The sequence below is a fragment of the Oncorhynchus kisutch genome, linkage group LG23, assembly GCF_002021735.2.
Source record: "Oncorhynchus kisutch isolate 150728-3 linkage group LG23, Okis_V2, whole genome shotgun sequence".
In the NCBI taxonomy this organism is placed as follows: Eukaryota; Metazoa; Chordata; class Actinopteri; order Salmoniformes; family Salmonidae; genus Oncorhynchus; species Oncorhynchus kisutch.
This window is the reverse complement of record NC_034196.2, coordinates 39,899,538-39,971,626: the sequence shown is the minus strand read 5'-3', so window position 1 is coordinate 39,971,626 and position 72,089 is coordinate 39,899,538. Positions and strand designations below refer to the sequence as shown.

Below are 72,089 nucleotides of genomic sequence, written 5' to 3'. Positions count from 1 at the left end.
AAATAATGTTTTTAATGAAAATATGTAAATCATTATTTGAATATGTTGGTAACCCGTTGTATATAGGTGATAATGCCCTTGAAGCCGATGTTTGGAGGATATATTGGCACGGTTTGCCTAACAACACTCGTGCCAATATGTCCCCACAACACCGGCTTCTCTGGCATCATCACTTAAATACAAGACACCTCCATCAGAGAGGGATAGATCGGAGAGGGATAGATCGGAGAGGGATACGACGACCATATAAGATGTTTTAAACACAAAATAGTTGATAATAGAGGAGCCAATACTGCCATGTGATTTGATGCATTGTTGAAATAAACGTTTCATTCTGCTTCAGTGTCCCCCTCCCCACTCAGACCACTCCCAGACAGTCCTAGCAAAATTCTAAATTCTTGCTTGAGAAATTGCTTTTGCTAAGAAGCTATTAGTTTATTTTTGAACATTTTTATTGAAAACAATCACAGTAAGGTACTTAATTGTTACCCAGAAATTATTTGATAATGAGGTCAAAACTGCTGCATTGGACCTTTAATGCATACACTATGAGAAAGAGTTATGCAATTTAACATGTGTGTCATTCTGTGAAAAACATTATTCTCCAGACTAGATAGCTGTAACCTTACAGCAAGATGCTGTGAAATGTTGGCAAAAGCTATCGGCTCAAACTCCTGTTACATGAGAGAGCTGGACCTGAGTGACAATGACCTACAGGATTCAGGAGTGAAGCTGCTCTCTGCTGGGCTGAGGAGTCCAATCTGCAAACTGGAGACACTAAGGTGAATATTTCTAGACTTGAATTGGGCTCTGTTTATTTGTTCAATTGTGCTTTCTTTGTTCTTTTGTTTATTTTTTAGACTGAATAGATGTAACCTCACAAAGAACTGCTGTGTAGCATTGGCCTCAGCTCTGACTCCGAGGTCAAACACCTCACACCTAAGGAAGCTGGACCTGAGTGACAACAATCTACAAGACTCAGGGGTCCAGAAGCTTTCTGATAGACTGAATGATCCACAATGTAAACTGGAGACACTGGGGTCAGTTGCTTTGGTTTATATGGGGCAATTTTCTCAGACCTTCTAGCTAATGTCTGTAGCTATTATAATGTATGAGTGTTCTCAATGTAGGCTTGAATAAAACATTATCAAGCCTTTGGTTTATAACTGTGAACTGAAGAAGAGTTTTTGGAAGATTTGATGATAGCAACTGTTTCCACAGGTTGTCGCTCTGCGGAGTCACCGAGAAAGGCTGTGCTTATCTGGCTACAGCTCTGAGGTCAAACCCCTCCCACCTGAAAGAGTTGGACCTGAGCTACAATCACCCAAGAGATTCAGGAGTAAAGCTGCTCTCTGCTGGACAACATACAGTCAGGTGGGTCACAACAATGCATACTGTGAAATGGGTGATAAACACTAATATTACAAAATCTTAATTCGGTGCATTCTCTGCTCTTCTCTTACTAGTTTTCACCCTGGGGGAGAATACTGGTTCAGCGTTAGATGTAAGTGTGTTGGTGACTTTGCTCTCAGTCTGCATGTTAGCGCTGGATTAAAACGATACTAAGAAAGAGCTCTGTGATTGATTACATCGAAAAAGCTACATAAACATTAGGAACACCTTCCTAATATGGAGTTGCACCGTCCCCATTTGCCCTCATAACAGTCTCAATTTGTCAGTGCATGGACTCTACAAGGTGTCAACACACTGGCCCATGTTGACTCCAATGCTTCCCCCAGTTGGCTGGATGTCCTTTGGGTGGTGGACCATTCTTGATACACACGGAAAACTATTGAGCGTGAAAAACCCAGCAGCGTTGCAGTTCTTGACACAAACCAGTGCGCCTGGAACCTACTACCATACCCCGTTCAAAGACACTTAAATATTTTGTCTTGACCATTCACCCTCTGAATGGCACACATACACAATCCATGTCTCAGGTGTCTTAAGGCTTAAAAATCCTTCTTTAACCTGTCTCCTCCCCTTCATCTACACAGATTGAAGTGGATTTAACAAGTGACATCAATAGCATTCACCTGGTCAGTCTGTCATGGAAAGGGCAGGTGTCCTTAATGTTTTGTATACTCAGTGAACAGAAATATAAACACAACATGTAAAGTGTTGGTCCCATGTTTCATGAGCTGAAATAAAAGATCCCAGACATGTCCCATACGCACAAAAAGCTTATTTCTCTCAAATGTTGTGCACAAAGTTGTTAACATCTCTGTTAAAGCATTTCTCCTTTGCCAAGATAATCCATCCAGTTGACAGGTGTGGCATATCAAGAAGCTGATTAAACAGCATGATCATTACACAGGTGCACCTTGTGCTGGAGACAATAAAAGGCCACTCTAAAATCTGCAGTTTTGTTACACCACATAATGCCACAGATGTCTCCAGTTTTGAGGGAGCGTGCAATTGGCATGCTGACTGCAGGAATGTCCACCAGAGCTGGTGCCAGATAATTGAATGTTCATTTCCCTACAATAATTTGGCAATACGTCCAACCGGCCTCACATGATAATGCGATTCCAATTCCTGGAAGCTGAACCTGTCCTAGTTCTTCCATGACCTGCATACTCACCAGATATGTCACCCATTGAGCATGTTTGGGTGGCTCTGGATTGACATGTATGACAGCATGTTACAGTTCCCGCCAATATCCAGCAACTTTGCACAGCCTTTGAAGAGGAGTGAGACAACATTCCATAGGCCACAATCAACAGCCAGATCAACTCTATACAAAGGAGATGTGCCACGCGGCATTAGGCAAATGATGCTCACACCAGATACTGACTGGTTTTCTGATCCAAGACCCTACTTTTTTTAAAGGTATCTGTGACCAACAGATGCATATCTGTATTCCCAGTCATGTGAAATCCATAGATTAGGGCCTCATGAATTCATTTCAATGGACTGATTTCCTTCTATGAACTGTAACTCAGAAAAATTGTTGTGTGTTGCGTTTGTTTTTGTTCAGTATAAATTAATTTTTCATCTTAAATGTCCATTTAGTTAGGCAATTTATGTTAATAATTCATAGGACTACAATCTCGTTTGATAAAATAGATATGCCTAATATTTAAGTTCTCAATTGGCTTGATTTAGTTGCAACACAATGAAGTGGACAGTTCTTTACTTTAAAGGTTACATTTCCCTAGCGCCATCCCTTGACTGAAACAGGTGGTGGGGCTACTGTTTTGTTGTTTTTCCAATCCCAGACTGTTGTTTTAAATGTGCAGTCCGTAATTCAAAAAACAACCAAACGGCTGTCCGGCATCTTTTTTGGGGGGGGTGAAACAGCTAAGGGATGGGGCTGGAGAAACCAAACGGCTGTCCGGCATCTTTTTGGGTGAAACAGCTAAGGGATGGGGCTGGAGAAACCAAACGGCTGTCCAGGATCTTTTTGGGGGGGTGAAACAGCTAAGGGATGGGGCTGGAGACACCAAACGGCTGTCCGGCATCTTTTTGGGGGGGTGAAACAGCTAAGGGATGGGGCTGGAGAAACCAAACGGCTGTCCGGCATCTTTTTGGGTGAAACAGCTATGGGATGGGGCTGGAGAAACTAAACGGCTGTCCGGCATCTTTTTGGGGGGGTGAAACAGCTAAGGGATGGGGCTGGAGAAACCAAACGGCTGTCCGGCATCTTTTTGGGGGGGTGAAACAGCTAAGGGATGGGGCTGGAGAAACCAAACGGCTGTCCGGCATCTTTTTGGGGGGGTGAAACAGCTAAGGGATGGGGCTGGAGAAACCAAACGGCTGTCCGGCATCTTTTTGGGGGGGGTGAAACAGCTACGGGATGGGGCTGGAGAAACCAAACGGCTGTCCGGCATCTTTTTGGGTGAAACAGCTAAGGGATGGGGCTGGAGAAACCAAACGGCTGTCCAGGATATTTTTTGGGGGGTGAAACAGCTAAGGGATGGGGCTGGAGACACCAAACAGCTGTCCGGCATCTTTTTGGGTGAAACAGCTAAGGGATGGGGCTGGAGAAACCAAACGGCTGTCCGGCATCTTTTTGGGGGGGTGAAACAGCTAAGGGATGGGGCTGGAGACACCAAACGGCTGTCCGGCATCTTTTTGGGGGGGTGAAACAGCTACGGGATGGGGCTGGAGACACCAAACGGCTGTCCGGCATCTTTTTGGGGGGGTGAAACAGCTAAGGGATGGGGCTGGAGACACCAAACGGCTGTCCGGCATCTTTTTGGGGGGGTGAAACAGCTAAGGGATGGGGCTGGAGACACCAAACGGCTGTCCGGCATCTTTTTTGGGGGGTGAAACAGCTAAGGGATGGGGCTGGAGAAACCAAACGGCTGTCCAGGATCTTTTTGGGTGAAACAGCTAAGGGATGGGGCTGGAGAAACCAAACGGCTGTCCGGCATCTTTTTGGGGGGGGGGGTGAAACAGCTAAGGGATGGGGCTGGAGAAACCAAACGGCTGTCCGGCATCTTTTTGGGTGAAACAGCTAAGGGATGGGGCTGGAGAAACCAAACGGCTGTCCGGCATCTTTTTTGGGGGGGGGGTGAAACAGCTAAGGGATGGGGCTGGAGAAACCAAACGGCTGTCCGGCATCTTTTTGGGTGAAACAGCTAAGGGATGGGGCTGGAGAAACCAAACGGCTGTCCGGCATCTTTTTGGGTGAAACAGCTAAGGGATGGGGCTGGAGAAACCAAACGGCTGTCCGGCATCTTTTTGGGTGAAACAGCTAAGGGATGGGGCTGGAGAAACCAAACGGCTGTCCGGCATCTTTTTGGGGGGTGAAACAGCTAAGGGATGGGGCTGGAGAAACCAAACGGCTGTCCGGGAATCTTTTTTGGGGGGTGAAACAGCTAAGGGATGGGGCTGGAGAAACCGGAGATATGGATTAAAGGATTGACCGTCCATGAGATCAAAATGATCATTTTAATTAACCATGTTTTGAAGCTATCGTGTTTTTATGTGATTTATTTTGTACAATTACTAATTATGGACTTAATACTTTTGTACAATTATTAAGTCCAAAAATGGATGTACCAATTCCAGATTGCCCCTTGAAGACTAATGATTAATGTCCACTGTATCAGTATGCATTTTAATAGAGCACAGTTTAAATGACTTGCTTACACTTTACATCGTTACGTGAATATTGCTAACTTTTTTTCCTTCATTCCCTGACCAGATGCCTGTAACCTCACACTGGACCCAAACACAACATTCAGAAATCTATCTTTGTCTGAGGAGAACAGGAAGGTGACATGGGTGACCACGAAGCAGCCATACCCTGATCACCCTGAGAGATTTCACGACTATGCACAGGTGCTGTGTAGAGAGGGTCTGACTGGCCGCTGCTACTGGGAGGTCGAGTGGAGTGGGAATAGGGTTGAAATAGGTATGACATATAAAGGAATCAGCAGAAGAGGACAGATAGATGACTGTGTTTTGGGACACAATGACAAATCCTGGTGTCTAGATTGTGATGGTAACCAATACACTGCCTGGCACAATGATGAGGACACTGCCATATCTGTCTCCTCTCACTCCAACAGAGTAGGAGTGTCTCTGATTTGGTCGGACGGCAGTTTGTCCTTCTATAGCATCTCTTCTTCTAACACGTTGACACACCTGTACACATTCCATACCAAATTCACCGAGCCCCTCTACCCAGGGTTTAATATTACAAACAACTCTTCAGTGACTTTGTGTCATAGATACCGAATGAGAAGTTCCCAGGCTCAATTTCCACCGCATATAGGCAAGAGCCCGATACACTATGCAACAGAGTGAGACTTGAAAGGAGCGCACCTTAAAATTGTGGTGGGAGAGAGAACCTGCTACAGTCGTTTAGATGGGATCTTGAAAATGAAGATTCTGAGTTTATAAAGTGAAAACGATTTCTAAGATGCATACTTTCACATATAATTAAGTCCTGTATTCGGACACGAGTCCTGCATTCGGACACTAGTCCTGCATTCAGACACGAGTGCCAGAAATGTTCCAAAAAGCGGAATCTGCATTGATTACCATGGAGAGTGGATGTTCCTATTCTGCTTTGTCCGGTGGAGCGGGCCAGAGGCTCCTTTCAAGTCCTGTTTTGAGGCCTTGTGAAACCAGAGGGTTCCAGAGAGCCGGCTGGGTGGAGGAGCACTATCTGCTGCTGTTTTGATTCTATTGGATTTAGTCTATTCCAGTGAATCTTTTGGCTCTTATAGACTGTATTATACAGTCTCTTATGAACATCATGAAGTTGTACTTGTTTCATCAGTCACTAGTACTCTGGTCGTTGTCTTTGCTGGTGACATCACATTTCTCCTCTGGGGATTAATTCATCTCCCGTTAACAGACGTTCCATTTCTACAATTACGCAAGATTTTAGTTCTGGGTTAGGGATGAATTAATGTAACAGGACTGTGTCCATGTCCATCTCAGATGCTATCTGGTGAGTGCAATTTGATTACCTGTTTGTTGTGAATAAAAATGGCTGACCAAATGGAAGGGTTGAACTATCCAGGGAAACTTTAATAGATTTAGCAATAGGACATTTTTTTGGGTATTACATGACACTTGATGTGATGTCACAGAGGACAAAACAATCTATTTGAAAAATGTCTTTCTTTTGTTCTGTTTATCTGAAATAAATCATATTTAACAATGTAATCAAGTCTCAAGTAGTGATTTTCTACTGAAAGAAAATAAAGGCCTATAGATGCGGTAAAGAGGTCAATGGAACACAGACCGTGGGGGATAGAAGGACGGCAGATAGGCGCACAGTAAACAAATCTGATTTAACAAGGTGGATAGTCATCAAATCGGTCATGATTGGTGTATTTTAACAGGCCCACAATGTAGTTACTGAAGTCAGATTTGGATATATCTGGCTGTTTTAGCTGCATAACATTTAGAAGTTGTCCCTATTCAGGTTTAGAATAAGTGACTGGTAAATGCTAACTCCCGTTCGTATAATTTAAGCTGGTAGCATAGCTAGCATACAGAAATCTGTGGTGGTAGTCAGTTGTTTTTAACTGTAATGCAGCTGATTGGTCACTATGACATGAACATATATTGGGTTTAACATCCATACAAGCATTATTTTGAGGTAAAATCAGAGTATATGTGTATTTCACACTATATTACCCTAAATGTAGGATCATTTTGCTGAGGGGCAATCAGGAGATTTGGGATCTTTCCCCAACACGTTTCCATGGCATTTCCATTGTTTTGGTTGAGTTCCATTGACCCCTTTACTGCGTCTATCAAATTGAATAATTACTATATCAAACTATGATGTAATAAAGAATTACATTTGTCATAACAAATGAGGTTCCAGGAATTCCACGACATGACATTAGCTCAGCAGCACAGAATGAAATAATCTTTTCAAGTTTCAAGTTGTATTTATTACACTCATGTGGCAGTCACTACAAAGTGAAATCCATGAGCATACAACATATTCATGGATAAAAACAACTAATTTAAAAAAATGTAAAACAATAATGTTCTGCATTCTTTAAAGTGACTCATTAATCAATGAGCAGAGATATGGGTTGGTGACCTCATGTACCATTCCAGACTTCGGTATAGTCAGTGGGTTTTGGCTGCGGGAGTTCCTGCCTGACACTTTGATTCAAGTCTCTGAATTGAGATTTTAGGAGGCTGACAGCAAAGTCAGTACAGAGTTGTGTCCGTCTTCCATGAAGCTGGAGTAGGGTCAGGGTTGGAAGGTCCTCAGTACAACTGGGGTGTCCTAGGGACAGGATCTGAAGGTCCTCAGTACAACTGGGGTGTCCTAGGGACAGGATCTGAAGGTCCTCAGTACAACTGGGGTGTCCTAGGGACAGGATCTGAAGGTCCTCCGTATAACTGGGGTGTCCTAAGGACAGGATCTGAAGGTCCTCTACAACTGGGGTGTCCTATGGACATGATCTGAAGGTCCTCTGTATAACTGGGGTGTCCTAGGGACAGGATCTGAAGGTCCTCAGTACAACTGTGGTGTCCTAGGGACAGGATCTGAAGGTCCTCAGTACAACTGGGGTGTCCTAGGGACAGGATCTGAAGGTCATCTACAACTGGGATGTCCTAGGGACAGGATCTGAAGGTCCTCCGTATAACTGGGGTGTCCTAGGGACAGGATCTGAAGGTCCTCAGTACAACTGGGGTGTCCTAGTGACAGGATCTGAAGGTCCTCCGTATAACTGGAGTGTCCTAGGGACAGGATCTGAAGGGCTTCAGTATAACCGGAGTATCCTCCTAGGATGGTGAGGCATGCTCTCTTCTGAATACGCTCCAGGCCATCAGACTGGCCCTGGGTTAGTGAGCTGTGCCAAGCAGGATACTCCATCGTGTGGGGGGTTATGTAGCTGGTGTAAGTGCTCACCAGGTCTTCCTGTGCAACATGGAACCTTTTAAGGCAGCGAAGGAGAAAAATGTTTTCTGTTGCACTTCGTCCGTCTGTACCATTACCCCTAAAATCTTTACACCATCACACACTTTGAGATCCTGGAAGTCCAGAAGTCAGTGGTGATTTGAGCTACAGCTTTACAAGGAACGGGACACGGATATGGACACATACAAGAAATCCCACTACGACCTCCGACGAGACATCAAACATGCAAAAGGACAATATGAAAGGAAGGTGGAAACCGGCTCCTACGCTCGTCATATGTGGCAATGCTTGCAGATAATAACGGATTACAAAGGGAAACCCAGTCGTGGGTTGCCCAGCAATGCAGAACTCTGGAACGAGCTAAATAAATGGCTTTTATGATCGCTTTGATGAATATACCACTGTGCCTTCCGTGAATGCCCTCGTTTTCCTCATGACTGTGTGATCTCGCTTTCCGTGGCCGATGTGAGCGAAACATTAGAAACAGGTTAACGATCACAAGGCTGCCGGGCCAGGCGTAATACCGGGCTGTGTTCTCAAAGCAGGCACAGATCAGCTGGCAAGTGTCTTCACTGACATGTTCCTTGTCCCAGTCTGTTTCAAGTTGACCACTATTGTCCCTGTTAACAGGAGCTTCAAGGTAACCTTCCTAAATGACTATCGCTCTGTAGCACTCACATCTGTAATTATGAAGTGCTTTGAAAGGCTGGTCATGACACTCCAACATCATCATCAAGTTTGCTGAAGACACTACGGGGATAGGCCTGATCACTGACGGCAATGAGACAGCCTATGGCGAGGAGGTCAGAGATATAGCAGTGTGGTGCCAAGACAACAACCTCTCCATCAACGTCAGTAAGACCAAGTAGCTGATCGTGGACCATAGGAGAAAGAGGGGAGAGCACGCACCCATCCACATCAACGGGGCTGTAGTGGAGTGGGTCGAGACCTTCAAGTTATTTGGTGTAATGGATGTGAAATGGCTAGCTAGTTAGCATTTCAATCGGTGAAGTCACTTGCTCTGAGACCTTGAAGTAGTGGTTCCCCTTGCTCTGCAAAGGCCGCGGCTTTTGTGGAGCGATGGGTAACGATGCTTCATGGGTGACTGTTGTAGATGTGTGCAGAGGGTCCCTGGTTCGCGCCCAGGTATGGACGAGGGGACGGTCTAAAGTTATACTGTTACATTGGCACCCACATCACGAAGGACTTAAGATGGTCCACACACACCCACAGTCGTGAAAAGGGCACGGCAGCACCTCTTCCCCCTCGGGAGGCTGAAAAGATTTGGTATGGGCCATCAGATCCTCAAAAAGTTCTACAGCTGCACCATCGAGAGCATCTTGACTGGCTGCATCACTGCTTGGTTTGGCAAATGCAGCACCCTCGAACACAAAGCGCTACAGAGCTCTCGGACCAACAGGCTCAGAGACAGCTTCTACCCCCAAGCCACATGACTGCTATATAGTCAATTAATGGGACCCTACGCACACTCATTAGACTATATATATATATACACACTCACACACTACATTGACACTCCCACACATATTCACATAAACTACATACTCACATACCAACAACACAAATGCACGAACACACTTTTACATTCATAAATAGCTGCTTATTATTATCTATTCTGGTGCCGAGTCACTTTACCCCACCTTCATGTACATATCTAACTCAAATACCCCTTACCTCTGCACATTGATCTGGTACTCCCTGTATATAGCTACACATCGATCTGGTACTCCCTGTATATAGCATCACATTGATCTGGTACTCCCTGTATATAGCCTCACATTGATCTGGTACTCCCTGTATATAGCCTCACATTGATCTGGTACTGGTACTCCCTGTATATAGCTGCACATTGATCTGGTACTGGTACTCCCTGTATATAGCCTCACATTGATCTGGTACTGGTACTCCCTGTATATAGCTGCATATTGATCTGGTACTGGTACTCCCTGTATATAGCTGCATATTGATCTGGTGCTGGTACTCCTGTATATAGCTCCACATTGATCTGGTACTGGTACTCCCTGTATATAGCTGCACATTGATCTGGTACTGGTACTCCCTGTATATAGCTGCATATTGATCTGGTACTGGTACTCCCTGTATATAGCTCCACATTGATCTGGTACAGGTACCCCCTGTATATAGCTGCACATTGATCTGGTACTGGTACTCCCTGTATATAGCCTCACATTGATCTGGTGCTGGTACTCCTGTATATAGCTGCACATTGATCTGGTACTGGTACTCCCTGTATATAGCTGCACATTGATCTGGTGCTGGTACTCCCTGTATATAGCTGCATATTGATCTGGTACTGGTACACCCTGTATATAGCTGCATATTGATCTGGTACTCCCTGTATATAGCTCCACATTGATCTGGTACTCCCTGTATATAGCTGCACATTGATCTGGTACTGGTACTCCCTGTATATAGAGTGCATTCGGAAAGTATTCAGACCCCTGGACTTTTCCACGTTTTGTTACGTTACAGCCTTATTCTAAAATAGATTCAATAGTTATTTTTCCCTCATCAATCTACACACAATACACATAATGACAAAGCAAAAAACAGGTTTTTAGAATTTTGGGCAAATGTATTAAACATTAAAAATTGAAATATCACATTTACATAAGTGTTCAGACCCTTTACTCAGACCCTAGTACTTTATTGAAGCACCTTTGCCAGCGATTGCAGCCTTGAGTCTTTTTGTGTTTGACGCTACAAGCTTGACACAAATGCATTTGGGGAGTTTCTCTGCAGATCCTCTCAATCTCTGTCAGGGTGGATGGGGAGTGTTGCTGCACAGCTATTTTCAGGTCTCTCTAGAGATGTTAGATCGGGTTCAAGTCCGGGCTCTGGCTGGGCCACTCAAGGACATTCAGAGACTTGTCCCGAAGCCACACCTGCGTTGTTTTGGCTGCTTAGGGTCGTTGTCCTGTTGGAAGGTGAACCTTCACCCCAGTCTGAAATTCTGCGCACTCTGGAGCAGGTTTTCATCAAGGATCTCGCTGTACTTTGCTCCGTTTATCTCCCTCGATCAAGACTAGTCTCCCTCCAGACGTGACGCTTGGCATTCAGGCCAAATAGTTTAATCTTCGTTTCACCAGACCAAGGAATCTTGTTTCTCATGGTCCGAGAGTCCTTTAGGTGCCTTTTGGCAAACTCAAAGCGGGCTGTCATGTGCCTTTTACTGAGGAGTGGCTTCCTTCTGGCCACTCTACAATAAATGCCTGATTTGTGGAGTGCTGCAGAGATGGTTGTCCTTCTGGAAGGTTCTGCCATCTACACAGAGGAACTCTGGAGCTCTGTCAGTGACCATCGGGTTCTTGGTCACATCCCTGACCAAGGCCCTTCTCCCCCGATTGCTCAGTTTGGCTGGGCAGACAGCTGTAGGAAGAGGTAGTTTGGTAGTTCCAAACCTCTTCCATTTAAGACTGATGGAGTGATGGAGGCCAATGTGTTCTTGGGGACCTTCAATGATGCAGACATTTTTTGGTACCCTTCCCCAGATCTGTGCCTTGAAACAATCCTGTCTCGGTGCTCTACAGACAATTTCTTCAACCTCGTGGCTTTTTTTTGCATTGACATTCACTGTCAACTGTGGGACCTTATATAGACAGGTGTCTGCCTTTCCAAATCATGTCCAATCAATTGAATTTACCACAGGTGGACTCCAATCAAGTTGTGAAAAACATCTAAAGGATCATCAATGGAAACAGGATGCACCTGAGATTCATTTTGAGTCTCATAGCAAAGGGTCTGAATACTTACGTAAATACATTTGCAAAAACTTTTTTTTTTTTTTTTACTTTCCGCTTTGTCACATTTCAGCCTCAGCAATCTACACACAATACCCTATAATGACAAAGCAAAAACAGTTAAGACATTTCTGCAAATGTATTAAAAATACAAAACAGAAATACCTTATTTACATAAGTACTCAGACCCTTTGCTATGAGATTCGCAATTGAACTCCGGTGCATCATGTGTGGAGATGGGAGAACCTTCCAGAAGGACAACCAGGGTCTGGGAGACTAGTCAGGATAGAGGGAAAGATGAACAGAACAAAGTACAGAGAGATCCTTAATGAGGTTCACCGACCCTAAGCACACAGCCAAGACAACACAGGAGTGACTTCGGGACAACTCCTTGAGTTTCCCAGCCAGAGCCCGGACTTGAATCCGATCGAACATCTCTGGAGAGACCTGAAAATAGCTGTGCAGCGACGCTCCCCATCCAACCTTACAGCGCTTGAGAGGATCTGCAGAGAGGAACGGGAGAAACTCCCCAAATACAGGTGTGCCAAGCTTATAGCGTCATACCCAAGAAGACTTGAGGCTATAATCGTACTGAGAAAAGGGTCTGAATACGAATACTCACGTAAATATGATTTCAGTTTAAAAAATTATGAACTACCAAACATTTCTAAAACCTATTTCTACTTTGTCATTATGGGGTGTTGTGTAGATTGAAATTAAACAAAAATAGCTTCTTAGTAAAGAGCAATTTCTCAAGCAAGAATTTAGCTAGGACAGTCGGAGTGGTCAAACTGAAAACTAGCTGTTATTGGCAGAGGGGTTAGGAACGGTCTTTTCTTATTTATTCTATTAACTCATTTACTGCCTGGTGATGTTATCAGGCAGGCATAAACTCAATCCCAACAAAACAGGTTGACATTTCAGGTCTTTTCAAACAGCTCTTACACTTTTATATATACATTTTTTGGTGGCACTTTGAGTTTTTCAAAAGCATGTTACAATTAAAAATATATATTATTTTTGAAGTCAGACAAAGCATGTCTTGGTTGAATAGACTTTTAGGCCAGTATTCCACTGAGTGACTTGTACTGAACCAACTGACAGGTCCATCTCCAACACAACCACCAGTAGGGCTGTGTCAGTCTGGAATTCTGGATGATCTTAACTGGCATGTTCTCCTCGTGAATGTGTGCTGCCATAGAAACAGAATGAAGACAACGAGTGTCCCCATGCCACAAACACACTGTTGCTCCTTGCTGAAAAAAGTTTGATCACGTTAAGAGTCCATGTTATAGCAAAAACCGACTCAACCGCACAAACGTCTTCAGTTCAACGTTTGGTTATTTTCTTTTCATGACGGTCTTCATCCGTAACCGGCGGTTCCGCGGTAATTGTGCTAGCTCTATCCTCCAGAACAAGTCCTACCACGTGATGCTTCGGACGCTGTACTCAAGGAAAGTGTTCATGGTTTTGATAGGCCTTCACCTAAGAGTTATGCACATCTTTGTCCTGTACTGACTAGTTATTTAACCAGGCAAGTCAGTTAAGAACAAATCATTTTCAATGACGGCCTAGGAACAGTGGGTTAACTGCCTTGTTCAGGGGCAGAACAACAGATTTTTTTCACCTTGTCGATTCGATCCTGCAACCTTTCAGTTACTAGTCCAACGCTCTAACCACTAGGCTACCTGTTAAGGATCCATCTCAGATGACCAGGGTTTAGTTAACCTATATTTTAAAAGGGAAGACATAAGTTGGACTGAACAGCACCGGCATTCTGAAGTAGAGGTTGTTCTAACTCGTAGTAAAGTCAATGATACTCGTCTGTATGCCCATTGATAAATTGAACACAGTAGTTGTGGTTCTGAGGCTTTGACAAAGAATTGACAGGAGGAACAAGAAACCTTTTTCCCAATTTTTTGTTTATTTACCATAAAGACAGACACCAAAATAAGTTCCAATTTATGCAATAAAATGCTTAGAATGGGGTAAAAATTGTAATAATTAAAATATCTTGATACATTTTAACTTACAGGATACAGCTTAAGCCATTTTTTTTTATTAATCCAGAGATTTCATGAGTTTATTTGCACAGTAAAGGTGCTAATATAAGTTAGCCCTTAAGCCCTGAAAATCTTTGAAAAAAAAAAAAACTAAGTCAAAAAAAAGATTATATTTATATATATATATATATATATATATATATATATATATATATAAATATATATATAGAGAGAGAAAGTGAACTTTGGTAGAAGAGACTCTATAGGACACCTGAGGTAGTAGAGACTGGAATAAAACAGCAAGATGTTCTTTACAAATAAAAAAAAAGTACCACCAAGTGACACAGGAAACAGGAAACAATTTCACACAAATTTCAGTCCAGCTTAGATCCAAAAAAAAAAGCACATAGGATTACATCACATCAGCATAAAATAAGACAAAATAGATAAAGACCAGCAAGCTGGCTGAGACACAGGTGGACAAGAGGATTCAGAAGGCATTAAGAGATTGGTAAGAATTATAGACATGACAAATTGAAGTAATACTGATTAGCTTTTATGAATGACAGAAACCGATTTTTCTTCCAGTATATAAAAAAGACCAGAGTGCATAACTTTAAAGCTTTTAAAAAGGCATAAGAAAAATAACCCGAAGCAGGAACAAAAAAATAACATGGAAAAGAGTGTGGTATAAAAATACAGTCAAGTACAATCATTTTAGCTACCAAACTTCACATGTATTTACATTTAACTCTTCAAGCTTGATCAGCTTGTACTCCATGTAAAGAATAGGATTTGTTTTAAATAGATTACATTTTCTGCTTAATTATATATATTTTTTTAATCGTCTCAAACCCTTGCCATTAAGGGATTCCAAATAAAAATAATTAAATGCATATTCCCCATTTAAAAAAAAGGTTGACTTTGGAAACATTCCACATCTTAATTATCATCCTTTTACTTTAATGGATTACAACCAGAACACCACCGCTTGGAGAGTTATAGTTCATAAATTAACACCATTTAGGAACATGTTTGAGAATTCTAATCAAAAAGAGATGGTAAAACATTTAAGCAGAAAAGTCAGCCTTAAATCAGAAATATCCCTCCACCAAAAATTTAAAAAATTGTACAGCATTTATATTCATTATATAGAGTATCCACAATGGAAAATAGAAGAGTCATAGAAAACCTCAGATGTACATGGATTTTATAACAATTTGTTTTAAAAATAGAGCCAAGATAAAAAAAGAATAAAAAATGTAATTGTTGAATTGTAGCGTGACATTCTACAAAGGAACAGCACCAGAAGAATGGTAGATCAATATTGAATATAGCGGTTTTGAATGTATGGACACAGCATTTAGGGCTCCTAAAATTATTAAAAAAGGCTAAAATATGTGCGATGCACATGGCTCAATTGTAACAGCGAGAGTTAAGAGACCAACAGGGTGTTTTCATTTTAACAGTGTGGTACGACATCAAAGTGTTGTTTGGAAAACTTACGCCCATACACAATAAATGTCTCAATCTCTTAAGGATAGCTTTGAATATACAATAACACCAAAAAAAGATATTCATATCTTTTTGGGGTGTTATTGTATATATATATATATATATAAAAAATCATAACTTCATACATGGGATCTTTATCTCAAAAAAATAAAAGAATCAACGAACAAAATAACATTTGAGACAATGCGGGCATCATAAGCGTTCACATTCAGCGTTATGCTAGCCAAACTAGCAATGTTTCTGTTAGATAAATCACCGCTCCCTGAAATACTTAAGTAATCTTCATGATTATTCGACTAAGCTTTATGGCCCAACAGTAAAATGCACATCTTAAAAGCATCTTTATAGAAATGCAGTTATGCACAAATTCAAATCGATTGAAACAGCTTCATTATGCCTTTCTTCTACACATAGGATACTCTAAAAACAAAACAGAGTCGGAAACTTATGACCCGACGTTACAACATAACAGTGATAAAAACCATTTTACTCCGTCGTCTCCAGATTGCGGTTCTAAGGACTTATTTGTTGACTCACGGGGGGTTAAAATGGGAAGAGGAACTTCTCGAAACCATTGCAAAATGGCTACCAAAGTGCTAATGGAACCATTTCTTTACCAGAACAGAGGCTTGATAAAACAGAGCAATACAGACTACAGTATACCAACATGGCACTAACTAAGAAAGCACCGTTTTCGTAGTAGAACTTTTGCGACTCGCTTTTTGCATTTTGTGCTAAAGGTACAGCAGTTTGAGGCCATAGTAGTGGAACGGGAGGGTATTACCCAGGTATCCCATCCATCCCAGGCCCTCCACTCATGACTGGGGGCAGCTTGGTGTGGATGGAGGGCGGTCTAGGGTTAGGGAGGCTGGTCGGTGGTGGATGGAGGGCGGTCTAGGGTTAGGGAGGCTGGTCTGGGGTGGATGGAGGGCGGACTAGGGTTAGGGAGGCTGGTCTGGGGTGGATGGAGGGCGGTCTAGGGTTAGGGAGGCTGGTCGGTGGTGGATGGAGGGCAGTCTGGGGTTAGGTAGGCTGGTCTTGTGTTATGGAGGCTGGTCTGATTGTCAGCGGTGGGAGGAGAGAAAAGCAGGCAGGCTGGCTGGGCCTTCAGTAGTAGACACTATGGGATAGGGAGGCTAGGGGACTGTGGGAGGATGTTGGGGACTGTGGGAGGATGTTGGGGACTACCAGTTGAGGCGGAAGACGGGGTGCTTGAGGAGTTCCCTGGATGGGGGCCGGTCGGCAGGCTGCAGCTCAAGGCAGCGCAGGGTGACGTCCCTCAGGCCAGGGGTCAGTTGGGGAGGGATGGAGGGCGCCGTGGTAGCACTCGCAATCTGGGGGAGGGAGGGTGAGGTCATGCTACTGTTGAAACCCAATCAACCTTTGGATGAAACAGGCCAATAGGGTGCTTTTTCAGGTATGTGTATTTTACAGCTATACGTGTACATCAATCCTACAGTAGTGTTGTGCCAATTCTATCTAGTGATGTAAAACATAGTCAACGGTAATGGTAAAGAGTACTAATAACATTTCTAGGTTTAGGATATTTCTGGTCGTGAAGACACATAGATCACATTTTTTTATTTTTTGTAAAATGCATTTATCTAACTGAATAGACGTGGTTTCCTTAATAATCTAACTCTGTGGCTGTGCTTGTATTGGTGGCACCTTGAATATGAGAGCGAGGTGGTTGGAGTGTTTCTCTGCGTTCCAGGGGGGCTTGGCACACGACATCTCGATGATGGCACAGCCCACACTCCACACGTCACAGCTCCGGCCGTACTGCTGTCCACGCAGCACCTACAGAGTCAACCGTACACAAAAAGGTATCAACATATGGACAACTGCGTGACGTTTATTGAATTTAAGCCTTTACTGCACGCTCCCACTACACATACACTTAACTCTACTGCATTCATAGTCTAGCATTTGCAAATAGCAGCAGAAAGGACTGAAATAGCAAGTCATTATTTTATAGCACTTGCCTGGGTGTTGTTGAGGAATGGCATAGTTACACAGCAGACCACTTTTTGGTGGATGGACACAACGTCAAACCAAAAGGAGTTCAATGTATTACGGATCCTCCCATAGACTGCCATTATGTTTTGTGTCTTATTTAGTTGCCCCGTTTCTAAATTTGTCACATGACTATGGCTTCAATTTATTCCCAGGCCAAATCTTGCTTTCGTACATTTGGGGGAAGGCCATTTAAAATGTTGTTTGCTTCCGACAAAGCTTTTTTTCCGGCAGTGAAACCCAACCACCATTATGCTGGTCATTCAGAGTCACGTGTTCGCTACGGAACTGAATTAAAGTGGATTTAGATTTCTCAGTAACTCCCAAATGTAAGAGCATTTTAATCCCCTTTGAAAGAGAAGACCCCCACAATGGAGGCCGACCCCTTAATGTCTTGTTATTGTAGTGGTTCCAAAAACCTTGTTTAATTAGGAGGGAATTCAACTACCCAGGCCTCCCACAGCATGACAGCCCAGTTTAATACCAGCATGATCAGGGCTCTCTTCAAAACGAACAGCCCCCACAGAAGGCTAATGCTTCGGCTTCTACCTCTTTCAGACCCTCTCCACAAAGAGGATACAGAGGACTGGGGGGGTTTTGATCTTAGGACATTGGTTTAAGTGGCGGAATTTACTAGTTTATGTGAGCCATCACTTGTACGCAGTGTGTGTGTGTGTGTGTGTGTGTGTGTGTGTGTGTGTGAGCCTGTGTCTGAAATGGCTCCAGTCAAAAGGATTGCACTATAAAGGCCGGGAACAGAACGCTAATTCTAAACACAGATTTACTCTCTCTCCCTTTCATCCATGCGTACCTCTGGGGCCATGAAGGCAATGGTTCCCAAGAGTTGGCCCTGGAACTCCCCTGCTCCAGTGCCCTTGGAGGCCAGTCTGGCTGCAGCACCGAAGTCAGCTATCCTCAGCCTCTGACCTGTGCTGTCAATCAGCAGGTTGGCACCTGGAGGAGACAGGGGGAGAGAAGGTGAGTTATTGTATGCCATAACAGGTGAGGTAGGGTGAGGTGTGTTCTGACTAGTCACCCAGTAGTCAGTCTCTAGTTAGTTAATCCTGACCTGTCCAGTACAAACCCAGTAGTTAGTCTCTAGTTAGTTAATCCTGACCTGTCCATTACAAACCCAGTAGTTAGTCTCTAGTTAGTTATTCCTGACCTGTCCAGTCCAAACCCAGTAGTTAGTCTCTAGTTAATTATTCCTGACCTGTCCAGTACAAACCCAGTAGTTAGTCTCTAGTTAGTTATTCCTGACCTGTCCAGTACAAACCCAGTAGTTAGTCTCTAGTTAATTATTCCTGACCTGTCCAGTACAAATCACAAGCCCTTATTATAGTTTCTTATTGTTACACTACATTTGTCATTTAGCAGACGCTCTTCTGCAGAGCGACTTACAATTAGTGCAGCAGCAGTTCGTTACCACTCACAGTCTCCAAAGTTCCACCCCTAAAAGGTGAAACACATGGAATGAGTGTTTCCCTGAGAGCCCACCTTGAACCCTGTGACAGGCAGCTCAATAGCAGCAGGGACTTCCTGTGCGCTAGAGGGCGTGTATGTGTTTGCCCTCACCTTTGATGTCTCTGTGGATGATCTGATTCTCGTGGAGGTAGGCCAGGCCTCGGAGCAGCTGCTCCGTGTAGTTGATGATCACAGCCTCCTTGAAGGCCCCATACTTGTTCAGGAGATGGGACACACTGCCACCTGGACACAACAGAGAGGATCAACCCATGAAATAATGACTATTTATCCTACTAATAATACACCCAGTTCTTCTATTTCTACAGGGGCAACATATGTGATTGTTATAGGAGGAAGGGCAATAGTTTATAGTAGGGATGGGGTCAAGTGTTACAATATCTACTATCAAGTTCATCTTCTGGTTAGTTCCAATTGGACATGACTTGTCTTATTTACATACAGGAAGTTAACTGATACATATTCACTCATTAAAGGTTCAAGTAATACTATTTTATGTACCCAGTTCTGAAAAGTTGAATAAATACAAAATAATGAATTATCACACCAAAGATAAGCAAGAAAACTATTATCAAATTTCATTTGTTTTTTGAAAAAAAAAAAATCTAAATTAAATTGAACAAATGAGGAAAGCAGGAAACAAAAAAACAAACATCCAAAAGTCAATTAAGGCTTTTTCAATGTGGGATATTATCATCAGCAGTAGAGGAGTGGTCCTTACCTGCCATCCACTCCACCATCAGGTTATAGTTGCTCTTCTCGCAGGTGGCCCCCAGCATACGGATGATGTTGGGGTGGTTGAGGTGGGCCATCATCCGGATCTCCTCCCTCAGAGCAGTCACCACCTCCTCTTGCTCCGACGATGTGTTCCTGACGTAGGTCACCTATAGTCGGGGAGGACATGCATTCACAGGGTTATCAGGGGAAGAGAGCTGGACATTCTCTTTAAGGGCAAGATCTCAGTTTGAGGTCACTAGCTAAAATGAAGTCACAACTGACATGGAATCCCCAGAGTTTCTGCACCAGGGGACACAAGAGACCCATAGGCCCCACCTAGCAACAACACCTAGCCCGTATTCCCTAAACACTCCTGTAGATGGGAAAGCATTGAATAGGTATAGGAACTATGGTAAGAGCTCTGACTGGCTAGGACTAATTTTTTAACCATCTATTTCTCTGACATCAACAGGTGTGTATCAGACATCTGTTGTTGCCATGCATCGGTCTTCTCACCTGTTTGACTGCCATCAGGGTGCCAGTACCCACGTCCTGGGCCTGGTAGCAGGAGGAGAAGGCCCCCAGGCCGATCTGCTGGCCCTTCAACCACTCCTGGCCCTCCCTGTAGGGCTGCTTGGCTTTGGTATGGCCAGGCAGAGTCTCTGGAGTCTGGGGAAGCATGGGATGACAACATGTCAGTATGACACACACACACACACACGACTTGCCAAAACTATAGTTTGTAACAAGAAATTTGTGCAGTGGTTGAACAACGAGTTTTACTGACTCCAACCTAAGTGTATGTAAACTTCCGACTTAAACTGTACACACACACACACATATTTATACACACACACGTGTATGTGGACACCCCTTCAAATGAGTGGATTCAACTATTTCAGCCACACCGTTGCTGACAGGTGTATAAAATCAAGCACACAGCCATGCAATCTCCATAGACAAACATTGGCAGTAAAATGGCCTTACTGAAGAGATAAGTGACTTTCAACGTGGCACCGTCAATTTCTGCCCTACTAGTGCTGCCCCGGTCAACTGTAAGTGCTGTTATTGTGAAGTGGAAACGTCTAGGAGCAACAACGGCTCAGCCATGAAGTGGTAGGCTTCCCACAGCCAGCATGTGTATAAGCAATAGACCTAGTACCACACACACACACACTGTGGGTTACATTTAGAGCTTCAGTCAACATTGGCAGGTTGATATGAATGATTATTCCCATGTATTCTCTGACCTTGGGTGTGACAATGTTCTCTACTTATATGTTAGTTATTAAGCCAGTTACTGGGGCAGTTTCCTGGGCACAAATTAAGCCTAGTCCTGGAGAAAAAGGAAGCTCAATGGAGAAACATAAGGCTTCGTCTGTGTCTGGGAAACTGCCCTTTTGTTTAAGGAACACTGAGGATGTCTAAAGTCTTGTAGGGACATATGTTCCTGAAGGTGCACGTTGACTCACATCTGCCTGGATGATGATGATGTCCTGGTCTTTATCCACCTGCAGCTGGGGGATAACGGGCAGCGCATCCTGCGACTCTGACATGGCCATAACTACAGCCAGCGCCGCCTCCTCCTCCGCCTCCATCTTCTCCTTGCACTTTTGGTGTTGCGTCACGTCCTCGCTGTACATTCCCACCTCTCCCCCTCCTCCCGGCCCGTCCCCAGCCCGCTCCGGCGACAGCACGGCCACCTCCGACTGGAACGTGACGGTGGTGGTGTCGCCGGCAACGGGCAAAGATGCTTCCAGGAGGTCTTCCATGGAGGAGTTGAGCTCAGCAGAGGCGTCCAGTCCACGGAACTTCTCTTCCACAGGGGTGAAGCAGCTGTCCTCGCTGCTGATGAGGGTGGTGGCACCCCCCATGTGGCCCCCTGTGGAGGGGCCTTCACCTCCAGAGGCGCTGGTGGAGAGGCTGGGCTTTTCCCCTTGGAGGTCCAGCTTCATGCCCATCTTGGAGGCTCTTGGAGTGGGCGAGGTGCAGAGGGTCTTGGCCCCCTCGGAGGGGGTGGGTCGGGAGGGCTTTGGTCTGTGGATCTGGCTGGAGGGGAGGGGTCGGGCCTGGGTGAAACAGGGGGAGGGGAGCTGCTTCTCTGGGTCCTTGTTGCTGAAGGGCTTCTGCTGGGGAAACCTGCACTGGGAGCCTGGAGAGCAGGAGGAAGCAGAGGGGGCATTTGACGCTAGCTTGCTGGGGACAAAGCTCTGGGGCCGGGGTTTGGTACTGCTGTCAGGTCCTGGGAAGGAGGGGGGAGGGTGGGAGGCGGAGGGCGAGGGGAGGCTGGGGGCTTGGCTGGTAGGCGTAGAGTTCAGGCACTGGCTGAGGGGGCGGTTACGCGCCTGAACGGGGGGCTTTTGGTGCTCGGCCAGGGCCCCACCGCACGTGGAAGTGGCCATATTGGGACGCCCAGCGCTAGTGGAGATGGCCGCTAACCTCTCACTTATATCCTCAGGACTCGCTCCCACGTTGCCGGAGAAACCTCTCCCTCCCTTCCCGCTGGTCATCTGGACCGTATGCGTCGGGGTGTTGCTCTCGGTCACGTTGGGCGAGTTCTGAGGTGCGGAGGGCTCAAGGAAGGCGGCATTGGCCCGTTGGTGCGCTTCGCTGGCGCTGTGCTCCATGCTCTCCAGGCCCAGGTTGATGGCGTCCAGGATGTCCATCTCCTCGGCGATGGCGAGCAGGCGGCGGCGCATGCGGGCGTAGTGCGTGGAGCTGGTGACGCTTAGCATGTCCAGGAGCTTGACGAAGACGTGCGGCACGCGGGCCACCATGCGCGCGGCACTCAGGAACACGCGGCGAGACAGCTTGCCCACCATAGAGTGGGAGTTGTCGATGGACTGCAGCGAGAAGCTCAGTAGGGGGAGCAGCTTCTGGTACCTGGACAGAGGAACATGAGAAGGACAACTTAAAAGGCTGTAGCTTCCTATTCCCTATAGTACACTCTCTTGCAATAAAATCACCGTGTGAGATATAAAGACATGATTCAAGGAAGTGTTATCGAGACCAGAGTGTGGTCATCACGAGTCTCCATATTTTATTTACCATAATATCAACAACATTAAAAACAGACCAAACTCCCGGGTGGCGCAGTGGTCTAAGGCACTGCATCGCCACCAGAGACTCTGGGTTCGAGCCCAGCCTCTGTCAGAGCCGGCCACGACCGGAAAGGCCCACGGGGCGGCGCACAATTGGCCTAGCATCGTCCGGGTTAGGGAGGGTTTGGCCAGCAGGGATTGTCTCATCGCGCACTAGCAACTCCTGTGGCGGGCCAGGCGCAGTGTACGCTGACCAGGTCGCTAGGTGTACAGTGAAAACATCTGACACATTGGTGCGGATGTATCCAAGGCTACGCACTCAAACATACAAGGTTTTGACTTTGTCTAGGTGATCAAGGCTATACCAGGACAAGGTCACCATCTCAATGCTGTGAGCTCAAGGCTACATGACTACAAGATCCAAACTACTAAGTCAGGGAAATATCACTGGGCACAACACTCATCCCTGTGGCACTCCTCTACCTCTCCCAGGGAGTCAGACTCGAGTCAGCAGCTAGGTGAATCAGGCTATACAAGAACAAGTCTATAAGACGATAAGATTGTGTACCTATCCCCCAGGGTCTGAGACTGGTGCCAGTCCCCTCCAGAGACGATGTGTGGGTAGAACTCAGCAGGGAACTCCAGCAGGAGCCTGTCAATCAGACACAGACGGCCCAGCAGGGCCTGCCAGTTATTGGCCTCCGTCTGGGGCCCCAGGATGCAGTTCAGGACATAGTCCACCCCGCCAATACCAATGGACCCTGAGAGAGATGGATAGGAAGAGACGCTTACAGTGAGTTGCCAGTTGGATGTAGAGGACCGAGGCACCTGGGCATTAATGGCCAGATGGATATTGAGTATTAAACAAGTGGCATATTTACGGTTGTTGAGAAGGGAAAAAAACCACTGAAGACATCAGATAGTCAAAGTCTCATATAAATTCTGGTGAGTATGTGATATGGGGAGAGGATTACATTTCCACTGATAACCCAGAGGGGCTGCATGGTATTTGTAGCTCTTACCTGCTTTGAGGATCTCTCTACCTACAGCCAGCTCTCCCAGCTGGCCTTTACACAGCTCCAGTAGTGTGGACACCGACAGCTGGCTGGTACGACTGGACACGACACAGAATCGACAAAGAGGAACGACACACAGAATTAATGTCCATGCTAGACTGCTAATGGCCATCATTCATACTCGTACTTTTATACAGTATGTTATCTCTTGTGGACAGACTATGTTAACATTCTGGCCAAATTAAGCAACATTTTAGTTCTGCCTTAAACGACATTATACAGTGTGCAACATAGACCTACTGAAATGAGACAAGAATCATGGAAATCAGTTGACTAACAGTATTATCATACCACAAGGTTCCCATATTTGAGTCCGTTCTTGGAGATATACAGTATATCATGGAAATTCATATCTGGACCTGGAAGCCATTTCCACTGCTGATTTTCATTGTTCCCCTCTGATCAGTGACTGATTTAGACCTGGGACACCAAGTGGGTGCAATTAATTATCAGGTAGAACAGAAAACCAGCAGCACTCCAGACCTTCAGGCTTAGATGTGAATATCCCCAATAGAACTCACCACTGATCATACTGGGAGAAACCTAACAAGTCCTGTATTCTCCACCTGAGGGCACTAGCTACAAGCAGTTGTCGTCAGGCTCCCATATCTATCCCACTCTGAAGTTTCAGACCAACTTTACCTGTTGGCGTCGGCACATTTGACCAGGATGGTCTCCACCACGGACCGGAGCAGCTGCTGCAGGCGCGAGCGTTCAGACACGGAGTGGCAGGGCGTGTACACCAGCATGGCCCGCAAGGTTTTCTACAACAAGGGGGTGAGAGGCAAGGGTTCACATTAACACTTGAAACATACAGTCAGTACTACAACACTATCCCTAGTCCCGTGTGTGGAACATGGTAAAGACAAGAACAGTGATAGTGAATGTGACAACAATATTGTCCAGTCTAAAGTATAATAACTTACTATCAACCCCCCCCCCCCACAAAAAAAAACCAAACACGGGAAATGCTGAGACGGAAAGTTGCGTAAAAACTATTCAAATTAAATTAAAAAATGAGCAACACAAGACCTCTTGGAGCCCAAATGGAACACTAATAAGGTGGTTGGGGAAATTTTGACCCAGTCGAGTTACGACCCAGTCTATTCCTGTGAGAATATGTCCACCTGGGCCTGACCACAAGGTCATAAGAGACCCTCTGTGGCCTCGGCTGGAGGTGGAGGGCACTTGGTGGTGCTCCCCCCAGGAGAGGGGTAGAGGTGCTGGGTTACAGGCGGTGCAGCCTGACCCTTACTCCCAGAGAGAGAAGAGGTGTGGGGAGTGGTGACTGATAGAGCGTTGCATTGGAATGCTGCCCAGAGACCGATAGAGAGAAAGGGACTCAGACTCTTTCTCCCCCTCCCTCCCTCAGGCAGACAAGGCTACTCCTTTCTCCAACCACCTCATCCCACTCACTCACAAATCACTCAAACACAGCACTACATACACGCACGCAGTCCCTCCCTCTCCCTCAACCTCCATTACTACATTCTCCACAGCCTACTCTACTCAGGAGAGACGGATCATCTCAACAAGCATTTTAGCAAAACAAACAAAACTTCCAAAGAGGAAGCCACGTCACATGGTATGACAAGGCAAGAAAATAGGACCCCCATCAAAGTTATTGTAATGGTGGCTCTGGCATTTTCACTCGTTACAAGGTCCTAGGTAGTGTGCACGTAGCTAACGACTCTGAGCACACTTTCTAAGGCTGCCTCAAACAAAGTAGAGGCTTTTCAAAACGGCAATTTAAGTCGATTTTTGTCCCACTCTTCCAACTCTGGTTGTGCCCATGGTATTTTTAGTCCACTCCCCGCCATTACCAACATCCCCTGCTTTGTCTTAAACGAAGAATACAACAGACGCCAAAAGTCTGTCTGCTGTTAAACTAGCTGGAAAGCCCCCAGAGGAGACAGAACCCTTTTTGTTTTCCATAACCGCAGCTCTGCTGAAGCAAAGTGCCGCGGGGGGAAATGTCAAGCTCCCCAGAGGAGACAGAACCCTTTTTGTTTTCCATAACCGCAGCTCTGCTGAAGCAAAGTGCCGCGGGGGGAAATGTCAAGCTCCCCAGAGGAGACAGAACCCTTTTTGTTTTCCATAACCGCAGCTCTGCTGAAGCAAAGTGCCGCGGGGGGAAATGTCAAGCTCCCCAGAGGAGACAGAACCCTTTTTGTTTTCCATAACCGCAGCTCTGCTGAAGCAAAGTGCCGCGGGGGGAAATGTCAAGCTCCCCAGAGGTCCTGCATTTTTTTTTATATATATATTTTTAAAGCCACCAATAAATATTGTTCTCTAAAAGAGACGAAGTAGAAGAAATTCGGCTCGGAGGAGTGAAAAAAAAGAGACGCTCAGTCTGTCCCTGGAGAATCCCTGCTGGTTTGACTTCAGGATTAGCCAGGCTAGCTTGTTGTTGAAGTGGACTTTAGGACAATTCAAGACCTGTGGTGTGAGAGAGACAGGCCAAGGGGTGAAAGCAAAGATCGGGTAGAGCCAACTAATCAATTCCTGAGTACCGATAACAATACGTTTCATGTGTTCAGCACCGGGTTCATGGCAATGAGCTGAAGTTACTTGACCCTCTATGCATTGCAATCACTGTGTACATGCAGTACAGTGTATCATTTGTCTTTGAAGTGATGGTGATTCCTGGAAGACAAACGTTTTGGAAGCGCTGTTTATGGTCGGGGCTTCAGACTTTATGGGTCCAAAATGCTTTCCTTGACAGCTGGAGTATGGTACAGTCATATTTAAGAAAATAAGGTACTAAAACACTCACACTGCTCTTTTTTACTAGCACCAACTTCGCTGATAATTATTTAATTATCAGCTATGACTGTGATATGTGGTTGTCCTAGCTATCTTAAGATGAATGCAGGAAAAGTTAAGTGGCTCTGGACCATCTGCTAAATGACTAAATGTTGAGTCTCACCAGTGCAGCCACGTAGACCTTGTAGACAGGGTCAGCACACACCATGGAGAGGACACTACAGCATGACTCCACCACCACGTCACCTGACACCTCAGAGCAGCCCGCCCCGGCCCCTAGCCCCGCCCCCGGCCAGGAGCGTTCGCCATTGGCCAGGAGGAGTGCGCCGCTGACGTCATGCGACAGCCGCCGCAGGGCCATCTCCCTGATGTTCCAGTTCCTGGAGAACAGACAACCCACCACCTCCATGCCAAACACCTTGGGAGGACAGAGACAGTAAATTAGTCTGAAAGGAATATGTCACTGATCGGATAGAGACACAAGTACACGTAAACCCCTCTTTGTAGGCAAAGGGAAAGGAATAGTCCCAAAAATGCAAGCTCAAAAGGTTATTCAAGAATTTGAAAGTATAAGACAGGATCCCTACATTATAGACCCCCACGTCCATCTTCCCACCCCTCTCACCTTTATCCAAGGCTCAGCAAGTTCTTTGTAGGTCTGGGGGATCTGCTGGACCCCGTATTGGGGCAGGGTGAAGTCCCCCTCCTGGGACGATGACCCCCCTTCACTGTGGGACGATGACGCTGCCGCATTCTCCATGGAGACAGATGAGGGGTCATGGCTGCCGAGAAAGAAGCCAAAGTCAGTCTGAGCTTTTAGCGACTTTTGGGGGTCTCAAAATGGTGGTGGTAGACAGGTAACTAGACTAAGTTTGAATTGTAGTTCTGAGCATTTGATATTACAATCAAGAATGGCCACGAATTTGCTGATTCAGGCTTGGTCAGGATTTCAGTATATAATGAAATGGGGGGAAATCATATTCTAAAGACACCAGGAATCAATCCAGCAAAACCGGAAAATTAGATAGCGGGTCATCATAATTGCAAACAAACAAAAAAACGTAGAAAAACAACTGGGTACAATTTCAGGGCGGAGGGGGTAACAGATACTTTCTGACAGTATTCATGTCTTAAGGGGGGAAAACAACAACAGCTATCATTTCATTCCCAGGCAGACGCACAAAACAAGGGCTGGTGCCTGGCTGTCTGGCTCACATAACCGCACTGTGGAGGGGATCGAGCTCACGGCAAACCTACGAACACACACACACTAACACAGGTGCGCACACTAACATACGTGTGCATACTCACACACACACACACGGCACCAAGTTCAAAGAAGTTCTTGAGGCTAGTGTATTTAGCATGTACTTATGGTAGGACATGGGCTCATTCAGGGGTACGTAACATTATATAGCACTAGAGCATTCAGATAAACATTGTGGAGACATTAAAATGTCTATAGCTTTTAGTTCTATAATGTTTTACAGTGTGTGGGGTGAGTCTCGAATGGTGATGTGTGGGGGGTGAGTCTCGAATGGTGATGTGTGGGGGGTGAGTCTCGAATGGTGATGTGTGGGGGGTGAGTCTCGAATGGTGATGTGTGGGGGGGTATATATATGATGGGGTTGTTGACACTGGTATTCCTGAACTCCCAACCTGGGCTGAGTTGTTGGCTTCTATTAAGCTTTAAGTGGAATGGCTCTGGCACACTGCGTTAGCGTAGCCCTGTTTGACCTAGCATCATGCTAGCCTAGCGCACCACTAACATGCTAATGTGATGTTCTGGCACACTGTGTTAGCGTAGCCCTGTTTGACCTAGAATGATATAGCCTAGCGCACCGCTAATGTGATGGCTCTGGCACACTGCGTTAGCGTAGCCCTGTTTGACCTAGAATGATATAGCACCAGTAACATGCTAATGTGATGTTCTGGCACACTGCGTTAGCGTAGCCCCGTTTGACCTAGAATGATATAGCACCACTAACATGCTAATGGGAGACTAGTCAGGATCAATGCAAAGATGAACGGAGCAAAGTACAGAGAGATTCTTGATGAAAACCTGCTCCAGAGTGCTCAGGATCTCAGAAGGTTGACCTTCCAACAGGACAACGACCCTAAGCACACAGCCAAGACAACGCAGGAGTGGCTTCGGGACAAGTCCTTGAGTGGCCCAGCCAGAGCCCGGAATTGAATCCGATCTCTGGAGAGACCTGAAAATAGCTGTGCAGCAACGCTCGCCATCAAACCTGACTGAGCTTGAGGGGATCTGCAGAGAAGAATGGGAGAAACTCCCCAAATACATGTGTGCCAAGCTTGTAGTGTCATACCCAAGAAGACTTGAGGCTGTAATCGCTGCCAAAGGTGCTTCAGCAAAGTACTGAGTAAAGGTACTGAATAGTTATGGAAATGTAACAGTTTTTAATTTTTTAAATGTCTAAAAAACTGTTTTTGTTTTGCCATTATGGGGTATTGTGGGTAGATTGAGGGGGAAATACGATTTAATCCATTTTAAAATAAGGCAGTAACGTAACAAAATGTGGAAAAAGGGAAGGGGTCTGAATACTTTCCGAATGCACTGTAGCGTAGCTCACCGCTAACACTCAAGGTTCTTTCGTGTCTCTGGGCTACTGTGTCACTGACGTAGCCTGCAATGAATCCACAGACTCATTGTGCAGTTCCAAATCCCTAACACTTTATGAGCTTATAAACAGCTTATAAACCATTGTTAGCTAGCTGTTAGTTAACCATAACTCGCATTCAGCTTGCATGAGATTTGTGAAGCTCCACAGCTGTTCTGTCATCTCAGACGAGGCAGGTGTTTCCTTTCCTCTCAGACACAAATATAGTGAAGCCGCTTCCCCCGTCTTTCACACAACAATACCAGATACCAGCTGGTGCGCTGTCAAATCATTCCCCCTCCCCCATCCCAGGAGTTACTAGTTCCTAGCCCACACAAACACATGTTAAAATTACCTGTAAAAATCATGGGACTTCCACTTGGCTCTACAGAGGGGGCAGATGAGCGTCTCGTGGTTCCGCCGGCATTCCTCAGCCCCTGCGAGACAGACAGACGGTCCAACAGAATTAGCTCTCCCCCAGTTTAGAAAAAAGGACAATGCACTGACTGGCTGTCAAGGAAGTCAATGCGCCAATAAAATGGAGCAACAATTAGACTGGAGTTTAGAGAGAGAGAAGAGGGCTAGGGCCTGGGCACGAACGTGACAGACTATCGAGAGGGCTGTATAGGGCTGTGTGTGTAATGGGAGTAAGTGGAGTGGCCTGTGGTGGTGCTTGCTGGACTATAAAACCTTCATGGATGACTGCATGGAGTCACTAAATGTCAGACGATTCCATGTCTGAGGCCGGGCCACAGAGACCCAGGTCTTAAGCAGTCAGTCGGTCGATGTTAGGGGAGGTCGCTAACGGCTCGTAGCCTATTAGAATTTCCCCCTTCACAGAGTCAGCCTCTGTTTGACGAGGTGTGGGGTGAATAAACATGTATTTTGAGAGAAGCTGATACAGTGAAATGGCACTAAAATAGACAGAGTTGAAGCTCTGAAAGTCTTGTTTTCACTTAGTGCTTTTCTTCACCAGTTGAAGTAGTTGGTGTACAGTGGTAGTGCCATAATGGATATATGTGCATAGTGTTCCTAAAAGCAACTACAACAGAATACCATATGCCCCTCAAATAGAAAAATCTGGACCTTGATGCCAGTTTAACTGCTTTTTTAAAAAGTATTATTCCCCCCTAAATCTGGGACAGATTTAGACCTGGGACACCAGGTGAGTGCAATTAATTATCTGGTAGAACAGAAAACCAGCAGTACTCAGGACCTCGTAGAGTCAGATTTCAATAGCCGCCTTATGAACTAACCCTAAGTGTTACTGGGGTAAAACTATTTTGACAATGTCAGAGCTCACCTTGGCTTAGATGACAGGAACAATATTACACTGTACACGTGTCAAAAGTTTAAATGAGTTGAACTTCTGATAGTGTACTGTAGTACTCACAGACATGCAGTCTTTTGATAGCGTACTGTAGTACTCACAGATATGCAGTCTTTTGATAGCGTACTGTAGTACTCAGATAGACATGCAGTCTTCTGATAGCGTACTGTAGTACTCACAGATATGCAGTCTTTTGATAGCGAACCGTAGTACTCACAGATATGCAGTCTTTTGATAGCGTACTGTAGTACTCACAGATAGACATGCAGTGGTGGTGCAGCTTATTCCTGCAGCCTTCCTCACACACAGTCAGACTCTCCTCATCCAGCATGTCCAACAGACAGATAGGACACATCTGCTCCTCTTCATCCTTCAGACTACTGACAGAGAGAGACAGAGGGGGTTAGAGAGAGAGAGAAAGAGACACACAGAGGGGGATGCAGAGAGAGATGGGGAAGAGAAAAATAAAGGACATACCTATACACCCACACACACTGCTCAAAAAAATAAAGGGAACACTGAAATAACACATCCTAGATCTGAATGAATGAAATATTCTTATTAAATACTTTTTTCTTTACATAGTTGAATGTGCTGACAACAAAATCACACAAAAATTATCAATGGAAATCAAATTTATCAAACCATGGGGGTCTGGATTTGGAGTCACACTCAAAATTAAAGTGGAAAACCACACTACAGGCTGATCCAACTTGGATGTAATGTCCTTAAAACAAGTTGAAATGAGGCTCAGTAGTGTGTGTGGCCTCCACGTGCCTGTATGACCTCCCTACAACGCCTGGGCATGCTCCTGATGAGGTGGCGGATGGTCTCCTGAGAGATCTCCTCCCAGACCTGGACTAAAGCATCCGCCAACTCCTGGACAGTCTGTGGTACAACGTGGCGTTGGTGGATGGAGCGAGACATGATGTCCCAGATGTGCTCAATTGGATTCAGGTCTGGGAATGGGCGGGCCAGTCCATAGCATCAATGCCTTCCTCTTGCAGGAACTGCTGACACACTCCAGCCACATGAGGTCTAGCATTGTCTTGCATTAGGAGAAACCCAGGGCCAACCGCACCAGCATATGGTCTCACAAGGGGTCTGAGGATCTCATCTCGGTACCTAATGGCAGTCAGGCTACCTCTGGCGAGCACATGGAGGGCTGTGCGGCCCCCCAAAGAAATGCCACCCCACACCATGACTGACCCACCACCAAACAAGTCATGCTGGAGGATGTTGCAGACAGCAGAACGTTCTCCACGGCGTCTCCAGACTCTGTCACATGTGCTCAGTGTGAACCTGATTTCATCTGTGAAGAGCACGGGGCGCCAGTGGCGAATTTGCCAATCTTGGTGTTCTCTGGCAAATGCCAAACGTCCTGCATGGTGTTGGGCTGTAAGCACAACCCCCACCTGTGGACGTCGGGCCCTCATACCACCCTCATGGAGTCTGTTTCTGACCGTTTGAGCAGATACATGCACATTTGTGGCCTGCTGGAGGTCATTGGCAGATTGGCCAACAACCTCCTTCCCTCAGTAAGAGGATTGAAGATGGGTCGTGGCTGGGTCTTCCAGCATGACAACGACCCGAAACACACAGCCAGGGCAACTAAGGAGTGGCTCCGAAAGAAGCATCTCAAGGTCCTGGAGTGGCCTAGCCAGTCTCCAGACCTGAACCCAATAGAAAATCTTTGGAGGGAGCTGAAAGTCCGTATTGCCCAGCGACAGCCCCGAAACCTGAAGGATCTGGAGAAGGTCTGTATGGAGGAGTGGGCCATAATCCCTGCTTGCAGTGTGTGCAAACCTGTTCAAGAACTACAGGAAATGTATAATCTCTGTAATTGTAAACAAAGGTTTCTGTACCAAATATTAAGTTCTGCTTTTCTGATGTATCAAATACTTATGTCATGCAATAAAATGCAAATTAATTACTTAAAAACCATACAATGTGATTTTCTGGCTTTTTGTTTTAGATTCCGTCTCTCACAGTTGAAGTGTACCTATGATAAAAATTACAGACCTCTACATGCTTTGTAAGTAGGAAAACCTGTAAAATCGTCCGTGTATCAAATACTTGTTTTCCCCACTGTAGATATAAAAATAACAGCCAGGGCAGAATAGGAAAGAGAAATGGATGTTGGACCAATGTGGTAAACCAATGCTTGACCCTCGTTCACATCAAAATCAAACATTTTACAACACTTATGTTTATACAACTTGGTGGTATTCAAGGGCCTTCTTGCATAATGTTTTAAAATACAACATCTGTACCCTGTGTGTGTGTGTGTGTGTGTGTGTGTGTGTACTACCTGCTGTCGTTGCTCGAGGCGCCAGAGTTGCTGGACGGACAGGACGTGTGGGGGTTGGACATGCGCGACACAAACTTCTGAATGGTGTTGCGCGACGGCGCCTTGATGCGCGAGCTGCGGCGATTGTGGTACTTCTGGAACAAGCTCTCCACCTGGAGACAATGCCACAGTTAGCAGTCGTAGGGAGAAATTTGCCCTAGACGCTGATCTTGGGTCAGATTGGCATTCTCTCTACGAGTGGTAAAGTATCTACGTATTCAAGTGCATATCTAACGTGCATTCAAGATGGTGCAAGTTATTGAAAGTTAACATAAATTAGAAATATTCTAGCTTTGAAGTTTCTTTGGAAATTGGTCATTACAAAATGGGTTTAGTTAATCATGTATGCCCTTATGAAACTATTGTTTCGACCTGAAGCATACTGTGCTGGTTTCGGATATCCCCATTTTCACATTGTCCTGGTTTCAGCAACTATGGTGGATCCTTAAACAGGCCAGCACGGTACAGCTCAGTTTGCTCAGCTCAGTAGGGAGAAAGGGGAATTACACAGATTGGTTACAGGGCATGTCGGTTGGTTGCTGGAAGGTTACCTCAAAGTTTTTGAGGGTTTTCCTCCAGAGCAGGGGGTCTGAGGGCTCCAGCTGGAAGACACGGAGCATGACGAAGAGGACGTGGATACAGAACGCCCCTCGGCCACAGCTACAGGTCTACAGTGAATGGAGAGGAGGACAGCAGACCGGGGGGTTACTCACGTGTGTGTGTATATACATACCAACACCGCACTCACAAACACACGCGCAGACACACACAGATGGCCATAAACGGTCACACAGACCGATACAGACCTGCTGATCCATCTGTTCCAAATAGTACCCTATTCCCCCACATTGGACAATGCTCTGGTCAAAAGTAGTGTGATTTGGGACGCAAGCCTTTAGTAAGAGGAAGCTCTACATCGCTCCATCTCTACATTAGCGATGGAGCGTTTACCCGGCCATTTGCTACTGTAGCGATTATCCGGCCATTTGCTACTGTAGCGATTATCCGGCCATTTGCTACTGTAGCGATTATCCGGCCATTTGCTACTGTAGCGATTACCCGGCCATTTGCTACTGTAGCGATTACCCGGCCATTTGCTACTGTAGCAATTACCCGACCATTTGCTATTGTAGCGATTGTGCGATTACCCAGCCATTTACAAACGATAAATCGCTCCAGGGGTAAATGGCCGGGTAACGCTCCAGTAGTAAATGGCCGGGTAACGCTCCAGTAGTAAATGGCCGGGTAACGCTCCAGTAGTAAATGGCCGGGTAACGCTCCAGTAGTAAATGGCCGGGTAACGCTCCAGTAGTAAATGGCCGGGTAACGCTCCAGTAGTAAATGGCCGGGTAACGCTCCAGTAGTAAATGGCCGGGTAACGCTCCAGTAGTAAATGGCCGGGTAACGCTCCAGTAGTAAATGGCCGGGTAACGCTCCAGTAGTAAATGGCCGGGTAACGCTCCAGTAGTAAATGGCCGGGTAACGCTCCAGTAGTAAATGGCCGGGTAACGCTCCAGTAGTAAATGGCCGGGTAACGCTCCAGTAGTAAATGGCCGGGTAACGCTCCAGTAGTAAATGGCCGGGTAACGCTCCAGTAGTAAATGGCCGGGTAACGCTCCAGTAGTAAATGGCTGGGTAAACAAAAAGAGCCTGCCAATGTACAAGTGAAGCAAATTGTTAAAGTAACTGTCCAGTGTTTCCAGATTGATGAAATATGACCTATAATTACTTACAATATGAGTAAAATGGTTTTCCTTCCAAAAAAATTGTAATTAGGTTCTGTATGTTAAAAAGCAACATAATAGTGTGGGCATATATTGGTCATAAAAATATTAATGCGAGTAGACCGCTGATTGGCCAGCTCATCCTCCTTTAGACCGCTGATTGGCCAGCTCATCCTCTTCAGGAGTATGATGTCATACTCTGAGAAAATAGCAAACGTTCTTGTTGAGATACAAGTTTGAGGTGTGGTTTTTTAACAGGTTTTTTTTTCTTAGTACAACTACATATGGGGATATTATTTTTTGATGATATATAGTATTATATTGTTTTGACAATATTGTAATATTTTTTTTGCACTAGTCTCCTCAGGACTGTAGGGGAAGAAAATTGAATCGCAATAAAATCACAGTATCGAATTGCAACACATAATCGGCCCCTAAGTATCATGACAATATCGTATCGTGAGGTCCCTGGCAATTCCCAGCCCTATTATTTCTCCAATTTATGCTTTGGCCACAAATACGAGTATAAGATGAGTCAACAACATTATTTGGGTATGAGTGAACATAATACGAGCTTTTAAAAAAGTGAGATTTTCAAATGAACAGTTACTCTACCCCCATTGCTGTAAACACAATTTGGTAAAAGCTGGAGCCGCTGTGGCAGCCAAGCCTCAATCTAGCCTGCCAGTTGGAATCTGACAAACTTCCATCAGCTTAATCAATTCCCAATCGACCAAGTCTAGACACTTGTATATGTTTGAAATGTCTGTATCGGTATAATAGCTGATAACACCCATCTAATCCTTTTAATATCTACACAAATACATAGAGGTTAGAGGGAGTCGATTTGAAAATTAAATCTGTTTAAATCTTCATTGTCTGAGTGGACTTCCAGCACTTCCTACCTGTGGACCAATGAACACCCTGTATTTGTTGTCGGGGCTGTCTCCTCCAATCAGAAAGGAGTTGGGGCCTATCTGCTGCAGTAGGTAGAGGCGAGCCCTCATGACCTTGTTGACGCGGCGACTGGTCTCCTCAGGACTGTAGGGGGAGAAGCCGTCTGGGGAGGGCGCCCGGCGAGGGGGCGTCACCCTGCCACTCTGAAACTACACAACATCAGATCAAGACAGCTTCAGAACAATAGTTACATGGGTATATTATACTGTCACCAAATAGTCACTTAGGACTTTATATTACTATGATGGAGTTTAAAGAACTGTAAAAACTAAGTGAAGAGGCTTGATATCTAATCAATGTTATATTATCATCAAAATGTTTTTATGCCTGTGCATTGTGTGCGCGCTAAGTCTGTGTGTGGCTAATCACCGGCACGGGTGAGGCCCTCTTCCTGCGCACCCCGGGGGACTCCGGCTTCCCACTGGCCCTGCCAGAGGAAGAGGAGGAGGAAGAGGGGGGTCCAGGGGAGGGGCTGCGGCGGCCTCTGCTCTGCTGGGGGGAGGAGCTGGTGGGTGCATCGGCTCCGACCTCTGCCCCTTTGCAGCCCGCCTCGCTCCCGTCCGGTCGCAGGGGGACGGGCTTCACCACCTGAGGGAGAGAAGGAGAGGGGGTTAATATGCGGTTGGGGTAGGCCAAATGAGGCCTAAATGACAGTAGAGTCCCTTTACAGTGGAACGTTCAGACAGACATTTGTTATGTAGAACAAGCATGCTTCTCTGACATGTAGAACAAGGAATCGTATCAGCTCTATCCATGGCATTTCTATCTGCGACGTTGGTCAACTGAACACGGGTCTGTAGATCTGGTGGAAGCATTGACATTTCCACGCAGCCAATCAGAAGGCATGATGTAGCTATATTACCATAATACATATATCCATCTAATCCTCTCAGAAGAGTGCCAAGACTAGAGGTCGGGGGCTAGAGGTCAGGGGGCTTGAGGTCAGCATGTGTGTGTGCTGTGAAAGACTAGGTGCAACATAATGGTGCAATGCCCAGGGTTGGACATGTCCAATTCTGCTCGATTTCAGTCATGAAAACAAAAAACTTTATTTCAAAGCATTAACAGTATCAAATCAATCTTTAGAGTAGTGAATATTTAAGAGTTGCTTGGATCTATAAATGTTAAGCGTGGCACAGTAAGCTAAGTGCACACACGTGGTGTTCTCTGTGTGTGTGTATGTATAGACCTACATGTTTATATAGTATTATAGCCATGTGTGCACGTGTTTGTTTCTGTGTCCATGTGTGTCAGGCTGCAGCAGCTCACCACCGGGCCTCTCCTGCTACGTCTCTCCAGCCACTCGTGCTTCCAGGTGGGCATGCAGGTGGCCTTGAGCTTCTCCCGGATCATCCGCTCCTCGGGCCGGTCTTCCATCTTCTGCAGACCCCGCAGGGTATCCTTACTCTCCATGTCGCGACTACAGAGACTACAGAGAAACCACAGAGGGGGAGGAGTTAGACAATGGCAACTGCTTGGCATCTGACCGCAAGGCACTACAAAGGATGGTGCTTACGGCCCAGTACATCACTGGGGCTAAGCTACCTGACATCCAGGATCTCTATACCAGGCAGTTTCAAAGGAAACATATCAACAGGCTGATTAAACAGCATGATCATTACACATGTGCACCTTGTGCTGGGGACAATAAAAGGCCATTTTAAAATGTGCAACATATTGCCACAGATGTCTCAAGTTGAGGGAGTGGGAAATTGGCATGCTAACTGCAGGAATGTCCACCAGAGCTGTTGAATGTTCATTTCTCTACCATAAGCTGCCTCCAACATCATTTTAGAGAATTTGGCAATAAGTCCAACCAGCCTCACAACCGCAGACCATGTGTAACCATGCCAGCCCAGGACCTCCACATCAGTCTTCTTCACCTGTGGGATTGTCTAAGGGGGGGGGGGGGGGGGGAGGGGGGGGGGCTGAGGAGTATTTGTCTGTAGAAAGCCCTGATTGGCTGGGCCTGGCTCCCCAGTGGGTGGGCCTGGCTGCACCCCTGCCTAGTCATGTAAAATCCATAGATTAAGGTCTAATTTATTTATTTAAATTGACTGATTTCCTTATATTAGCTTTAACTCAGTAAAACCTTAGAAATTGTTGAATTTATATTTTTGTTCAGTGTATGTACATATACATCTACCTTAAGTACCCCTGCACAGACTCGGAACTGGTAACCCGTGTACAGGGCCTGAAACATTTTGGTCCACCATGATTGTTGCCATAATTACACCAAACACTTTTTAAAAACGTTTTTTTAACAGATGAGCATGCTTTGTAATGTTTCTAAAACAAATGTATTACTAGTAAAAAGTGGTAGATTGCTAAATGTTTACATTTGAACCAAATTATTACAGAGACAAAATGTTCAGCTACTCCCTTCAAGGGCGGGAGGTTACCATGGCAACGGGGGCACTAGCTGCTCAAGTTGTTAGTGACACAGAATCTGACTAGTAGCCGGTGCCTTCAGTTGAAGCAAAAATCAAACATTGAAAAACAACCTAGCTCGTGAACAAAACAATGTAAATAGTCAAGACACAGAAGGACAAAGTCTCACTTTAGTAGACTTGAGTAAATTAGATCATCTTTAATGCCTGTGCGCAGCACTTCCAAAATGACTTCCATCTCAGTGTGTACAGCTCCCCAGCCAGGTGTTGCTGTGTGTCACGGGATGGATAGATATAGAAGTCCTAGTTCTTTGTGTGATTAGCTACAAGCTATGAACCAAAACAACAGAAACACATTGAAAACAGCTACTGCAGCATTTATTTAGCTGTAAATGTGCTCATACTTGGCAGGTGGCGTGTGTTCATTTTAGACCCTGCCATATAGCCAAGTTAATCATTGTGTATTTATTCCTCGTGTTATTATTTTTCTATTATTTCTCTGCATTGTTGGGAAGGGCCCATCAGTAAGCGTTTCACTTTGTCTACAACTGTAGATTTGGTTGACAATACCCAGCAAACTAGAAACATTCCCAGAACATTATCCAAGATTCCCATGATGTTCTAGTTAGGGTTCTCTTACATTAGGTTGATAAACATTCAGAGGATGTTTTTAATAACATCTTTATGTTTAACATTCACTAAAATATTGTGCACAACATTATAAAAACCACCACAGAACATTCCCCCAAAAGTTATCATTGGGTTTCCAGGTAATGTAATAATAATAATGTACCAGTAATGTTTTCCCAGCAAACCAAAATTGATTCTGTGAAAGTTCCCAGAACATTCTTTAGGTCACGGCAAATGTTCTCATAACACACATTCCTGGTTATGATTATAGAAGGTTTGTATAAAATATTTGCCATTGTTGCAAAAATGTTACTATAAAACATTTTAAAAAGGTTACCAGGATGTTTCATAAGGTTGTGGGACCAGTCTGGTGAGAACATTGTGGGGCCATGACAAAAGATACCCTACCGGTCAAAAGTTTTAGAACACCTACACAGTCAAGGGTTTTTCTTTATTTTTACTACATTGTAGAATAATAGTGAAGACATCAAAACTATGAAATAACACATATGGAATAATTTAGTAACCAAAAAAAAGTGTTAAACAAATCCAAATGTATTTTAGATTCTTCAAATAGCCACCCTTTGCCTTGATGACAGCTTTGCACGCGCTTGGAATTCTCTCAACCAGCTTCATGAGGTAGTCACCTGGAATGCATTTCAATTAACAGGTGTGCCTTGTCTAAAGTTAATTTTTGGAATTTCTTTCCTTCTTAATGCATTTGAGCCAATCATTTGTTTTGTGACAAGGTAGGGGTGGTATACAGAAAATGGCCTTACTTGGTAAAAGACCAAGTCCATATATGGCAATTACTTTAAGACATGAAGGTCAGTAAATACGAAACATTTCAAGACCTTTGAAAGTTTCTTCAAATGCAGTCGCAAAAACCATCCAAGTGCTATGATGAAACTGGCTCTCATGAGGACAGCCACAGGAATGGAAGACCCAGAGTTACCTCTGCTGCAGACGATAAGTTCATTAGAGATACCAGCCTCAGAAATAGCAGTCCAAATAAATGCTTCAGAATTCAAGTAATCAAATCCAATTTTATATGTCACGTGCCCCGAATACAACAGGTGAAATAAAAACTGTAAAAATGACACCGGTTAGTCAGGCTGATTGAGGTAGTATGTACATGTAGATATGGTTAAAGTGACTATGCATATATGATAGACAGAGAGTAGCAGTAGCGTAAAAGAAGGGTTGGCGGGTGGCGGGACACAATGCAGAGAGCCTGGTTAGCTATGCAGATAGCCGCGAGCATAGAAGTGATTTAGCTCTTCTGTGCTTCCCTTTGTGCTTCCCTTTGCCACATAAGACGAGCGTCGGAGCCGGTACGATTCAATCTTAGCCCTGTATTGACGTGTTTGCCTGTTTGATGGTTCGTCAGAAGGCATAGCAGGATTTCTTATAAGTTTCCGGGTTAGAGTCCCGCACCTTGAAAGCGGCAGCTCTACCCTTTATCTCAGTGCGAATGTTGCCTGTAATCCATGGCTTCTGGTTTGGGTCTGTATGTACAGTCACTGTGGGGGCGACGTCCTCGATGCACTTATTGATAAAGCCAGTGAGTGATGTGGTGTATTCCTCAATGCAATCGGAAGAATCCCGGAACATGTTCCAGTCTGATAGCAAAACAGTCCTGAGGTTTAGCGTCTGCTTCACCTAACCACTTTTTTAAATAGAGCGAGTCACTGGTGCTTCCTGCTTTAATTTTCGCTTGTAAGCAGGAATGAGGAGGATATCATTGTGTTCGGATTTAGCCGTTTGGAGGGCGAGGGTGAGTTCTTTACGCGTCTCTGTGTGTAGAGTACAGGTGAACATTTAACATGTTGATAGAAATTAGGTAGAACTGATTTAAGTTCCCTGCATTAAAGTCTCCGGCCACTAGGAGCGCCGCCTCTGGGTGAGTGGTTTCCTGTTTGCTTATTTCCTTATACAGCTAACTGAGTGCGGTCTTAGTGCCAGCATCTGTCTGTGGTGGTAAATAAACAGCCACAAAAAGTATAGCTGAGAACTCTAGGCAAATCGTGTGGTCTGCATTTTATCTGTGTCCTCTGTACCTGCGTCTCTTCCTCTTGCAAATAACTGGGATGTTGGCCTTGTCAGGTGTTCGGAGAATGTCCTGTGCGTCCTGCTTGAAGAAAAAAATCTTTGTCTAAACAGAGGTGAGTGATCGCTGTCCTGATATCCAGAAGCTCTTTTTTGCCATAAGATACAGTTGCAGAAACATTATGTACAAAATAAGTTAAAAATAACGCGAAAAAAACAAACAATAATAGCACAATTAGTTGGGCTCCCGTAAAACTGCTGCCATTTCACCTCAGACATCTTAACAACAACTGTTCAAAGGAGACCGCGTGAATCAGGCCTTCATGGTCGAATTTCTGCAAAGAAACCACTACTTAGAAGGACATCAATAAGAAGAAGAGACCTGCTCGGGCAATGAACATTAGACCGATGGAAATTTGTCCTTTGGGCTGATGAGTCCAAATTGGAGATTTTTGGTTCCAACTGCTGTGTCTTTGTGGGACGTGGTGTGGGTGAATGGATGATCTCGGCATGTGTATTTCCCACCGTGAAGCATGGAGGTAGAGGTGTTATGGTGTGGGGGTGCTTTGCTGGTGACACTGTCGTGATTTATTTACAATTCAAGGCACACTTAACCAGCATGGCTACCACAGCATTCTGCAGCGATACGCCATCCCATCTGGTTTTTGCTTAGTGGTACGCTCATTTGTTTTCAACAGGACAATGACCCAACACACCTACAGGCCGTGTAAGGGCTATTTGACCAAGGAGAGTGATGGAGTGCTGCAACAGAATACCTGGCCTTCACAATCACCCGACCTCAACCCAATTGAGATGGTTTGGGATGAGTCGGGCCACAGAGAAGGAAAAGTAGCCAATAAGTGCTTAGCATATGTGGGAATATGTGTAGACCTCCACAAGTCTGGTTCATCCTTGGGAGCAATTTCCAAACGCCTGAAGGTACCACATTCATCTGTACAAACAGTACACAAGTATAAACACCATGGGACCACGCAGCCGTCATACCGCTCAGGAAGGAGACGCGTTCTGTCTCCTAGCGATTAACCTACTCTGGTGCGAAAAGTGCAAATCAATCCCAGAACAGCAGCCTTGTGAAGATGCTGGAGGAAACATGTACTAAAGTATCTATATCCACAGTAAAACTAGTCCTATATCAACATAACCTGAAAGGCCACTCAGCAAGGAAGAAGCCACTGCTCCAAAACCGCCATAAAAAAGCCACACTACGATTTGCAATTGCACATGGGGACAAAGGTCGTACATTTTGGAGAAATGTCCTCTGGTCTGATGAATCAAAATTAGAACTGTTTGGCCATAATGACCAGCGTTATGGTTGGAGGAAAAGAAGGGGCTTGCAAGCCATAGAACACCATCCCAACCGTGAAGCACGGGGGTGGCAGCATCATGTTGTGGGGGGTGCTTTGCTGCAGGAGAGACTGGTGCACTTCACAAAATAGACAGCTTCATGAGGTAGGAAAATTATTTTGATATATTGAAGCAACAGGAAGTTAAAGCTTCAGTCAGGAAGTTAAAGCTTGGTCACAAATGGGTCTTCTAAATAGATAATGACCCCAAGCATACTTCCAAAGTTGTGGCAAAATGGCTTAAGGACAACAAAGCCACGGTACTGGTGTGGCCATCACAAAGCCCTGACCTCAATCCTATAGATTTGTGGGCAGAACTGAAAAAGCGTGTGCGAGCAAGGAGGCCTACAAACCTGACTCAGTTACACAAGCTCTGTCAGGAGGAATGGGCCAAAACCTCACCCAACTTATTGTTGGAAGCTTGTGGAAGGCTTCCTGAAACATTTGACCCAAGTTAAACAATTTAAAAGCAATGCTACCAAATACTAATTGAGTGTATGTAAACTTCTGACCCACTGGGAATGTGATGAAATAAAAACAAGCTGAAATAAATAATTCTCTACTATTATTCTGACATTTCACATTCTTAAAATAAAGTGGTGATCCTAACTGACCTAAGACAGGGAGCTTTTACTAGGATCAAATGTTAGGAATTGTGAAAAACTGAGTTTAAATGTTTTTGGCTAAGGTGTATGTAAACTTCCGACTTTAACTATAATTAGGTTGTGGGAACAGTGTGAGTACATTAAAAGAGAAGTTCCCAAAACACAAAATATGCTCAGTTGTGATGTCATTCAGGCAATGTTTATGTTAGGTTGCACAGGACATTCCCTTAATGTGGTAAGAATTAAAAAAGGTTTGTTTTCATGACATTCATAGCATATCTGTTTTAGGTTGAACATAATATTCCATTGATGTTCACGTAATATACATTTCACCTCGTCTAACAGGTCTACAGAACACTTCAAGGACATTGACAATGTTATATTTTACCTAATATTACCACAACATTATCAGCATGCAAATAAAAGCATAAGAAAGCAGATTTGAACATTTTAAATTTACTTAACAAGGCAAGTGTTACGGATGTGGTTCCTGCACAGGAACCAAATCAGCGGAAATTTCAGAGCGCCACCTATAGTACTCGATAAAACTCAAACTTTCATAAAAACACACACGCAAGATACTCAATTAAAGCTACACTCGTTGTGAATCTAGCCAACATGTCAGATTTGTAAAATGATTTTCGGCGAAAGCATGAGAAGCTATTATCTGATAGCACGCACCCCCCAAAATACCTGAACGAGACCTAAAACAAAAGATTTTGCGGTAGCCGGCGCTACACAAAACGCAGAAATAAAATATAAAACATTCATTACCTTTGACGAGCTTCTTTGTTGGCACTCCTATATGTCCCATAAACATCACAATTGGGTATTTTTCCCGATTAAATCCGTCAATGTATCCCCAAAATGTCATTTTATGAAGGCCGGTCTGATCCAGGAAAATGCACCTTTACAAGACGCAACGTCACTTTAAAATTAAAAAAAGTTGCCTATAAACTTTTACAAATCACTTCAAACTACTTTTGTAAACCAACTTTAGGTATTAATAAACGTTAATAATCGATCAAATTGATCACGGGGCGATCTGTATTCGATAGCAGCAAGTCTTGAAATCATCGTCCATTCATAACTTCCTCCGGTGCGCCCCAAGACAGGAAGTGCCTATACGTCGTCTCACCAAGGATAAACCAGCCATGAAATGCCAGTACTGGCGACATCGTGTGGAAGCTGTAGGCATTGTAATCGGAACCTTATCTATTTTCTATCGCCTTAGACAATACATTGACTGGCGAATGAATATTTATTTTGTGTTTTTGGTGAACAGTTTTCCCTGAGATTTTTACTCCTAAACACGTTCTGTTATAGCCACAGACACGATTTAACCAGTTTTAGAGACTTCAGAATGTTTTCTATACACACATACTTATCATATGCCTATATTATATTCCTGGCATGAGTAGCAGGACGTTGAAATGTTAAGCGATTTTTTACAAAAAGCTGCGAAAATTCGCATCATCCCTAACTTATGAGCAAATTATTATTTACAAAATGACGGCCTACCCCGGCTAAACCCTAAACCGGACGAGGCTGGGCCAATTGTGCGCCGTCCTATGGGACTCCCAATCACGGCCGGTTGTGATACAGAACCGGGGTCTGTAGTGTCACCTCTAGCACTGAGATGCAGCACCTTAGACCGCTGCACCACTCAGGAGCCAATACATCACCATGATGTTTTTCTCCATATTTAATGGCAATTCACATATTAGGACTGTATTGTAGGTGATAGACACAAGTGGCATTTTTATTTAATTCATAGGAAATTTGAACAGTATTTAGAAATCATACAAACAACCATATTATTTACACTTCATATATTGACAATCTGCACATTATTTAATTCATAGGAAATCTGAAGAGCATTTAAACATGGATCTTGTGATCTCTGGGGCTCCTAGTATTATGTGATCTTCTGTATACTGCACCATACAACCCGAGAGAGAAAACAAATCCTCCTCCCACCCCTGGCTAGTCTGTGTTTAAGGCTGTCGGATCAGAGTGCTTCAGAACAAATATTCCGCCTCACACGAGAGGATGTTATGATAAAGAGGCAGCAGTCTGAGCCCGTTAGAGTTCCAGTACATCATACAAATGGGAACTGACAGCCTTGTTCGCTGCCCTTCCAATGCTGCTTTGTGAATGAGCCTCTCCTTTCAGCTCCCAAACACTTTGCCTTTAAAAAAAATGTTTTGCCTACAAACCCCTCTAGTCAGACCTCAGAGTGCTGTGGTCAGGTCAATTCATCGCTTCACTACAACAACCTTGGAGTCTTTTTCCATTGGCTGGACTTGGAGGTGGGGGCTGCTCACCAGTCAACTGTGCATGAAGCTTGCTCTTATCAAAGGATAGAGTTCATTAACTATTTTCACAAATCTTACACTTCAATAAAAAGGTATATTCTCAGTTTGATGAGTCATAGAAAAAGTGAAAAAGGACTATAATGTCCATAGAACTACAAAGTCCTTGAACAAACAAAATAACTTTGGTTACCATTCAAGACCTCCAACTTACAAAGATCTGAAGACAACAAAAAAATACCACAACTAACTAACTAACAAACATCATGCGAATACAACCGGGTGCTGAACTGAACTTCAAAAAGTCTCCGACAAAACCTCTTAAGAATTGCACACGTCACATCAAATGTGGATCTAGCATGCCTGCCGATCATTCAGCACGCTGTGTTTTAGGGACCACCCACTGTAGATGTCTGACTGTTGACATTTTTCACTAGATTCTACATGTAAAAAGTCAGTGGGCACTCAGTTCGCAAAGTACGTTCAGAGGGGCTAGATACTCTCGACCAGCAAAAGCTATTGGTGTGTCTGTGCCCTTATGGTCGTCAGTCAGAAGATTAAAGTCGGAGGGTGAAAGACCTCCTTACAACAATTATATCAACTTCTGAGAGGAAAGATTCCTCTACTGGATATATAGTTGTTTAGCAGACCTCACTGCATCCCAAATGGCACCCTGTTCCCTATATACGGGCCTGAAAAGAACTCACCCGGCGGGCCGATGGGAGTCACATGCAGGCCAGGGCCAGCTGTGGAAACCAGCCATTTTTAATTGATGCTGTGATCAATGCTTCTACCCCCTTCAGGCCTTTTCCGTTGGTCGATTGAATAGGAGGCTCGACTTTCTGCGGCTTACGAACGCTGTCTGTTCGATAATAACAAGTGGTTGGGTTGGTTGGGGGAACAGGAAGAGAGGAGTCTTCCTGTTCTGAGAACTGAAGAGCCATTTGAAGCGGAAGATGTAGCAACTAGGAAGTAGACTGGGGTTTAAGTCAACATTACAGGGTAACGTTTATGTGGGGTTGATGCTTTGTAATCGTTGGTGGAATGACTTAATGTGATTGGGACCATTGCCCTGTATTGTCGTCTTTCAGATGGGACGTCAATCGGCTGTCCTGACTCTCTGTGGTCACTAAAGATCCATGGCACTTATCGTAAGAGTAGAGGTGTTTAGCCCAGTGTCCTGGTTAAATTCCCAAACTGCCCCTCATACCATCATGGACACCAAATCATCCCCAGCTTCCAATTGGCTCATTCCTCTCCCCTGTAACTATTCCCCAGGTCGTTGCTGTAACTGAGAATGTGTTCTCAGTCAACTTACCTGGTAAAATAAAATACTTAATGTGTCAGCTTAGCTACCATGTGTTTAGACTTTCTCTGTGGATGATGTGTTGGGTACAAACAGAGGGGGGCTCAAGTGTGCTTCCCATGGGCTAGTGGGCTTCCTATGGGCTAGTGGGAGGTCTTGTTGTTCATTAAGAGTACTCTCAAAACAAGTTATTTTCTGAGAATTAACTTAAAATGTTACATATACATCCTTCAGTAGATTTACCTTAAAGTTTAAAATGTCTGTGATTAACTCTGAGAGCAATTCTGTTCTGCGGCATGCTCTTTGAAAATGATCACAGTGCATGTCTCCAAAATGTCCTTGTACTGTATAAGTGATCGTTAGCATAGCGCAAGTGCCTTCAGCTTCACTAAGGAGAAGAAATATACAAATTTGGGCACCATAGCTCCTAGCTACACGCCATGTTCTGTCAAGCCAGCAAATTAAAAGAGAAGTCAATGTAGCCCAACTCCTTCATTTTTACAGATCTCAAACCTTCCAAAATAGAGTTGTGTCAATGAGCACAGTGTGAAAGTCAGTTAAAAACAACTGAAGCGGCCGCCCATTCAGTCCCCACTGGCAGAGACCGAGGCCGCCCATTCAGTCCCCACTGGCAGAGACCGAGGCCGCCCATTCAGTCCCCACTGGCAGAGACCGAGGCCGCCCATTCAGTCCCCACTGGCAGAGACCGAGGCCGCCTATTCAGTCCCCACTGGCAGAGACCGAGGCCGCCTATTCAGTCCCCACTGGCAGAGACCGAGGCCGCCTATTCAGTCCCCACTGGCAGAGACCGAGGCCGCCTATTCAGTCCCCACTGACAATGGAACCAGATAGGAGTTTACCATCTTTCCTCTGAATAAAGAGTCAGTGGTGTTGCCGTCCCCTCGCCTCTTAAATAACAGCTATCCCACAGGGCCGTGGGCTGGGAACAAAAGGGCATTGTGGGGCTGTGCAGGTGGGACCTGGAAGGGCCGGCAGGCTGGGAGTCCATTTCAAACCTCCACGTAAGCAGAGACTGCGTCACACACACACACAGCCAAGCTCGCTGGGCACACACCCTTTCTCATGGGCTTCAATGCTCCCAAAAACTCAGGTTACCGGTTCACACAATCCCTGCCTCTGCTGGAGGGAACAGAGGAGCCAGGGCTGCTCAACAGTGTATAATGACAGACGGAGCCTGGTGTTTCTGGTTGAAACCAGGCTGAGCAGACTCAACAACAACCATAAACAACTTCAAAAACAGACACAGCATTGCTAACCTTTCAGGCAATACAAAAAGGCAGCAGTTGAATTTCTCCTGACAAAATAAACGGTAACATTTAAAAAGGGAAAGAAACATATCCACATGACTAACCAACAAAACAAAAGGTCAACTGCTCTGACTAACATATGGAAAGAGCCGGCTCTCTGTAACCAAATTAATCAATGACACAATGAGATTCAGCACCTCTAAATAGTGAGTGGAATCTAATGCTGACATGAAACTAATAACCATCACTAATGCTGTGAGGGCCATATCTAACTCTCTGGCTCAGCCCCCCAGTGACTTGGAGGGAAGGGGGTAGCTTAACTGAAACCTTATTACAACCGGCTTGCATCATGACCATGAGTTTGATGATTTAACTCCACGGACCCAAGAGACCCCCTGAGAGACCCCCTGAGCGAACAACCGATGGTCAACTAATCCCGGGAGAAATCTCCGACAGACCAATAAAAGTTGACCAGAGATTTGAGACAATAGTTCTACTATTAGCAACCAACAGAAGTGAACCGGTTAGATGGCAGACACAGAAGTGAAAAGGGCAATCCTCACAACAACTTGCCAAGTCATGAGACTAAGCAACCTGACGGAGAAATTTTTAAGTGTAAATGAAATGGGAATGACGTTTTAAATGAGCTCTTTCAAATCAATGTTATTTAAGCCATTTGCCTGATGAATCTGGCAGCTTTGAAACCCCTTAGTCGTATTAATGCGGATTCAAAGTGCAGTCAATGCTGCCTGTAAACAGCCAGAGAAATCAAATGTTTCAAAGCAAGATTCTGCCCAATGTTTCCCTCTATGAGAGAACCAACCATGGAAGAACTATTTAGACAAAGTGCTGCAGTACTCCCAATAGAAACATGGGGCCGGAGAGGAGACAGTACCCACTGAAACATTGAGGGGGGAATTCTTCTGCTCTAAATTAGGGCTGTGACAATACCAGTACCGCAATAATTTTTCCACTGCAAAAATGATAACATGAAGCAGACTACCCTCTTTGGTCCTTTGTAAACCCTGCTGAATGTTAAATATTGTGTGCTATAGAAAATAAATTATGTGAATTTTGATGAAAACAAATTATACTCGTTTTCAACATTAGGGATGTTTTCCTAAAGAAGTCAAATCCACTTCACGTTTTGTTTCCTTGCCACGATACTAACGAGTATGGCGATACTGGTATTGCCCCGGCCCTACACTGACTGTTAGCTTCAGCATCAGGTAGCCTTGCCCAGTGCTGACACATTACCCTCCATCTAGAGCTGCCTGGGACTGTGTGTGGGGTGGAAGGGGAGTATCCATCACTTTCTCTAGGGAAACAAGAGGGCCAGGGAACAATCTCGTTGACATATTGATTAAAAAGAAAAATGGGAGGGGAAAAGGAAGCCCTATCATTCTTATTCATTCCAACAGAAACAAAAACAGCCCACCTGACCTAGATGAACATGAGAATTATCATCCTCTGTAATAAACCTGAGCTGAAGGGACACGTCACTAGTTGTGTTGAAGTTTCTGCATCTTTGGCGTGAACTTCCTCTCAGGCAAGCAAACAAACCAGCCGGTTTGGTCGGAGAGGAGAAATTAGATTCCGAGCAGATATCCGCCACATGTGCCGGCCGGCCGGAACCTGGTCCACCAAGAGGAGAAGTTCCCCATTTCGGTTTCAGATCATGTGGGCAGGCGAGGGGGGGGGGGGGGGGGGGGGGAAATAAAACAACAGCACGACCTGGGATGTTGTTTCGCAAGATTTAGAAAATATGCATTTCGCAAGTTGGCGGTTTGAAACCATCCACCTCCACCTGTCAATTCAGATTGTTGGTTGGTCAGAAAGGAAGAGGAAAGACTATATCAGAGCCTCAATAGCAGCCCGATGCAAAGAAAGGAAATCAGCTTTCTCTGCCTGTGAGCTTTTTTTTTGTTAAACCACAGACAGTGGTGGTGTCATTGGGTAGAATTACCATTGGTAGTCACATGAGTTGATTTCTAAAAAAGGTAACAAACACAGCCACCACTATGAAGACCCTAACCATAGAGATGATGCCGGATCAGAGTCAGTTGGACATTATATTTAACATTCCAGACATTTAGCAGAAACTCTTTTCCAGAGCGACTTACAGTAATGAGTGCATACATTTTCGTACTGGTCCCCCCCCCATGGGAATTGAACCCGTAACCCTGGTGCCATGCTCTCCCAACTGAGTTACACGGGACCTGTGTGGCAGGACATCTGCACAGACTCTCGCTTTGTCCCTCTCCAACCTGCTGTTTGGTTTGCTTGCCTGAAGAGGTTTAGGTCCAAATCCCATTCCTGATTGGAGGATAACTGGGTCACCATGTAAGAGATAAAAGTTCATGACGAATGTTACGCAACACAGGAAACTGGACTCTGGTGTACCATTCAGAGTGCCCTTTTGGGAGGTGTGCCTCTGTCCAATAAGGTCATTTCTGGGAAATAGTTTACGGCAATTGAACATCCCTAGATGGAAAACTTCAGTATCGCGTCATTGGACAAGAAAACATGTTCAATTCACAGTTGAGAGTTTATGCCCAATTACATTTGAACAATGGCAGGTCTACCAATTTAATAGCAATTAAGTTCGTTTGCCAACATTTTGGTAGTGAAGTTATCTAGCTTTTATTTTAAACAAATAAAAGAGTAGAAATGTATCAAACAGACTAAAGCTGGGATGCCCTGACTTTGAAGTGTCTATCTAGTTCATAATAACGTGTGATGATCACATACAGGATGTAGGCCGCTGACTAACTAAACGCACTAGGTATTCACATTCTCCACATTAGAATTTTGGCCTATGGAGGAAGACTCGTTTAAACATGTTCGAACCCAGTCTTCCTGCATTACCATAACATTTTCTTGACCTCTAATGGCATCCTGATTGAGTCTACTCATTCAAATGAATCTTACCGGATACCTTCCAAAACAGGACATGTCTGAATAGAGATCTTATTTTGCAGGTCATCTGAAGCCGTCGTTTTAGTGCAGCCAGCTTCTAAATATAGGCCTAGTGCTGAATTTAGGCCTAGTGCTGAATTTAGGCCTAGTGCTGAATTTAGGCCTAGTGCTAGTAGAGGCAACATACCATGGTCTCGCCTGCTATATACATGTCTGATAAACAATTTAAAGTCACAAAAGTAGCTACACAATCAGTTTGTTTCATACCACTATAGCGGTTGCTGATGGCAAGTGGGAGTGTTGTGTGCATGTGTGTGAACAATGTGTGTGCGTGTCGTTTAGTTCAGTGCCCACTGCTTGGCTATGGAATGTAGATGGAATGCAGAGAAATTCCTCCCACCCAGAGTTATTCAGAGCGCTTGGCCCCCACTGTGATGGGGGTATTTGGAAGAGGTCAGGACCCCACCATCTCCCCATCTTCCCTCTGAGCAGGGGAAGCCCCATTAACCTCTCCCGGGAGCCCTCAGCTCTCTCATCAAGCCACAAACCAGACCAATAGTACTGCTGGTGCCTCTCACACACACACACACACACACACACACACACACCACGTCCTCATCCCAAACCAGACTACTTTCAGTGATGATAAAATAAAATTACTTTCAGGGAGGAAAAAAAATAAAAAAGCTTAACTTCTGCAGCATGAATCATCATGGAGCTGAAAAGGCTTGGTTGCTTGGTGAGAATTGATGTGGATGAGGTCCTCCCCCCCCCACCCCCACCCCAGTTGTACAACTGACTGGGTATCGCTCTTTCCCACTGGGGTTGAAGTAGGCAAAGGAAGGTGTTAAATATTCACTCTGCTGTCTCAGAACATAGAGTTGAGTGGAAACTTAGACACGGGTGATTTACCCAAGTTAATCAATATTTTCACCAGACACAAGTGGAACAAAGTTCGTAAAAACACATGCAGTGTTCTGCGAATATCAAAGGAGGTTTTTTATTGCTGTTTTCTTATTGGACTTTGTGTTTAATGGTCCGACTTTGACCGTAACTCTCCAACCATCTGGCCAGCTGTTATATCAGGTTTACAGTTTGCAGAACATTTCCAGTCCAACTCAAAATGACACATTGCTCATACCGTAAAAACAGCCCATGCGTCGACCGTTTACAACCTTCACATCCAAGTGTGGTAGTATCACAGTCTCAACAAGTTAAACCAAGGTGGTGCCCTTTCCAGCCCCAGCACTGCTCTCTAGGACACTGTTCCTGTTGCCTAGGACCCTGTTGCCTAGGATATTACAGTTAGAGTACTCTTAGGCTGGAGATGGACAGCAGTGTAGCTAGCATGGGAGTCTGTAGAATATAGTTCATGAACTGTCCATGACTTTGCCTGAGATACTGGCTGCTGCAGTCATGAGCAGACTGGCTGCTGCAGTCATTAAACCACACGGACCCACGGGGGGGTATACCATGAAGCACACGGACCCACGGGGGGGGTATACCATGAATCACACGGACCCACGGGGGGGTATACCATGAATCACACGGACCCACGGGGGGGGGGTATACCATGAATCACACAGACCCACGGGGGGGGGTATACCATGAAGCACACGGACCCACGGGGGGGTATACCATGAAGCACACGGACCCACGGGGGGTGGGGTATATCATGAATCACACAGACCCACGGGGGGTATACCATGAATCACACGGACCCACGGGGGGGGGGGTACACCATGAATCACATGGACCCACGGGGGGGGGTACACCATGAATCACACGGACCCACGGGGGGGGGGGGGTATACCATGAATCACACGGACCCACGGGGGGGTATACCATGAATCACACGGACCCACGGGGGGGTATACCATGAATCACACGGACCCACGGGGGGGGGGGGGGGGGTATACCATGAATCACACGGACCCACGGGGGGGGGGGTATACCATGAATCACACGGACCCACGGGGGGGTATACCATGAATCACACGGACCATAGTGGGTACACGATGAAAGCAACTCTCCCTCAAATTTTTTTATTTTTATCATTCTTAACACAAAAAGCTAGAAGCCCATGGGAGCCCCTCTCAGGTCAAGGGTGGCAGGGGTCTGCACCCCCCTCCCCCCACCCTCTAAATATCCCTCTTTCTCAACTCATCCGTCCCCGCTGTAAGCAGAGGCAACAGCAGCAGCGCAATTCACAGGGTTTCTGCGGGCCCTCCCAAGTCACATGTGAAAGCGACTCGAGTCCAAATCTGCCCAGAGAATCACATGCATGGCCTCTCCTCGTGCACCACTGACAGGTAGGGAGTGAAGGAGAAAGAGAGAGCGCATGCGAGAGAGCGAGCGCACACAAGAAATATGCAAAGTTGGCACTGTAGTAGAACTGCCTAGTTCTCTCCATCCATTATGTTTCTTGGCTACGTCTAGGACACTAGAAAGTGCATCTGGCTATTCCTGCCTTGGATATTTTCATGCAATCACATTTAGCTCATACTTTTATAGATACACAGCGCTGAAGTATTTTTATTCAGTGATCAAATAGCCCTTGTGCCTAACTAAGAACATCATTGCAAAATATCAATCGATTTCAGCGTTGGCATTTTGACAGTTAGTTCCAGGAAAGGTGAGCTTTGGCACGGCCACAACTTTAAGTCTGAGACTGTAGACAATAAACAGAGCAAACGAATCACATCAGTGAAGTCAGATCAGCATGTTGAACGAAAGCTGTGGAGCTGACCGGCACGGGGGTCAGACAGGTTCCTGACCGTCACGGGAGGGGGGGGGGGGGGGTCAGACAGGTTCCTGACCTTCAAGATCGCGAGATGCTAACAAGAGCCTCCGACAACACATGTAGTCCACAGGAGGTTGGTGACACCTTAATTGGGGAGAATAGGCACATGGTTATGGCTGGAGCGGAATCTGTGGAATGGTATCAAATCCACCAAACACATGGTTTCCACGTGTTTGATGCCAGTCCAGTCGCTCAGTTCCGTCCTCCCCCTCAGCAGCCTCCACTGACGTAATCTCTTCCGAGACTCATTCAAACTGGCTCGTGGATAGTTGAAGAAAAGTGCTACCATCTCTGTGGTCGAAGGGCAGGGATACTCCGATGAGGGCAGAAAGGTGCATACGGCTGCATTCAGCCAGTCACAAGCCAGCGTTTTCAGCCAGTCACAAGCCAGCGTTTTCAGCCAGTCACAAGCCAGCGTTTTCAGCCAGTCACAAGCCAGCGTTTTCAGCCAGTCACAAGCCAGCATTTTCAGCCAGTCACAAGCCAGCGTTTTCAGCCAGTCACAAGCCAGCGTTTTCAGCTGCTTGAGGAAACATGGCTTGAAACAAAAACAACTCGACCTGAAGAGCACAAAGAAAGACAAAAAAGGAAAACAAGTGTGGAACAGTGACCCTCGGGGAGTGTGTGGAGGCCAAGGCAGCTGCCCGGATGAACGCACGGTGAAAGAAAGGCGTGGCTAAGTAAACATTTCTAAGCCCTTCCAAAAACAGCTCTGACTGTAACAAAATGGGAGGGCCGTCCGAGCTGAACACGCCAGCCAGGGGCCGTTATTTTAACACAGCAAATTCAAAGCAAGGTCCTCATACAACGCATAAATGGACATATAAACTCCTTTGGGAGAAACAGAGATTGCACAACTTGTTTGTTTCTCTGTCACTATACATTAGCACATCAGCAGAAGAAAGAAGTGGAGCAATACATGAACAGAATGTTGTTAGGAGCTTGGCAGCTAATCGTCAGAGGCACTGGTCAATATTTAGCTGTCCTTGACCCCACCTTCTGGAAAATATTCAACCAAAACTACAAGCCATGCATTCTTTATCAGCATTCAAGATTACCCTTCTCCCCCCCCCCCCTGTAAGCCTCTAGAACACACCAATAATATAAACACATCATGCAACAATTTCAACAACTTTACAGAGTTACGGCTCATAGAAGGAAATCAGTGTATTGAAATAAATAAATTAGGCCTTGATCTAACCAATCAGAATGAGGTTTTCCCTAAAAAAAATGTTTTAAAGCTTTATTACAGACAGAAATACTCATGGTAAAGAAATTAACATTAAATTCTCTGGCAACAAATCTGGTGAACATTCCTGCAGTCACCATGCCAGTTGCACGCTCCCTCAAAACTTGAGACATCTGTGGCATTGTGTGGTGTGACAAAACTGTACATTTTAGAGTGGCCTTTTGCCACCAGCACAAGGTGCACCTGTGTACAGGTCATGCTGTTTAATCAGCTTCTTGATATGCCAGACCTGTGAGGTGGATGGATTATCTTGGCAAAGGAGAAAATGCTCACTAACAGGGATGTAAACAAATTTGTGCACAAAATTGTAGCGAAATAAGCTTTGTGCGTGTTGACAATTTCTGGGACCTTTATTTCAGTTCATGAAACATGGGACCAATAGTTTTGCGTTTATATTTTTTGTTCAGTGTATATCATATCAGTGTATACTTACTTGCTGCTTAAACTTTGAAGTCGTGTGTAGTGTTAGCGACATATGATTTTTGGAGGTCTGTTTTCAGAACATGTCATGTGAAAGTGTGTGTGTGTGTGTGTGTATGTACACGTCGATGTCTGTGTGTATGTTGGCTGTGTGTTGAATGCATATACGGAGGGCCTGCAGGAGACCCGTTGTTTTAACTGGTAATCTGGCCCTGATTAGGCAGGGACCCATGTGTTTACTTTTCACATGTAATCTCCAGCTTGCCTCGTCCTGCTGCTAACTAAACAGAATCTGGGAGGGGACCCCTAGGCCTGCTCACACGCCTAATGGGGATGGAAATATCCGGGCCTTTTGTTAGCGGCCTCCAGCTCTGAGTGTTGAGCTAACCCCGGGCTTTAAACAGCCAGTTCTGGTGAACGTGGAGAGGCCCAGGCAGGCTGGTTAGACAAAACAGTCAAACTCAGCCTCCAACCCTCTGGAGTCCAGGGCCAACCCACAACCCACTGGGGCAGGGCCATAGAAAACAGACCTACAACTAGGCCTCTCTCTCAACAACACATTACCATCAGAAACCCAACAGCTATCAGGTCTTGGTTAAAAGATAGCCATTAAAATGAAAGACATTTGCCCCCAAATCCATTTAAAAGATGATACATTAACATGGGCTTCTAAGAACATCCCTTCTGTTCCAAAACCACAGTCAAACATTATCCAGCAATCGTCGTTCATGCTGATGCTGTAGCGCCGCACACGTTGAGCGTGAGACATGTGTTTTCAGTGAACACAGTAGTATTGGCTCCCCAGTCTTAAATCATATACCAATTATCACAAATAGCATTAGGCTTTTTCAGAACGAGTTCGAGAGTGGAGAAGGACAAAAGCTGGCTTCTGACCCCCCCCCCCCATGTGAAGAATAGAATTTGAGAGCATTCCAGCCCCTGGTCTGCCTAGCAACAGTGCATTTCAGATGCTTCGGGCTGCTCCAGTCTTGAAGTGACTGCTCGTTATAAACATTGCCATGTCTTTATAAAAGCTTTGCATTTACCCAGGCAAGTCTTGAACCTTGGCCAGGAGTTTTATGGAATGGATAACGGTGAGAGCTACTTTTCAATAACAGTGTCTGACTCAAAAGTTGCGTTGCTTGTGTGATTAAAAAAAAAATCACGTCCATCACTTTAAAATGTAGAAGTTAGAACAGCTCTGAATCAAACCCTGAAAAACAGACGTGTTTCCCACTAGATACTAGAAGAAGAAGTGTAAACAGGGCAATATATTGAATGTGAATATTTGTCAAAGAAATACTAGTAAAAACCAATCCTCTCTGCAAAGAAATCTGTCTGGAAAATCCCAATCCTTGGATTAAAATGATTCAGTAAAAACAAAAAATGTTGAAAACTACGCTGAGTCATTGAAAACCGATCTGTCTGCGGCCATCTCCTCCACAAAACATAAACATAGCGCCTTTTAACATACCTTGATGGTGGAGTTGGCAGTGGACATAGGGGCTGCGGTCAAACCAGTTCTGGATGACCAGATCAAAGCACTCAGCAGTAGTCATGTGATTCGGTGGGAGGAGATCGGTGGCTCCCCTTGACTCCAACGGCTCCATACTATCCCCGAGAAGTAAAGTGCCTCATTTTACACTCAAACACTACTTGCCGACCCTGCATTGAACACTGGACAGTAAGCGAGTACAGAGAAGATCCTCTGGTCTGGTCCCCTCTCCCCTCAATGTCAAAGGAGCTGACGTTAACAACATATGATACATAAGAAACTGATCCATAGGACCACTCTCCACGACGTTTCATGACTTTGGAAGATCTAGAACTAGCGCCGGGACGACACCAGTATCACCATACACTCCTTAGTATTGTGGCAAGGAAACAAAACACGAAGCGGATGTAACTTCTTTAGGAAAACAGTCCTGACGTTGGAAACAAACATCATTGTGTTATCATTGTGTTGTCATCCAGAGTCACATGCATTTATTTTTCAAGCTATAACACACAATATTTTATATACCGCAGGTTTTTAAAAGACCAAAGAGCTGGATCTGCTTCGTGTTTTCATTTCGGACATGGATAACATATCGCAACACTGGTACCATCCCAGCCCTATCGAGAACTTTGGTTGATGAGCATTGACCTGACTTTCTGTATAGGTTAACAGTCTGAAGTGAACATTTGCAGCTCTTTCTAGAAATCACACCCATGCTGGTATCATTTTTCCGTATGACTTCACTGACACCCACAGTCTTTGAGATGACGTGAGGTCATACTCTTTGAAGGGCCATGGGGTTTGTTCTTCATAGGCTTTCCCTATTCACCCATGGAGTCATTGGGCATCCAGATGTTAACCAGCTACTAATCTGACTCCAAAACAGCTGCTCCCCCCAGCTGTTCAGTGACCATCCCAGTGTTGGAGCCACGATGACTCATTCTATCACGATGACAGGATAACAAGACGTTAATGACATGATGCCCCCCCCCAGGCTGAAAACGACTGAAGACAAACATGACTTAAACCCAAATATTTCTTGAAATCTTCAACATCGCCACCAGCTTGACAATTGAGTCAAGCTGTGTTTGAAACCTAAGCCCTGAACAGCATCAGCTAAATAAAATGTGAGATGAAATTACTTCAGGAAACTCTCAATTATGGATCCTAAGCAATGTGCAGAGGGGACTTTGTCTTTTTTTCCCCAGAAACGTCTACTTGGTGATTTTTGGAAGGGGTGTAGTCCAAAGGAAGTGTACTTCACAAATTACCTCTGGTCTGATGAGACTGCCGATAATAGCAAGGGGTTTGTGCAGTTAAGAATACAAGCTACCAGCCAAGGTTATGAGGAGTTTAAACGAGGTGTACAAACAACCACAGTACAAGATATAGGCTACTTTATAAACTGGGTTAGTCGATCCCTGAATGCTGACTGGATGACAGCCGTGGTATATTTAAGTCCTTACGCACGACGCAACGCAGAGTGCTTGGACACATGATGGTAGGGCATACACTTTTCCAGGGGAGGGCATATCTTATCCTGCATCAGACTGTCGGTCTACTGTAAACCACAACGTCAGAACTCCTGCCACATCCGCTGGAAATGCAAACAAATTAATTGCGACCCCGTGGGTAGGGAACACCCATTGGCCACATACCAGCTTCTTTTCCAACGGAAACTTCTGTCCTTCAGAAGCAAAAAGCACAATAGTCAGGTTCCACTACGATCAGCCTTTCAAGTGCCAACTGGTCAGTTGAGGTGAAGGCCCTGGTCAATTGTGTCCAGTTTCATTGTAAACATACCACAGAGCCAAGCAAGAGCTCCAATAACTTAAAAAATGGCCAAGCGGAGAAAATGTGGACGAAAAGCCAATGGAGGTGCAGCTTTTCTTGTTTGAGTGACCGGTTGAGGACGTGGTTGGGGGATGTTCTGGCCCGAGGCAGTGCAAGTGATAGCTTCTCTCTTCCATTAGACCTCAACCTCACAATGTAGACAGGATATGTAGGGCACCAACTGGATAAATAAATCAACATACACGGTGAAGCCATGAAACTTCTCCAAAAAAGGTTGGCCACATAATGTATCGTACCTACCATTACATCATCTCCCTCAAATACTAAACTTTGATTAGACCTCTATGAATTAAAGCTGCAATATGGAACTTTTTGGGGTGACCTGACCAAAACTCACATAGAAATGTGAGTTATAGATCATTCAGTCTCATTGAAAGCAAGTCTAAGAAGCGATAGATATGTTCTATGTGCACTATTTCTATGCTTCAGTTCTTAAGTTTTGCTTTTGCTTCTTGTACACCAGCTTCAAATAGCTGAAAACAATAGTTTTGGTTATGGAAAATATACTTCACAGTGGTTTAGATGGTACAATGATTCTCTACACTAAATATTGCTTGGTTTTGTCACAAACTGAAATTAAGTTAACTATTAGAATTTTTGCAACCAGGAAATGGCAGATCGATTTCTGCATAGTGCATCTTTAAATAAGGGACCTTGCAAGACATGAGACATTCAAGTGTGCCCAATCGAGTCTCCCCTGTAGTTAGTGTGAAGCATACAAATAGAGTTCAAAGAAACACCTGACCTTAATGTGTAACCGTCACTGTAGATAGCAAGGGAAGAAGCAATCCAGGCCTTTGAATTATTTAAATCCTAAGAAACTGTGTCAGCCAGAGGAGAAAGAGACGTTTGACTAAATTCTCTTTTGATCGCTCATCAGTAAGACAACTGTAGTTTACGAGTAGTCAACGAGGTTCTGACTTAACACACCTGCTTTTTTGAAACGTCGGCAACACCTGTCAGATGGCTCATCTTCTACCAGCAAGGGTTGTTCAGGGAGGACAACACAGCTACGAATAGCTCCACAAAACTCCACGACACTCTTTGATATTTCTGAGGCAACATGTCAGTGAGTGATTCAGTTTGCAGACGCAAACCGAGGAGTTTCGCTTTATCTGACTCAAAATCACGACGTAGATTCTACAATATATGAGTGCTGGGGTGGAGTACAACACACCAGCCGTCCTTGAAAGCACACAACATGTCCAGCTAGAGCATTTCAAAAGGATGTGGAAGCCTAAAGGCATTTGCCTGAGCATTAGCCTAATTATGTCTAATATTGAAACTACACTATATACACAAAAGTATGTGAACACCCCTTCAAATTAGTGGATTCAGCCACACCCGTTGTTGACAGTTGTATAAAATTCGAGCACACATCTATGCAATCTCCATAGACAAACATTAGCAGTAGAATGGCCTTACTGAAGAGCTCAGTGACTTTCAACGTGTCACCGTCATAGGATGGCACCTTTCCAGCAAGTCAGTTAGTCAAATGTCTGCCCTGCTAGAGCTACCTCGGTAAACTGTAAGCGCTGTTATTGTAAAGTGGAAGGGTCTAGGAGCAAGAACGGCTCAGCTGTGAAGTGGTAGGCCACTCAAGCTCACAGAACGGGACACCAAAATAAATTGTCTGTCCTCAGTTGCAACACTCACTACCGAGTTCCAAACTGCCTCTGGAAGCAACGTCAGCACAAGAACTGTTCGTCAGGAGGTTCATGAAATTGGTTTCCATTGCCGAGTTCGACAGACTAATCTGGGTTTGGCAGATGCCAAGAGAACACTACTTGCAGCAATGCATTGTGCCAAGTGTAATGTTTGGTGGAGGAGGAATATTGGTCTGGGGCTGTTTTTCCATTGTTCGGGCTAGGCCCCTTAGTTCCAGTGGAGGGAAATCTGAACGCTACCGCATACAATGACATTCTAGGCGATTCTGTGCTTCCAACTTTATGGCAACAGTTTGGGGAACTCCCTTTCCTGTTTCAGCATGACAATGCCCCTGTGCACAAAGCGAGGTTCATACAGAAATGGTTTGTCGAGATCGGTGTGGAAGAACTTGACTGTCCTGCACAGAGCCCATCGAACACCTTTGGGATGAATTGGAACGCTGACTGCGAGCCAGGCCTAATTGCACAACATCAGTGCCCAAACTCACTAATGCTCTTGTGGCTGAAAGGAAGCAAGTCCCCACAGCAATGTTCCAACATCTAGTGGAAAGCCTTCCCAGAGGAGTGGAGGCTGTTATAACAGCAATGGGGAACCAACTCCATATTAATGCCCATGATTTCGTAATGAGATGTTCAATGAACAGATGTCAACACACTTTTGGTCATGTAGTGCATATTTATGCAAACTCTGACAAACCCATGACTAAGATATTTCCCTCAACTTCTTCAGCTTTTAAGTGTAATAAAATATCTGATATGGGATTGTGTTTACTGCTATGCTTTCTGTAATGCAAGTTCCTGCAAGCTATTGACACAATGATGCCTCACTAAATAAAACATGCCAATTATGGGTTTGGCTTGTGATGTCTTGCTCTACTAAATGAAAAAAAAGGTATAATATATACTTAACATTCATTATTTTCTCTATATTTCATTGGCCCAAGGATCAGTAGAGAGAGGACTAAAGTTCAACTGGGAAACTATTGTGTGCAGAAAAGGGCTTGGGCCTCTGAGGTCCAACAGTGGAGTTGAGTTTGTTGGAATTTTACCTTTGTGCGGTGAGGGGATACTGATGGTTTGCCTTAGCCCATTATCCTGGACAAGAAACACCACAATGGGATCCAGCTCTCTTTCCATCCATTTCTTTAGCTTTCAACGTCCTATTCATCTTTCATTATCTGTACCGTTCCAAAAGCCAATGTCTCATGTTGCAACAAATTCTCATCTCACAATCTTTCCTTTCTAAAAAGCTGTCATTCATCCCGTGCTGATCTTTACGTTATATGGCTGTGCTGAGAAAGGAAGCCCAAGTCTGATATATTTTTTTCACTAATAGGTCTTTTGACCAATCAGTTCAGCTCTGAAAAAGAGCTGACGTGAAAAGATCTGAAAATATCAGAATTTGGCTGCCTGTTAATACGCCTATGTCACTCATTAACCCTTAAGAGTCTATTGACGCACCCGTGCAGAAATCTATTTAACATAATACAAAAATCTCCATCAAAATCTGCTAGTTTTAACAGTGCTGTTTGTCAGACCAGGGGACATCATGAAAAATGTCTAACATCTGAATGGTTTGGCCTACTAACTATGACCACCACGATGGTGTCCTCCATTCTGCTCTACAACCCCCACAAACCCCACAGGACTTGTCTGAAGTTGGTACCGCCAACGTGTGATCTTCTGTCTGTAGTGTCCAAACTAATATGACTCCACTATGGAAAGGGAAGACTCTCACAAACACGATGGTGGTAAAATGAGTGTCCAAAAAACTTAAATATTTGCTGAGCTTTCTTATATCTCCTAGACATAGGACAGACACTTCAAATCCTTATGAGTGTCTGTTTTGCCATTTATGAATGTGTTATTCAATTCGTTTCTATGGGCTATAGCAATAAAAAGGCCAAATTCAATATTTTATCAAAAGCATTTTAAATATTTTGTTTGATACTTACAGGGGTCCTAAAATTATAAATCAAATAGCCAAATGATCCATGGTATGACCATCTTAAAACAATTCCATGTTAGTTTAGGAGAATACCAACCCCACCATGAACCAGGTAGCCTAGCGGTTAGAAGGTTGGTGGATCGAATCCCTGAGCTGACAAGGTAAAAATCTGTCGTTCTGCCCCTGAACAAGGCAGTTAACCCACTGTTTCCCGGTAGACCGTCATTGTAAATAAGAATTTGTTCTTAACTGACTTGCCTAGTTAAATAAAGGTTAAATAAAAATAATGGACACTAAGATGTTGATTGTTAAATACTACTCACAAAAGGAAATGTATAGAAGTTGGCTGATTTTTAATAGCAACCATCACAGAACTGTGTGTGATCACAGTACACAGGACAAATTCATTTGAATTGTAGAACATTGCACAACAAAGGATGTTCTATAAATGGAACAACAGCAGAACGGGATACCTGCTGAAAGCACTTGACCTACTGTAAAGGTTGTCACACAGAAATTCTTTCACAATTAACTTTTTAATAATAAACACTTCCGTTAAAATATAAGCTGTGTTTTTCTGTGTGTACCGTGTTGACATTGAAATTTCTTACTCTCAGAAAACCTATTGGTAGTGCAACCTAGTGCTGCTGACCGTGGCACATCTGTAAATAGACACTTTAGCCTCTACTTCCAAAATACACATAGCCTACACAAATGGTCCTTCTACATGAGAGCTTGTAAGTAAGCATTTCACCCGTAAGGTCTACTACACCTGTAGTATTCGGAGCATGTGACAATTACAATTTGATACAAGTTGGACAATTACAGACCTTGAATTCTCTTGTCTTTGATATTTTGACATATGCTTTTGAAAAATCCTACATAAAAGACCCAGAACCATTATTAATTAATTATTTATAAACCAATAAAAACGTTTTATTGTCATAAAAACAATGCTTACAGTAAACACGCACTTGCATTTCATAAATCGCTATTGCAAGTTTCAAAAACTGATGGAAACGTGCGCCAAGATGAGGAAATCTCACAAATTAATATAGAACTCTGCAACTGACAGAATCCAACCAACAAGATAAAAAGTATAACGATTCTCAAACAATCCATGCAGTGAGAGTCAATCTTGTATGTAAAGCTTACCTATTTTGTGTAGTATTAACTTCTATTGAAGTTACGGTTGCACCATTATCCGGACTGAGATGGTCGCTGCTGTTTTTGAAAGAAGTTTTCAACAATTCCTGAGCGGCTGTAGACAAACTATTAGTCGTTTTATCCGAGAGAGGGTGATCAGTTAGTGAGTTGCTCTGCTTAATGTGGGGTGTTTTCTGTAATAAAGTAGCCTGGACCGCACCAGGCGAGGAAATGGACAAGAAGTGAAGCTGCGCGGATATCGGAGCCGTCCCAGTCTCAGGAGATAGGAGCAGCGACTCAGGTTTATCCAGATCCACACTTCGGACTTTGCGTAGATCTTTACGTCTCCATTGTGAGTTTTCCCCTGTACTACTCTTCGCCTTACCGTGACTGCTTGGAAGACTAGGGGTGCTTGAATTTCCTTGAAGACAGCTTTCAACGTTTGTGCTGTTATTCGACTCGTATATTCCCGACGACGAGGTCCGGCTCCCCGCCGTCGCCATTTTCAGTCCCGGAGTTTATCACTTATTAGGTTCTATGAAGAGGGAGTGGAGGGCATTGGGGGATGGTCGGGAGGGAGGAGCGAGAGAACCGTGGTGTTTACATTCGACCGTAAAAGGCGCTTCAGTTGGCGTATTTTACGCAACTTTACGCAAATTGCAAATCTCTCAAAATAAGATTGACAATAAATTATACGTGACTCCTGTTACAGGCAGCATGTGATACCACCTCAAAACGCTTCAAATGATGAATCAGAATAAAGTTATTAATTTTATTTTAGATGTATTTAAAAAACTGCAGAGAAAGTTAAACCATACATAACTACAAACCATTGGTAGCGGAAAACACACCCAGGGAACACCCAGGTTAAAATACATGAAACACAACACAAAACTGACACAAGAATGCTGCATTTACACAGTCAACTCAATTCTGAGCGTTTTTGCACTAATTGGTCTTTTGACTAATCAGATCTGCTCTTTTGCCAAAAATTAGGCAAAATATCAGAATTGTGCTGCCTGTTTAAACAACACAGCTCTATTTAAAATGAGCTATTTGGCGCAGTAACAACACATGTCTATTGGACACCAATAATCTCAACCAATAGAAAACAAGAAACACTTAATGAACACGTGCTTGTAAAGGTTGTAAACGGATGGGAAATTAGGCCTACTAACTGGAAGTTTCATAAATGACTGAGTAAAACAAACATAGGTCTACATTGAATACATAAATACTTTGAATAAATATGGATAGGATTCTTATTGTTGTTATATGGTAAGGCCTACATAAATTAACAAAAGAACTTATAACTAGTAAAATAATTACTTATCTTTTGAATACATTAGTATTCTGTTCTGATATTTACTTATCAGTATAAACTGCAGAGATTGTCCCAAAGCACTAGGGACGTCTCTGGCCATGACCAACCAGTTCAGTGTGTTCCTCTTTTTCTAGGGCAACCGTTGGTCTGGGCAGAGTGTCAGCTTTGTGAACCTGCAAATTGCATGTCCCCCTGAATCTATCTTTTGTTATTCAAGTTATATAATGGCACAATTGAGTTTAAGATCCTAACAGCAAATAGCTATTGGGCTTGAAGGCTTCAACACAGACCAACATCATGTGAAGTACATTCTTATTTGGAAATACAGTATTTTTCCCTACACTGTATTCATGTCATGTACATTGTTGAAAATATCAGCCCTCAAATGAAATCATTGATATGGTTTTCCTCTTGATATAAAGGGATTGTTCTTCTTGATTCAGAGCACATTACATGTAGGTTACACCAAATGATTTTATGTATGAATAGTATGTGCTATTATGACCTGTAGTGCATGGTATTCAGGGATTGGTGTCAAATACATCACATAGATGAGTACTCCTTATTCAGTGTTCTGTTGTATAAAATTCGGTATCAAATTCCCCCCCAAAACATTATCTCCACAAACATGAAAGTCAATGCCGAGCTATCTTGATATAACAATCAGAAACTCTTGAATATGGACCATTTCAGACTGTGATTTTGAGCGTGCAAACTCAGCAAAAAAAAGTTTGTTTTCCCAGAAACCGGTAGTTGGGCAAGCAGGTTATTTTCTTTCTAAAAAAACTGAGAGCAGAGTGGATCTTTGAGCCCTGGGGAGAAAACAATTTCCTGTCAATGTGGATTCAATCCATCACCAAGCGCTATTCATAGCCACTCAGACTTCCTGTAGCTTCTACACGTCCTGCTCACGTGGGCCTGAACACATGAAACATGCCCACACACCTCCTCACGCATGGTCATTTATATCAGGGTTGCTTTGGTCATTGAGGCTTACAAAGGTGTAATCGTTTGATCATTGACAGGGTAGAATCAAATTAAACGTTATTTGTCACATGCTTTGTAAACAACAGGTGTTGACTAACAATGAAATGCTTACTTACGGGTCCTTTTCCAGCAATGCAGAGTTAAAGAGAAAACATATAAAATATAAATAGTCACATGAGGAATAAATACACAATAAATCATGAATAACAATAACGAGTAAAAGTAACATGGCTATATACAGGGAGTACCGGTACTGTGTCAATGTGCAGGGGTACGAGGTCATTGAGGTAGCTATGTACATGTAGGTAGGGGTAAAGTGACTAGGTAACAGGATAGACAATAGACTGAGCTGTGGCAGCAGTGTATGTGGTGAGTGTGAAAGTGTGTGTGTGTGTGTGTGTGTGTGTGTGTGTGTGTGTGTGTGTGTGTGTGTGTGTGTGTGTGTGTGTGTGTGTGTGTGTGTGTGTGTGTGTGTGTGTGAGCATGTTATGTGTGTGGGTACCAGTCTATGTGTAAGCGGTAGCAGTCTTATGGCTTGGGGTGTATCTTTTCAGGGTCCTGTTGGTTCCAGACCTGGTGCACTGGTACCGCTTGCTGTGCGGTAGCAGAGAGAACAGTCTAGGCATTGTCATGCCTTTTTCACAACTGTGTGGACCATGTTAATACCTTAGAATGAATGATGTGAGTGCTACGGCCGATATTAATTTAGGCAGGTTACCTTGATGCATTTGTGTTCATTTACCTTTATTTTAATTTATTCAACAGGTGCTTCAACTTCTTAAGAACTTTATACACTGAACATACTAAATAAACATTAAAATTTAACTTATATGTTTATGAGAAACATAATAATGAATTTCGTAATATCGATGTTTAGGTCACTGTAATGATATCTGCCACTGTGGCTCTGCAGTCTTCAGTCCGGGTGTCTTCAGCTGACACCTTGCCAGGGGTCAATAGGACTCCTGCTCCTCCCCTGGGAGTCTTAAAAGCCTTCACCATTGAGGTACTACTGTTGCCTGTTCCTAGGCAGAGGGGGAAGCCGTCACCGGATCCACCACCGCATCTTGTTGGCTCCCCTAATCCAGTGCTGCTTCACAGCCTGCACTGGCTTCCACAGTATCATTCGCCTTGATCTGGTGACCTCAAGCACCTTTTGTGACGGGGCGGCCAGGTAAACCAAAAGACAGGCCTTCTGTTCTACATTTCTTCCTATCTGGATGACCACATGCATTCACATCATTCCTCTCAGTGACTGTCTACCCTTGCTGCCCTTTGTTGTTTATTTCAAAGCACGCTCGCTATGCGGTCAGAAACGTGCTTTCCCCATCCTGATGAGCACTTCCTGTCACGGCCACTGCTGGAAGAAGACCAAGGTGCAGCGTGGTGAGCGTACATTTTCCTTTTTACTTCAAAATGTCGTCAACAAAACAACAAAAAACAACAGTGAAGCTTACAGGGCATTAGTGCAACAAACAAAGTTAACTACCCACAACGAAAGGAGGGAAAAAGGGCTACCTAAGTATGGTTCCCAATCAGAGACAATGATAGACAGCTGTCCCTGATTGAGAACCATACCCAGCCAAAACATAGAAACACAAAATCATAGAAAACAAAACATAGAATGCCCACCCCATATCACACCCTTACCAAACCAAATAGAGACAAAGGCTCTCTAAGGTCAGGGAGTGACAGTAACCCCCCCCCCCCCCAAAGGTGCGGACTCCGGCTGCAAAACCTGAACCTATAGGGGAGGGTCTGGGTGGGCATCTATCCACGGTGGCGGCTCAGGTGCGGGACGCAGACCCCGCTCCACCACTGGCTCACCCCACTTTGGTGGCACCTCTGGTGCGGGGACCCTCGTTGTGGGCCCCGGACTGGGCACCCTCGCTGCGGGCCCCAGACTGTGCACCCTCGCTGGAGGCTCCGGACTGGAGGCCGTCGCTGGAGGCTCCAGACTGGAGGCCGTCGTTGGAGGCTTTGGGCCATGACTCCTCACTGGAGGCTTCGTGCCCTGGATCATCACTGGAGGCTTCTTGCCATGGATCATCACTGGAGGCTTCTTGCCATGGATCATCACTGGAGGCTTCTTGCCATGGATCATCACTGGAGGCTTTGTGCCATGGATCATCACTGGAGGCTTCTTGCCATGGATCAGCACTGGAGGCTTCGTGCCAAGGATCATCACTGGAGTCTTCGTGCCATGAATCATCACTGGAGGCTTCGTGCCATGGATCATCACTGGAGGCTTCTTGCCATGGATCATCACTGGAGGCTTCTACCTGGGTGCAGGCACAGGACTCACCGGGCTGGAGAGACACACAGGAGGACTGGTGTGTGGGGCGGGCATCAGATACACTGGGCCGTGAAGGCTCACTGGCAGTCTCGAGCGCAGAGCTGGCACAACCTGTTCTGGCTGGATGCCCACTTCCACCCGGCAAATGCGGGACGTTGGCACAGAGCACACCGGCCTGTGAATGCTCACTCGAGACTCGTGCCTGCTTCGCTGACTTGCCTCCTCATATCGCCGCCGCTCCGCCTTAGCTGCCCGCATCTCCTCCCTCGGACGGCGATACTCCCCGGCCTGCGTCCAGGGTCCCTTTCCGTCCAGTATCTCCTCCCATGTCCAGGAGTCCTCTTTACCACGCTGCTTGGTCCTTTGGTGGTGGGTAGTTCTGTCACGGCCGTTGCTGAAAGAAGACCAAGGTGCAGCGTGGTGAGCGTACATTTTCCTTTTTATTTCAAAATGTCGGCAACAAAACAACAAACAAAAAAACAACCGTGACGCTTACAGGGTATTAGTGCCACAAACAAAGTTAACTACCCACAACGAAAGGAGCGAAAAAGGGCTACCTAAGTATGGTTCCCAATCAGAGACAACTGGGATTCTCTGCCTCTAACCCTATTACAGGGGCTGAGTCACTGGCTTACTAGGGCTCTTTCATACCGTCCCTAGGAGGGGTGCGTCACTTGAGTGGGTTGAGTCACTGATGTGATCTTCCTGTCTGGGTTGGCGCCCCCCCCTTGGATTGTGCCGTGGCGGAGATCTTTGTGGGCTATACTCGGCATTGTCTCAGGATGGTAAGTTGGTGGTTGAAGATATCCCTCTAGTGGTGTGGAGGCTGTGCTTTGGCAAAGTGGGTGGGGTTATATCCTTCCTGTTTGGCCCTGTCACATCATCGGATGGGGCCACAGTGTCTCCTGACCCCTCCTGTCTCAGCCTCCAGTATTTATGCTGCAGTAGTTTATGTGTCGGGGGGCTCGGGTCAGTTTGTTATATCTGGAGTACTTCTCCTGTCCTATCTGGTGTCCTGTGGATTTAGATTGCCCAGCCCAAATAACACCCTGACCAAACAAAATAGATACATAAAAAGGCTCTCTAAGGTCAGGGCGTGACACTTCCACAGTTTTCCCTCCTGCTAAACTTTTCCTCCTGGGGACTGAATCCCTGTATGTCTCATGTTTAATTGTGCGTGCATCTAAACGTAAGTGCTTTGAGATCTCTGTCATGTTAAGTGGAGCTAAGTTTTGTGGTTTATTTTATAGCTTGTTAGCTAGCTCGCGCTCCGACTAGCGTTAGCAGTACCGTTAGCATTTTGCATTGGAATGCATGAGCATTTTAGACTGTTAGCGATTAACATTATCTAAGCATTGCTCATTTATGGTGCTAGGCTGTTTTCTATTCTATTTATATATATATCACTCATGCTCATTGTAATTATATTATGTATATATTTTAACATTGTAATGTTTATTTGAGCACATTTGCCTGAGTTTCAGGTTTAGAAGTCCAGTAGGCTGTTCAGTCTATTGCCATGTGTCACGCCCTGATCTGTTTCGCCTGTCCTTGTGCTTGTCTCCACCCCCCTCCAGCTGTCACCCATTATCTCCATTATCCCCTGAGTACTTATACCTGTGTTCTCTGTTTGTCTGCTGCCAATTGGTTTTGTTTTGTCAAGCCTACCAGCTCTTTTCCCTCTGTTCCTGTCTATTGCTTCTTCCTGTTTTTCTCAGTTCTGACCTTTTCTGCCCGCCCTGACCCTGAGCCTGCCTGACGTCCTGTACCTTTGCCCCACTACTCTGGATTACCAACCTCTGTCTGACCTGAGTCTGCCTGTCGTCTTGTACCTTTGCTCCACTACTCTGGATTATCGACCCCTGCCTGCCTTGACCTGTCATTTGCCTGCCCCTGTTGCTGTAATATGCATTGTTACTTCAAAACAGTCTGCTTTTGGGTCTTACCTGAAACATGATACCATGTGACTAGGCCTTTTACATACCTGCTGTAGTATATAGCCCTTGCTGTTATATACTTACCTGTGCTAGTTTATACAGCCATGTCATTCATAATATAGCAGTGCTATAGTTTTCTTTCTCTTCTTTCCTTTCAGAACCATAGTTAATGTCAGTTCTCACTGGGCATGACTCTCAGTTATCTGAACCGTGAGTGGTCAGATGTGTGTGTGATGTGTGAATGTGGACATCTTCTTCCATTAAACTCCCCCTAATCTGGACAACCGCCTCATCCTTCTTCTGAGCAGACATTCTGTAGTGGTTGCTACTAGGCTTTAGCCAGCACCTAAGGTTTCTTATTACATTCATGGTCCTTCTATTCTCTACAACCCTAACCCTATTTTTCACCAGCACCTAATTAAGGATGTGCGTATGACCGCTAACTTTTCTATAGATGGAATTTTGATGTTTACCATTATATTGTCAGATGCGATTTGAAAAATAACTGTAAAACTGTACCCTCAGACAATTACTAACAACAACCCTCAAATGACAAAGGCTTTTCTAGTCTGAAGTACAAACTCAAGAAAAAGTATCGTAAGGTTACGCTCATTTTAGAGCCATATCGGATCCATATGGATCCTAATTTACCCTTAAACTGCTTTTGAGAAACCGGGCCCTGGACATTTGTAAAACCTGTGAAATGCCTCACAATTACCTTTCTCACTACGGTTGTGTATGGTATTAATACCAGGCCCTGGAATGTAACAACTCACTCAACACACAGCATAAAGCAGAAATCTGTGTTGTTGTTTTTTTTTTGACAGAACATTTTCATCCTACTGGATAAGGACCAAGCTACAGGTACAGTACAATGTTGGTTCAGTTAGGGGAGAACCAGATTAAACACTGACTTGGCATCCTTTAGCGACAAATTACTTGTATTAAAAAAAGACTGGGCCACAGCGACCGTGGTCACCCTCACTGTCATTCTTCATCAGCCAGTGGTTCACAAAAGGTACAAATGCAACAGGTTTTGTCTATTAGTTTGCCACACCATATCACCAACCACACATACTGTATCTTCTTCAGTCCCACGGTTGCTGCTTCAATCTGGGACCAAATACTTTGGGGTGTAGTCAAGCCAAAGGTTTCCAAGTGCAAACAAGACGGTCATGTTCATTAGGGCACGCAACAGAAAATGGATGGCGCCTGAGGAGATGGCTGCTGTTTTACAGGCTCACAACCAGTTGTGCTATTGTGTGTGTTTTTTTTCGCGTTATTTGTAACTTATTTTCTACATAATATTTCTGCCACTGTCTCTTATGACCGAAAAGAGCTTCTGGAAATCAGGACATCGATAACTCACCTCGTACTGGACAAATAATTTTTCTTTAACGAGTCGGACGCAAAGGATTTACTTCAGACATCCGACAAGGCCCAAATCCCGTCATTCGCATGAGAAAGAGAAGAGGTGCGTTGTAAGGATCAGACTGCCTCGACCATCAGTCCTATTAGCCAACGTACAATCATTGGATAAGAAAATAGACAAGTTACGATCACGAATATCCTACCAACGGGACATTAAAAACTGTAATATCTTATGCTTCAACAAGTCGTGGCTGATCAATGCCATGGATAACATACAGCTGGCGGGTTTTACGCTGCATCGGCAAGATAGAACAGCCGGCTCCGGTAAGACGAGGGGTGGCGGTCTGTGTATATTTGTAAACAACAACTGGTGCACGAAATCTAATATTAAGGAAGTCTCAAGGTTTTGCTCGCCTGAGGTAGAGTGTCTCATGATAAGCTGTAGACCACACTATTTATCAAGTGAGTTTTTGTCTATATTTTTCGTAGCTGTCTATTTACCAACACAAACCGATGCTGGCACTAAGACCGCAGTCAATAAGCTATATAAGGCCATAAGCAAACAGGAAAACACTCATCCAGAGGCGGCGCTCCTAGTGGCTGGGGATATTACTGCAGGGAAACTTAAATCCGCTTCACCTCATTTCTACCAGCATATTAAATGTGCAACCAGAGGATAAAACCTCTAGACCAGCTTTACTCCACACACAGAGACGCGTACAAAGCTCTCCCTCGCCCTCCATTTGGCAAATCTGACCATAATTCTATCCTCCTGATTCCTGCTTACAAGCAAAAGTGGTCAGTTGAAGTAGTGGTCAGATGAAGCAGATGCTAAGCTACAGGAAGGACTGTTTTGCTAGCACAGACTGGAATATGTTCCGGGATACTTCTGAGGGCATTGAGGATTACACCACATCAGCCACTGGCTTCATCAATAAGTGCATCGACAATGTTGTCCCCACAGTGACTGTACGTACATACCCCAACCAGAAGCCATGGATTACAGG

General features: G+C 44.8%; 2 protein-coding genes across 6 annotated transcripts in view; one reads left to right on the top strand and one right to left on the bottom strand.

Annotated features, from left to right (window-relative positions):
• LOC109868552 (NACHT, LRR and PYD domains-containing protein 3) overlaps nucleotides 1-6,630 on the top strand; it is a 16,389-nt gene extending 9,759 nt beyond the window's left edge. For all 3 annotated transcript variants that reach the window (XM_031803049.1, XM_020458186.2, XM_020458185.2), the window contains 5 exons: nucleotides 609-782; nucleotides 861-1,040; nucleotides 1,222-1,374; nucleotides 1,467-1,504; nucleotides 5,156-6,630. In XM_031803049.1, coding sequence (XP_031658909.1) covers nucleotides 609-782; nucleotides 861-1,040; nucleotides 1,222-1,374; nucleotides 1,467-1,504; nucleotides 5,156-5,760 — 1,150 coding nt within the window. In that variant the 3' untranslated portion in view covers nucleotides 5,761-6,630. The remainder of the gene's footprint in view (nucleotides 1-608; nucleotides 783-860; nucleotides 1,041-1,221; nucleotides 1,375-1,466; nucleotides 1,505-5,155) is intronic.
• A 7,409-nt stretch (nucleotides 6,631-14,039) lies between these two features.
• On the bottom strand, nucleotides 14,040-63,703 carry map3k1 (mitogen-activated protein kinase kinase kinase 1, E3 ubiquitin protein ligase). Of its 3 annotated transcripts, none has more exons than XM_020458318.2 (20): nucleotides 63,177-63,702; nucleotides 37,006-37,165; nucleotides 36,106-36,324; nucleotides 35,685-35,885; nucleotides 33,607-33,723; nucleotides 33,017-33,168; nucleotides 30,961-31,085; nucleotides 29,731-29,812; nucleotides 27,380-27,536; nucleotides 26,918-27,172; nucleotides 24,631-24,752; nucleotides 23,935-24,026; nucleotides 23,481-23,673; nucleotides 21,344-22,754; nucleotides 20,388-20,540; nucleotides 19,876-20,038; nucleotides 19,248-19,379; nucleotides 18,484-18,626; nucleotides 17,325-17,456; nucleotides 14,040-16,990 (listed from the first exon to the last, which is right to left on the bottom strand). In XM_020458318.2, exons 1-20 carry the CDS (start codon nucleotides 63,668-63,670, stop codon nucleotides 16,841-16,843), a joined length of 4,653 nt encoding a protein of 1,550 aa, XP_020313907.1. In that variant the 5' UTR covers nucleotides 63,671-63,702; the 3' UTR covers nucleotides 14,040-16,840. The 3 variants fall into 3 exon arrangements, with proteins under 3 accessions (XP_020313907.1, XP_020313908.1, XP_020313909.1); XM_020458319.2 differs by having other exon boundaries at nucleotides 14,569-16,990; nucleotides 30,961-31,082; nucleotides 63,177-63,703; XM_020458320.2 differs by lacking the exon at nucleotides 63,177-63,702 and adding an exon at nucleotides 45,797-45,969 and having other exon boundaries at nucleotides 14,569-16,990.
• Nucleotides 63,704-72,089: the final 8,386 nt, after the last annotated feature.

Bases quoted from the DNA above. Each gene is read 5' to 3' on its own strand.
- map3k1 (XM_020458318.2), bottom strand. From the start codon at position 63,670: ATGGCGACGGCGGGGAGCCGGACCTCGTCGTCGGGAATATACGAGTCG. The intron at 24,753-26,917 runs GTGAGACTCAAC...CCCTTGTTGTAG, and splicing joins AGGTCTACGTGGCTGCACTG to AAAACCTTGCGGGCCATGCT. The intron at 19,380-19,875 runs GTAAGGACCACT...TGTTGTGTCCAG, and splicing joins GATGGTGGAGTGGATGGCAG to GTGGCAGTGTGTCCCATCTC.